The sequence below is a fragment of the Gymnoscopelus microlampas genome, assembly GCF_963454915.1.
Source record: "Gymnoscopelus microlampas genome assembly, chromosome: 24".
NCBI lineage: Eukaryota > Metazoa > Chordata > Actinopteri > Myctophiformes > Myctophidae > Gymnoscopelus > Gymnoscopelus microlampas.
In genome coordinates, this window is record NC_139961.1 from 22,873,426 (window position 1) to 22,943,346 (window position 69,921).

General features: G+C 43.7%; 4 protein-coding genes across 5 annotated transcripts in view; 2 read left to right on the top strand and 2 right to left on the bottom strand.

The window, feature by feature from the left end:
* The window catches only part of LOC311040933 (class I histocompatibility antigen, F10 alpha chain-like), a 2,850-nt gene extending 2,825 nt beyond the window's left edge, over positions 1–25 (top strand). Inside the window, exon 4 of the mRNA XM_084051366.1 lies at positions 1–25. This exon is cut by the window's left edge and continues 113 nt beyond it. The gene's annotated coding sequence lies outside the window, so the exon portion shown is untranslated.
* Positions 26–31,937: 31,912 nt separating this feature from the next.
* Positions 31,938–43,160, bottom strand: LOC311040799 (cyclin-Y-like protein 1; the record flags this gene model as incomplete). The annotated part of the gene is made up of 10 exons (XM_084051156.1): positions 31,938–32,054; positions 36,849–37,011; positions 37,654–37,820; positions 39,379–39,498; positions 39,899–39,950; positions 40,150–40,185; positions 40,487–40,587; positions 40,671–40,705; positions 41,664–41,738; positions 42,983–43,160. 10 exons carry the CDS (start codon positions 43,158–43,160, stop codon positions 31,938–31,940), a joined length of 1,044 nt encoding a protein of 347 aa, XP_083907282.1.
* A 2,746-nt stretch (positions 43,161–45,906) lies between these two features.
* mettl21a (methyltransferase 21A, HSPA lysine) lies at positions 45,907–49,496 on the top strand. Its single transcript, XM_084051365.1, has 3 exons — positions 45,907–46,159; positions 47,437–47,548; positions 48,268–49,496. Exons 1-3 carry the CDS (start codon positions 45,917–45,919, stop codon positions 48,663–48,665), a joined length of 753 nt encoding a protein of 250 aa, XP_083907491.1. The 5' UTR covers positions 45,907–45,916; the 3' UTR covers positions 48,666–49,496.
* Positions 49,497–49,682: 186 nt separating this feature from the next.
* On the bottom strand, positions 49,683–58,704 carry LOC311040930 (cyclic AMP-responsive element-binding protein 1-like). Of its 2 annotated transcripts, XM_084051362.1 has the most exons (8): positions 58,557–58,661; positions 55,343–55,443; positions 54,854–55,000; positions 54,023–54,123; positions 53,751–53,890; positions 53,249–53,431; positions 52,689–52,836; positions 49,683–52,278 (listed from the first exon to the last, which is right to left on the bottom strand). In XM_084051362.1, the coding sequence occupies exons 2-8, from the start codon at positions 55,433–55,435 to the stop codon at positions 52,134–52,136; spliced, it is 957 nt and encodes a 318-aa protein (XP_083907488.1). In that variant the 5' UTR covers positions 55,436–55,443; positions 58,557–58,661; the 3' UTR covers positions 49,683–52,133. The 2 variants fall into 2 exon arrangements, with proteins under 2 accessions (XP_083907488.1, XP_083907489.1); XM_084051363.1 differs by lacking the exon at positions 55,343–55,443 and having other exon boundaries at positions 49,724–52,278; positions 58,557–58,704.
* Positions 58,705–69,921: the final 11,217 nt, after the last annotated feature.

The window sequence follows — 69,921 nt, forward strand, 5'->3', positions numbered from 1 at the left end:
CTCAGTGACAACGTGGACCATGGAGAGCTCCTCCCCAACCATGATGGAACCTTCCAGATCAGTGCTGACCTGAACGTGTCTTCAGTCAAACATGAAGACTGGAAGCATTACAACTGTGTGGTTCAGCTCTATGGGGTCAAAGAGGACATCCAGACCAGACTGGACCCAAACCTGATCAGGACCAACCAGAAGAAACCAGCTGATGAAGGTAGAGATGAAAAAAAAACATGTTGTCACAGTTAGACGTTGCCTGTCTTGTCTATGTCTTGTATTTCTATGTGTTATGGTTATGTCCTAGTTTTCATAGTTCTATGTTCTTCTGTTCCCCAGCTGTATCTATTCTGTAATCATGTCTCATGTGGGTTCTCACCACACCTGCATGTGACACATGTACTTGTTCTTCAAGCATTTTGTTTCATTTTGATTTATATCTGTTGTTCTCCTTGTGGGGCTTTGTGGGACATACAGCTTCTGTTATCCTGTTAGATTCTGATTTCATGTCATTTTGTGACTCTTCATAGTGAACATATAAACATTTAATGATGGACATTATTTACATATGAGAAATGTTTTTTCTTCTTGGATTCAGTTCATGAAATGAGTCAGAGGTGATGTTAAGGTACAAAATGTTGTTTTTCTGTCTTGATGCAGGAGGATCTTCTAGTGTCATCATCATTACGGGGCCAGGCTTCCAGCATGGACCCGTATTGTTATTCGCATTATTACGGGGCCAGGCTTCCAGCATGGACCCGTATTGTTATTCGCATTATTCCATTTCTTCTTCTTCTTCTTCTGCCGTTTTTGCCAGTTCTGGCTGAACCGTGCATACGCTTTTTATGAAACTCGGCCATATGATAGATGGTCATGAAAAACGATCAAAAAATAAATCTCACAATCTTTCGTCAAAAGGTGGCGCTATAGCACTCAGTTGAAAATGCCAACTTTGAACAGGTACAACTCATGCCCTGTTTTACCTACAGCCATAAAACTTCAATACACACATGCGTCTCCTCATGATGAACAACTTTCACACTCTGACTTTTGACCTCTGACCCTTAGATCTCCCACCATTTCGAATTATATGAAAAACAGTTAAAACCTATCTCCTCCTGGGATTTTTGAGTAATCTGCACGAAACTTTTTACACATGAACTTTGGACCTATACCAAAAAACGTTTGCAAAATATCTTCCATAAGTGAAAAAATGAAGCTTTAATGAGCCAATGAATATTGCAGTTTTATGACAATTATTCATCTGCCCCTAACACATACATGCAGACTTACCATTCTTTGAAACTTTGCAGAAATGTAAAGGGCCATTCCAAATATCACTGAAACCAATCTTACTCCAATTGGTCAAACGGGGGCGCTATAGCAATTTTTTGAAAATTGAAACTTTAAACAGACAAAAGTCATGCCTCGTTTGGCCGACAGCCATTAGACCTGCTTACACATGTGCCTTGACTAATGAGGAACACATCTATCACGTTAACCAGTAAGCACCGCCCTTATATTGTCCGCAATCTTGAGCAGTTTGAAAAACACTTAAACCCAGGATTTTTCAGCTATTTGCGTGAAACTGTATGATCTGTGTGATCTCCTTTCACAGGTTCTTGTCTGTTGGTGGCTTCTCGCTTAAATGTGTGCCCCACAACCTGAAGGTCACCAGTTCAAGCCTCACTTGGTGCAGACTTCATCTAAGTTGCATTTCACACAACATGACTATCAATGAATTGATTGATTGATTGATGTACTTTATTTAGTAAGACATGAGAACAGTACATGGCAGTACATAACAGTACATGGAAGTACAAATTCGCAATACAAGGTCTACTAAACTGGATAGCTCAGTTAAGCACGTAGCTTGTTTAAGATGAGATCCCCATGCACACAAATCATGTTGACATATAAGAGACAGACAGATATACACACTACTATACAGAATGTCATACAATCAGTTTACAGGTTACTGGTATTAAGTATGAAGGGTGAAAAATATGTACAAAAAGAAAGAGAGGGGGGGGGGGTAGGTTAGGTTAGGACATGGGGTAGGTTAGGTTAGGACATGGGGTAGGTTAGGACTTGGACAGGGGCCATTTTTGAATTGCAGCCTCCTGAAGGTGTATCTTTAGGGCATTTTTGAAAGTGAGTAGGGTTTTACACTCCTTTACTCCTTTTGGTAGGGCATTCCACATTTTAGATGAATAGCATGAGAAAGAGTTCATTCCCTTTGTTGTGCCAAATCTGGGTTGAACATGGTTTGTGGAGCTGCCTCTGGTGTTATGATCATGGACTTGATTAACATTTTGGAAGTATTTTGACAAATACAGGGGGATCCCAATGTTGTGGTGTATCTTGAAGACCAGGCCCATAGCAAGTTGCTGTACTCTGTCCTCAACCCTAAGCCATCCAAGCCTAGCAAAATGGGCATGGGTTAGATGGGCTTTGTAATTGAGGCCAAGAAGTAGCCTTACAAGTTTGTTTTGGGATGTTTGGAGCCTTGTTTTTAGGGCCTTGGAGGTGTTGTGATACCATGAAGTGCATGCATAATCATAATGACCTTGTATGAGGGCCCCTACAAGAATCTTCAGAGTATTCTTACTGACTTTACGAACAAGCCTCCACATCCTCCGTGTTATTTTGTGGACCTTTTTGATCGTCTTTTCAGCGTTTTTGTCACCTGAGAGGTTTGCCTCCAAGATGGAACCCAGGTAGGTAATTTCCTCCTTTCTTGTGATAACATTTTCACCCACTTTGATCGTGAAACTCTCAGCCTTTCTAAGGTTAGGGTTGGACCCAAAGAGGATGGATTCAGTTTTACCCAGGTGTAATGAGAGTTTGTTGTCGGAGAGCCAGATGCAGATCTTGTTGAGTTCAGTGCTGAGAGTTTTCTCAACCTGCAGCCTGTCCCTGTCCGAGACCAGCAGAGCCGAGTCATCTGCGAACAGGAACAGTTTGCAGTCGCAAGCTGAGGACATATCATTCACATATATCAGGAACAGTAGTGGTCCTAGTATGCTTCCTTGAGGAACACCACAAGTCACTGGGAGGGGAGGGGACTGGGTGCCGTTTACTTCCACCACTTGCTCCCTCCCTTCCAGGTAGGATCTCATCCAGTTCACCGACGTGTCATCAAAGCCTATTGCTTTGAGCTTATTGATCATAATTGGGTGATTAACGGTGTCAAAAGCCTTCTGGAGGTCCAGCATGACCATGCCGCAATATTTGCCCTTGTCGACATCTTGTTTGATAGAGTCGTTCAAATAGAGAAGGCATGTGTCAGTGGAGTGGTTTGTTCTGAAACCAGATTGGAATTCGTAAATTAGATTTTTTTCGGCAAGGTACTTTTCAACCTGTTCATAGACTATTTTTTCCATGACTTTCGAGATGGAGCTAAGAATAGAAATAGGGCGGTAGTTGCCAGGGTCTAATTGGTTTCCTTTTTTGTACAGAGGGGTCACTCTTGCTTTTTTGAAGTCGTTAGGGACCCGTCCCTGTATGATGGAGAGGTTTATTATGTGGGTAATGATTGGGGCAATGGAGGCGGCTGAGTCTTTTAGAAATTTAGCGGGGATGTTGTCGGGACCTGTGGCTCTGTGTTGTTGGAGTGCACTCAATTTTTTAAACACCTCATCTGTTGACACAGGGGAGAGTTTAAAATCATCTTTGCGTACACCCTGTTTATCGTAAAATGAATCAACATACTCTCCACCATGACTCCCAGAGTGGGGGGGTAGTTTTTCAACTAACTCTGAGGCCACGGTCGTGAAGAATATGTTGAGGATTTTACTCACTTCCCGTTTGGATGAAATGAGAGTGTCATTCACCTTGAGGTTTATGTTTGTAAACCTGGTTTTCAATTTCTTGCTGCAGCCTAGTAGGTTGTTGAATAGCTTCCAGAGCTCACGTGGTTTGTTTTGATTTTCCTCAATTTTGCCATCGAGGTAGCTTTTTTCTGCTAACAACAGCATGCCATTAACCTTGTTTCTTAGCATGTTTTTCTCTTTTTTGAGTTTCGCTACGTGGGATTCGAGACCTTTATTGAAGCTTTTGGCAAGTTTGATCCTACTTTTATGATAGTCAGAACACTTTTTGTCTCTGACTTTCATGGTAGTAAGGATATCCGAATTCATCCATGGAACCGAGCGGGTTTTGACCCTGATGGTTTTCATGGGAGCCACACTGTCCAAAGTTTGAATGAATTTGGTTTTGAAACCAAGCCAAGATTCGTCTACCTGTGTGCTGTTTAGTACGTCGGACCAATCCTGTTCCTCCAGTCTGTGATCTAAGTCCTCACTCTTGTAGTTTTTGAGGTCTCTGATCGTGACTGTTTGGTGGTAACCGGTCTTAGGTTTACGTTTCTTTCTGGTGCAGAAGATCATGTTATGATCAGATATGCCACAGGTAGAAACACCACTATATAATACATCTGCAATTGTTAAAGATAACATGAAATACTTAATTGAGTGTTTTTTACATACTTCATTGTGAAAATAGCTGATCTACAATCTCACAACTTTTCAGATAGCAATGAGAGTATGTTTTTTCAATGTATAACATACTTCATTGTGAAAATAGCCGATGTACAATCTGACAACTTTTAATGGTTTGTGAGCTTGTAGATCGGCTACTTTCACTAGTTTTGGTTCTGAGGAGATGTACAATTTCTTCATTGGTAAATGGTTTGTGAACGAGTGATCTTTGTGTTAGTGAAACAGGGGCTTGGGTCATGACAGAAGGCAAGAGTTTGTGATCCTCAACAGACAATATCAGCCTAGACAAAGCTATAGCACTATAGGTAGTGTTTCAGCTACCTAAGAGTGCCTCACGATCGCAAGGTTTCCGGTTCAAGCCTCACTTGATGCAGACTCATTTAAGTTGAATTGCAAAAAACATGACTCAATCTATTCCGTTTCCATGGCTCTCTCTCTCTCTTCAATCTATTCCGTTTCTATCTTCAATCTATTCCGTTTCCATGTCTCTCTCTCTGTCTCTTCAATCTATTCCGTTTCTATCTTCAATCTATTCCGTTTCCATCTCTCTCTCTCTCTCTCTCTCTCTCTCTCTCTCTCTCTCTCTCTCTCTCTCTCTCTCTCTCTCTCTCTCTCTCTCTCTCTCTCTCTCTCTCTCTCTGAGGGTCGGCCATAGCTGAGCCAGCAAATGTGTCGACGAAATGAAATGTGTCCCTGAGCAAGACTCTTAACCCCTAATTGCTCACAGGCCCTCATTGGAAACAAGACCGCAAGGACTTTCATGAACTGACCTGTTAAAGGAATTATCATTTCTCTTTCTCTCTCCTGGCCCCGTATTATCGCTGCTTGCAGCTATATTATTGTACTTTTACTCCACTACAATTATTTGAAAACTTTAGTATGTAGTTACTTTGCAGATATAAATTATTACATTATTATAGAACATGCTTTAACCACTTCAGACCTATTTCATATGTAGGTTTTTTTCAAACATTTTGTAGTACTTTTACTTTTGGTACTTTAAGTAGGCTACATTTCGATAACAATACTTTTGTACTTTTACGCAAGTACCTTTAGAATTCCGGACTTTTGTTTGTAACAAAGAAGTACGTTTACATTGCAGTATTGATACTTTTACTTAAGTAAAACATTAGACTACTTTTTCCACCACTGGTCCTTATGCCATGATGACAGCTCTGTCATTCTAAGCAGTCAGTCTTTGTTGGAGGGGGGGAGAGGGGGGAGAGGTGGGGGGGTCATTGGTATGCCAGGCCTCACATGGACAGAGCTGATGCCAGGCTCCACACCAACAGCTTGCAAAATGTTGTCAGTGGTTACAGTTACGCAACTTTAAAGGTAATGTAAGTCAGTGGTTTTCAAACCTTTTTCCTGCCAAGCAAGGACCCCCAAACTGATATATATTTGGCCACGGACCCCCACACAGCACACAAGCACTGAAGGGGTTTTAACATGTTTATTTATTAACACGGTGGGAGGATGATAAAATATAACTCTCTCAACACCTACATTGCACTGGGTGAGACACATAATCTATGAACTATAACCCTCAGGAATTGAATAATAAAATAATAAACCATGGGTTATTTTGGCCCTTTAAAGTTATTTCAATGGGTACGTTGATTGGGCTGTAATCTTTACATTTTACAGATATTTTAAAGCTAAGCCTGTTTTAAAACATAACTTTCTTTAACCTTCCCAAAGTAAAGTGATTTAAGGCAGGGTGAACCAGTTACAAGCTGTATGGTTTTAAGCCTGTTGCTGATTGTGTCCACCTGAGGGCGACAGAGATCATAGCTAGAATAAAAACGGAGGCATTCTGACTCAGGATGCGTCAAGAGACACGTGAGCAACCACGTGAGGACTTCCGCTTTTTCTTCAAAATAAAACTGTATTTAGTGTCAAGCTTCACACTGAACGCCACGCGAGCGCTTCAGCTCTGCTTTTCAAAATAAAAGTATTTTGATGTTTATTTTATGCTCTGTTTTACGACGGTGCGCCGAAAATAGCAGATCTACAAGCTAGCAATGCATCTCATTGTGAGCTTGTAGATTTTAATAGCTTATATTGTCTAAACTAGCGCCATATTGCGTCATCTCGTTTTTAATATTTCATTAAACTGAGTGAACACTGGATTTATTGACGACTCTTCCACTTCTGTCCACACGAGGGCAACAAAGGCCGTTGAATAAAAACAGAGCGACAAAGTCAGATCAGTGAACACAATATTACATTTATCTCTGTATTAGTTCAATGGATTTACATCAATATTGTGTTTTTTTTACCCCATTATGTATGCATGTTAGTTAGTTAGTTAGTTAGTTATAGTTGGTTAGTTAGTTGACCATAATACTGACATGATACTGACCATGATAATGACTGATAAAAAGCTTTGCACAGCTGCTTTTTGTATTGTGATTAAAAAGCAGAATGTTTTACCCACATAAACCCTAGTGTCCTTATTCTGGAGTGAAAACAGCCGATCTACAAGCTCAGAACACATTGCATTGAGACACATTAAGAGCTTGTCGATCAGCTATTTTTACAGAAGAAATTAGAGGATAAAGGGAGGGGCCTAGACCTCAGCGGTCTGTCTGTCTGTCTGTCTGTCTGTCTGTCAGACATCGCGGACGCACCTGTCAATCATTAGTGACTCTGTTTCACTGTGCCTGCAGAGGAGTTTGTCTCCCCCGCGACGGACTCTTTCTAGTATTATTATATACTCCTTTCTAATACTATATCCTTAACCTGTGTGCGTCACTGAACAACCGTGAGTTGTGCTTTATGTTTGATATATGTTTCACCATTATTATGGCTGGCATATTCTGTTTAAGTGTAACTTTGTGCCACTGTTTGTGCCATTTAATCTCTGTGGAATGACGCTATTTTGGTTGATTGTTACGTCTAATTCCTGTCATTATAGTTTATTTACATTTACTTGTAATCTTCCTACATGCATAATCTACCTGTATTTATGTGTTTGGACAAAGAGGGAGTTTGTAATGTGTCTCTATTTTAGCTCCATGCTTGGATGCTCTGTATTAGTGTTAATCACTCTGCTCACTTAATCACTTGTTGCCAACACCTGGCTGCAATGGCCTCGTTAAGGGCCCCCTGTGATGTTGCTGCTGTGGATGTGATTACCCTGTTTAGCTTATTGACCCATTGCCTGTGTTTTGTTTCATCATGTTTGTGACTGATGCCATGTTTAGTGCAGTATGCAGAACTGACTGTATGTACTCCTGATTTATGTCAGACCACACACACCCAATACCTGTCCTGTACCTGTGCGTATCTGTATGCTGCCCATACTAAGCCTTCAGTAAACAGCTTAAACTCCCAATTGCCTCCTTCTCGTGTTCTGACCGACACTCCAGAGCGAGTACTAACTTTACTATTGCCAGCACCTATCCCTTTCCTTCACACCCTGTCTGTCTGTCTGTCTGTCTGTCTGTCTGTCTGTCTGTCTGTCTGTCTGACCATATCATGTCTCACCATATCATGTCTGTGTCAGCTTCGCCATATCATGTCATGGCTCTGTCGAGGATGTTAAGCAGGGATCTTTTGAGAGACAGAGAGGGGGTGACTGATGGTGGGGTTATCAGAATCTGTATTTTCTAAATTTTTGGGGGTCAAAACCCCCCAAACCCCCCGAAATGCATAGAAAACTATGCATTATACCCGTAACAATACAAACACATTGGTCTTACGCCTGCATTAGGCTACTACATCACACTTACTGTAACATGGTTAACAAGTTCTATTCAGACCATAATCACAAGGAAATTCAATGCAATGCTTCAGCCATACGTCAGATATGTATTGTCTACGTATGTATGTTTTGCAGTTTGATATTGGCAGTTGTTTGCAAAATGTGAAAAAGTAAATAATAAAAGTATGCTTTGGAAAAGGGTATGAAATAAGTAGGCTATACATGATGATTTGAACCTCCAAAATGTACCCTTCACCTTATTGTTTATGCCATAATGACATCCACAGGCTTTATAGCAATTGTTCAAATGAGGCCTTAAATGTGAAATGTTCAACAAGCATGTTCAAATCGGATACAGGATAGGTGGGCACTAGGGACATCTGGGCACCTTGATGTACAATTGGCTATTTTGTACAAAATGTTGAAAAAATACATGATGTGAACATGCACGGTACATCATAATAGACTTGATGTTATCCTTCACGGTACACACACACTGTGAAAAAGGCCAGTTGAAGGCAGTGGAGTAGGTTACCACTGATTGGCAAGGCCAGCTGACCTCGATCTCTTAATTAGTCAGTCAGCTGGAGCCCATAGCAATCAAGTCAGGCCTCAGCTATAAAAGCAGGATCAGTCTGCTGTTTTCCTCCCTTACTGTGCAGACCTGCACGTGTGCGTCTCTTTGTTGTGAGTAGCCTACATGTTTGTTTGTGCAGTTGTCTGAATTTGATGGTTAAGTGTGTTATTTAGGCAGGTATTATGTTAATGATTGTAGATCGGGTGTTAATTGTTGTATGTTATCTGTTTCTGTATTTCAACCAGAACCACACCCACGTCTGTACAATTGAAAACTGCCTTTAAAGCTTCAGTAAAGAGTCAAACCAAATCAAATGTGTTCATCGTTCTTTATCGAACCACTTGGAGCGGTGTAAAGCTTCCATGCATCAGCACTCTAAAACATTTGGTCCTTCGAAAATCGGATTTTACACTACTCCAGGAGAATGGAGCACCAATTAAGAACACGCCAGGATCAAGCGGTCCGCCCACGGAGGCAGACTACCATCCCAGCTCACCTGGCTGAGTACGACCTTGGTGATATGGTGCTCACAAGGCGTTCATTAAAACCTCATTTATCATCTTTTCGTTCCTGTGTCAGCCAAGAGGACCGACCAGGGCAGAACACCCCCTCCACATCACCAGCTAGTCAGTGCTCTGAAGGCTATCGTATGGTGGATGAGTGGGACCACCAGCCTGAGGACATGGAGGAGGAGAACCGTCCTCTTCATCATCAAGCAAGGCAATCTTCTGAATTCAGGTCTACAGGGAGGCAGATATCAGACCCCATAGAGCAGCACCAAAGTTGTGACCAGGACAGAGAGGAGGAAGAAGTAATTAAGTTTATGAAAGAGGAGAATCAAGGGCTACGAGAGGAAATGAGAAAGCTAAAGGCTGTCATGTCCGAGTTGTGTTACTCAGAGCGACCAGGCACAGCTCATAGTTCACCCCCACGCAGCAGCGCGTCAAAGAGGGTAAGCAGAGAAAGGGAGGAGAACTACAGATCGCTGGTAGCTCCATCACGCTCAGGCTCACACCCCGCGGAATATGCAAGGGAGGTCGGACGACCAGGACCACACATGATGGAAGAGGTAGCATCGCGTCTGAGACAACTTCAGATGCCCTACTCAACTCATGACCCCACTCCTCACGCTTCACCACTCTCATCAGCATGTCATACAGGACCAGCCAGTCCTCGTGCCCCACCACCCTCAGTGGCATCCCATACAGGACCATATCCACCGTATGGGAGTCAGGGCTATTATGGTTCACCACAACGCCGCTCGTATTCGCCTGAGTATCATCAGGCAGGTGGCCATCACCGGGAAGATTACGCATACCAGCTAACCCCATTTAGAGAGAGGCGCGGTTACGACGAACCACCACGCCCTGGTTATTACTTAGCCGAGCGTCGCCCTGCCACACCCGGCTCTCACCCAGCACGTGACCACTATTATTCACCTGAACGCCGCTCAGCTGTGCACGGCTCCCACCCAGCACGTGACCACTACTATTCGGGTGAACGTCGCCCAGCAGTGCCTATTGCTCACCCTGTACGCCATGGTTACCATTCACCCGAGCGACGCCACCATTCGCCAGAGCGACGCTACCGTTCACCCGAGCGACGCCACCATTCGCCAGAGCGACGCTACCGTTCACCCGAGCGACGCTACCACTCACCCGAGCGACGCTATCACGCACCGGAGCGTCGCTACCACTCACCGGAGCGACGTCACCATTTACCTGAGCGACATAGCTCACACTTACCTGATCAACGGAGACACACCTCCCCCGAGCGTCGCCCAGTGGCGTATGCTACCCACCAGGCACGTTCTGTAGCAGAGTTTCCTTCACGTGATGAAAGACATGAGTACTACGGTCCATCAAGACACAGTTACTACTCACATGAGCATCAACGAGCAGCAGAGGCCCCGTACGATCATCAGCTTGTATCCAGAGAGGAGGACACATACAGAGGTCCCCGTCCTACCATTCCCGACCTCGTTCGTCCAGAGGCCAGAGAGTTTTCACGTCTTCGACTCGCTCTGGAGAATGTCCTACCAGAGAGTGCTTCTGAAAGGTTCAAGTACCAGGTCCTTACAGATCATCTGAAACTGGAAGAGGCCCAGCTTGTGGCCGACTCCTACTGTAATTCCAGGTACCCCTTCACAGACACTATGGAAACTCTCACTAAGATGTACGGGCAGCCTCACCGATTAGCTTTACAGCACATTGCGGAGTTAATGGACGGAGCAGAAGTGAACAGTGGCGACGTGCAAGCCTTTCGTATGTTCGCTTTGCGAGTACGTTCACTAGTGAGCATGCTTGAGCAGCTGGGGAGGAAAGGTCAAGTCGAGTTGGAATGTGGCTCACATGTCACTCGTCTGCTGGAAAAACTTCCCTATGACCTCAGATCCAACTTTAAGAGGTTCATCCACCCTCTGCAGATCCCTATTCCCACACTCCACGACCTATCTGAGTGGTTGGAGTACGAACTTCAGATTCAGGAAGACAGTGTGCGCCTCCCAAGTCAACACAGGAAGGACCATGCACCCAAGAAGCTGGATCACTCCAGAAACAAGAGCACCCCTTCCAAGGCCACAGTTTTCCTCAATACTGAAACCCCAGCCGACCTTGAGGTCGAGCAACCAGACGAGCAGTCACAGAGCACGCCAACAAAGAAAGAGAAAGCTAAACCATATTGCCCATACTGTGACAACAGTGAACACTTCTTAAATGGTTGTGCCAACTTCAAGGGGCTTAATAAGGAGAGCAAGGAGAGTTGGATTAAGAACAACAACCGCTGCTGGCGTTGCGGCAGAGCACATCTGGCGGCTAAGTGCACCCTTAAGGCGTTGTGCAAATTGTGCAATCGCAAACACCTTCTAGTTCTCCATGAGGTCAATGAGAGAACACCGCAACAAGAGGATAAGGCTCCCAGCAACACAACCAGTGAGAATGCGGCCTATCATGCCAGTGGTGAAACCCTCTACATTGACCGGCCTACAGAGAGTGACAGGGTAATGTTGAAGATAAGTAAAGTCTTACTGCAGAATGGGGAGCGCTCACTGGAGGCTTACGCCATCATGGACGATGGCTCTGAGCGCACTCTCCTACTTCATTCAGCGGCTCGAGCGCTTGGTCTGACAGGACAGCCTGAAGACTTAGCCTTACGAACAGTGAGACAAGACGTGCAGATCCTTCACGGGGCGGCCGTGTCCTTTACTGTGTCCCCTGTCTCTCAACCAAAGAATGTTTTCCATATTTCAAGGGCATTCACAGCGAAAACCCTCGGCCTTGCCGAGCACAGTCAACCAGCCAAAGCTATCCAGCAACGCTACCCTCACCTCGCCGGTCTGCCTCTGCAACAATTCCACAAGGTACACCCTGTTCTTCTGATTGGATCGGACTGTCCGCACCTGATTACCCCCATAGCACCTGTGCGACTTGGTCCCTCAGGTGGGCCAGCCGCTGTGAAGACTCACCTTGGATGGACCTTACAGGGTCCGGCCCATGGACTCCGATACACGCTGTCCTCCCAGCACTGCCTCTTTGTATCTGCAGCACCACCATCTGCCGAGCTCTACAGTCAAGTCGAGAGGCTTTGGCAGAGGGATGTGCTACCTTATCGAAGTGAGAAAGCAGTTACGAGGTCCAAACAGGATCAGGCAGCAATCAGCCTACTTGAACAGGAAACGATGCGAGTAGGAGTCCACGGGGTGCAGCAGTATGCAACATCCCTCTTCTTGAGCCAGCCCATGGATCAGTGGTCGCAAGGATCGGTTCCAGTCATTACTGAATCAGAGGAGGAGATTAAGAGATCTGCATTCTGTGGTCTTACTGTCCCTCTACCCGACCAGATCATCCCAGATTTTAGTCAGTTCAAGACTGAGTATCTAAAAGCAACGGTCCAGCATCTGCACGGGGCGGCTGCACGCTCAGATGGAACCTCAGCAGCAGACTATAAAGAGGCCTTCGACACCAGTCAGCTCATCAGAGTTGGAGGGCGACTCCGCCGAAGCAGTGACCTGGATGAGGATGCCGTTCATCCTATTGTTCTGGACTCGCATCATTCAGTCGCAAAGATGATCATTCAAGACTTTGTTGAGTGGCCCCCACCTTCACGGCCTTTTTGGATGTTTCAAATTCACCTGGTGAATTTGGGGGCGGCTGTGAAAAAGGCCAGTTGAAGGCAGTGGAGTAGGTTACCACTGATTGGCAAGGCCAGCTGACCTCGATCTCTTAATTAGTCAGTCAGCTGGAGCCCATAGCAATCAAGTCAGGCCTCAGCTATAAAAGCAGGATCAGTCTGCTGTTTTCCTCCCTTACTGTGCAGACCTGCACGTGTGCGTCTCTTTGTTGTGAGTAGCCTACATGTTTGTTTGTGCAGTTGTCTGAATTTGATGGTTAAGTGTGTTATTTAGGCAGGTATTATGTTAATGATTGTAGATCGGGTGTTAATTGTTGTATGTTATCTGTTTCTGTATTTCAACCAGAACCACACCCACGTCTGTACAATTGAAGACTGCCTTTAAAGCTTCAGTAAAGAGTCAAACCAAATCAAATGTGTTCATCGTTCTTTATCGAACCACTTGGAGCGGTGTAAAGCTTCCATGCATCAGCACTCTAAAACACACACACACACACACACACACACACACACACACACACACACACACACACACACACACACAGGGAGTGCAGCCTACCTGCTGCAGCAGCCGCAGGGGGAGGAGGAGAGGACACAGCTCATTCTTTCAGAATACCCACACAGTTTTGGGGCCATGAAGCACGTTGGCTGTTATGCTGTTGTAGCTCTCAGTCCGTGTCTAACTAACTATAAGCTAGTATGATATACTACCTCACATGCAGCAACTTATTTTCGGTAGAGCAATGTTAGATGCATGCACCTTTATCGTGTTTCGACGGCTGAGCATGTCTGTACTCTGTGCCGTCGGCATGTTATGAAACCTCCCTGTGACATACATTAGTCTGGTCCATAGTGTTAGAGTTATGTTATATCCCCATTTGGGAATCTTAGATCACGTCATCATATAAGAACTGCGTTCCAAACATAAACACACCACCCTGGCGTTTTTGTCAGGGGGGTGGCTGAGAAAGAAGTAAGGAAGGGGCCCAATTCGTTCCCAATATGGCTGCTGTGCATAGAGCCTATTATGGCTGCTGTGCATAGAGCCTACTGCAGTATTGATGTGTGTGTGTGTGTGTGTGTGTGTGTGTGTGTGTGTGTGTGTGTGTGTGTGTGTGTGTGTGTGTGTGTGTGTGTGTGTGTGTGTGTGTGTGTGTGTGTGTGTATATTTTTTTAGTAGAGTGAAAGAAGAGCGTACCAAATGCACTCTTTACAGGTCCGTTTTATCAAGTATAGAGGGTTTAAGTGGTACTGGATTTGACGCTCAACAATAAAAAGCGAATTAATCCTTGTGGATAGCGGAGGACAATTTCACAATAAATTAAAACTCTGCGATAACGATTATTGTGAGCGTTTTTAATGATGTGATGTGAACAAGTATCGCCCCATCCCTAGTTGTGACAGGATACAGTATACGTATTGCCTCACTTCCACTATATACATGTATATGTATATTGCATAAACTTGTGTTGCTGATTAAAGCTTTTCATAGATGTTGGTTTCATGTTAATGTGTATTTTCATGTTAATGTGTTAATGTGTAAGTAAACTTTCACTCTGTACTTAGTCTGCTCTTTTCCCCCCTCTCTTTGTCGAAAATAGCCGATCTACAAGCTCACAACGCCTCGCAGCGCACAACGGCGTTGTAGATCGGCTATTTTCGGCTAATGATCCCCTCAGAATAGGGATGCTAGGGTTCAAGTGGTTAATGTAAAAATGAAAATCCTATCACACAAAGATTTGGCGGACCCCCTGTAGTAACTCCGAGGACCCCCTGTTGAAGACCTCTGCTCTAATGTGTTGTAACTATGCAAAGCACATATGTGTCTGTGCGCCGATGGATGCCTGTTGATGCTGTGTTTGCCACAACCTTGTACGGCACTTTGCTCAGCTTCTGTTGTTTATTAAATGTGCTCTATAAATAAAGTTTGATTCCATATACTAGGCTGTGTATGTTGTGACAGGATACAATCTACGTATATATCTGGCTCGGTCACTTGAATTAATATTTGTTTCTTTCTTTCTTTCTCAGAGTGGAGACGGACTGTGCCGAGGTTGTTCTTGTGCCATAGATGCCCCGAAGACGGAGACTCTCACCTACAGTATAACACCCTCCCAGACACCAGAAGACTGAGGTTCTCACCTACAGTATAACACCCTCCCAGACACCAGGCTGACTGAGGTTCTCACCTACAATATAACACCCTCCCAGACACCAGAATGACTGAGGTTCTCACTGGTTCTTGCGCTTTGCGCATACAGTACAGTATGTGCCGCTACGCTGCGATCGGTCGGGTTCTTGCGTGGTATTTGCGCATATCAGTATAGTATGTGCCGCTACGCTGCAATCGTTGGTCGGGTTCTTGCACGGTATTTTCGCATATCAGTACAGTATGTGCCGTTACGCTGCCATCGGTCTGTCGGGTTCTTAAGCGGTATTGTCGCGCATATCAGTACAGTATGTGCCGACACGCTGCGATCGGTCGGGGTCCTTGCTACGGTATTGTCGCGCATGTCAGTACAGTATGCGCCGTCACACTACGCTGCGATCGTCGTCGGTCGGGTCCTTGCACCGGTATTGTGGCGCATATCAGTACATTATGTGCCGTCACGCTATTGCGCCGTCGTCGGTCGGGTCGTTTGCGAGTCCTTACGCCTAGCCCCGGTCATGGACGCGTCGACCACTTGTTTGGCGACGTGTCGACACTCCCGTCGACCACTTGTTTGGTGACGTGTGCTGTCCTGTGGCCGGGGCTGGGCGTACGGACGCGCAAACGACCCGACCGACGACGGCGCAATAGCGTGACGGCACATACTGTACTGATATGCGCCACAATCAGTATCAGTACAGTATGTGCCGTTGTCGGTCGGGTCGTTTGCTGCCGTATTGTGGCGCATATCAGTACATTATGTGCCGTCACGCTATTGCGCCGTCGTCGGTCGGGTCGTTTGCGCATCCTTACGCCTAGCCCCGGTCATGGACGCGTCGACTACTTGTTTGGCGACGTGTCGACACTCGCGTTGACCACTTGTTTGGCAACGTGTGCTGTCCTGTGGCCGGGGCTGGGCGTACGGACGCGCAAACGACCCGACCGACGACGGCGCAATAGCGTGACGGCACATACTGTACTGATATGCGCCACAATCAGTATCAGTACAGTATGTGCCGTTGTCGGTCGGGTCGTTTGCTGCCGTATTGTGGCGCATATCAGTACATTATGTGCCGTCACGCTATTGCGCCGTCGTCGGTCGGGTCGTTTGCGCGTCCTTACGCCTAGCCCCGGTCATGGACGCGTCGACTACTTGTTTGGCGACGTGTCGACACTCGCGTCGACCACTTGTTTGGCAACGTGTGCTGTCCTGTGGCCGGGGCTGGGCGTACGGACGCGCAAACGACCCGACCGACGACGGCGCAATAGCGTGACGGCACATACTGTACTGATATGCGCCACAATCAGTATCAGTACAGTATGTGCCGTTGTCGATCGGGTCGTTTGCTGCCGTATTGTGGCGCATATCAGTACATTATGTGCCGTCACGCTATTGCGCCGTCGTCGGTCGGGTCGTTTGCGCGTCCTTACGCCTAGCCCCGGTCATGGACGCGTCGACTACTTGTTTGGCGACGTGTCGACACTCGCGTCGACCACTTGTTTGGTGACGTGTGCTGTCCTGTGGCCGGGGCTGGGCGTACGGACGCGCAAACGACCCGACCGACGACGGCGCAATAGCGTGACGGCACATACTGTACTGATATGCGCCACAATCAGTATCAGTACAGTATGTGCCGTTGTCGGTCGGGTCGTTTGCTGCCGTATTGTGGCGCATATCAGTACATTATGTGCCGTCACGCTATTGCGGCGTCGTCGGTCGGGTCGTTTGCGCGTCCTTACGCCTAGCCCCGGTCATGGACGCGTCGACTACTTGTTTGGCGACGTGTCGACACTCGCGTTGACCACTTGTTTGGCAACGTGTGCTGTCCTGTGGCCGGGGCTGGGCGTACGGACGCACAAACGACCCGACCGACGACGGCGCAATAGCGTGACGGCACATACTGTACTGATATGCGCCACAATCAGTATCAGTACAGTATGTGCCGTTGTCGGTCGGGTCGTTTGCTGCCGTATTGTGGCGCATATCAGTACATTATGTGCCGTCACGCTATTGCGCGATCGTCGACGGTCGTTTGGATCCTTGCGCCGGTATTGTGGCGCTTGTCAGTACAGTATGCGCCGTCACGCTACGCTGCGATTGTCCTCGGTCGGTTGTATCCTTGCGCCGGTATTGTGGCGCATGTCAGTACAGTATGCGCCGCTACGCTGCGATCGTTGTCGGTCGGGTCCTTGCGCCAGTATTGTGGCGCATGTCAGTACAGTACGCGCCGTCACGCTACGCTGCGATCGTCATCGGTCGGGTCCTTGCGCCGGTATTGTGGCGCATGTCAGTACAGTATGCGCCGTCACGCTACGCTGAGGTTGGATCCTTGCGCCGGTATTGTGGCGCATGTCAGTACAGTATACGCCGTCACGCTACGCTGCGATCGTCGTCGGTCGGGTCCTTGCGCCGGTATTGTGGCCCATGTCAGTACAGTATGCGTCGTCACGCTACGCTGCGATCGTCATAGGTCGGGTGGATCCTTGCGCCGGTATTGTGGCGCATGTCAGTACAATATGCGCCGTCACGCTACGCTGCGATCCTTGCGCGATTCTTGCGCCGGTATTGTGGTGCATGTCATTACAGTACGCGCCGTCACGCTACGCTGCGATCGTCGTCGGTAGGTTGGATCCTTGCGCCGGTATTGTGGCGCATGTCAGTACAGTATGCGCCGTCACGCTACGCTGCGATTGTCCTCGGTCGGTTGGATCCTTGCGCCGGTATTGTGGCGCATGTCAGTACAGTATGCGCCGCTATGCTGCGATCGTCGTCGGTCGGGTCCTTGCGCCAGTATTGTGGCGCATGTCAGTACAGTATGCGCCGTCACGCTAAGCTGTGATCGTCATCGGTCGACCGTCACGCTACGCTGCGATCGTCATCGGTCGGGTCCTTGCGCCAGTATTGTGGCGCATGTCAGTACAGTATGCGCCGCTACGCTGCGATGGTCGTCGGTCGGGTCCTTGCGCCGGTATTGTGGCGCATGTCAGTACAGTATGCGCCGTCACGCTACGCTGCGATCGTCATCGGTCGTCACGCTACGCTGCGATCGTCGTCGGTCGGTTGGATCCTTGCGCCGGTATTGTGGCGTATGTCAGTACAGTATGCATCGTCACGCTACGCTGCGATCGTCGTCGGTCGGTTGGATCCTTGCGCCGGTATTGTGGCGTATGTCAGTACAGTATGCATCGTCACGCTACGCTGCGATCGTCATCGGTCGGGTCCTTGCACCGGTATTGTGGCGCATGTCAGTACAGTATGCGCCGTCACGCTACGCTGTGATCGTCGTCGGTCGGGTCCTTGTGCACGCTACGCTGCGATCGTCGGCGGGCGGTTGGATCCTTGTGCCGGTATTGTCGTGCATATCAGTACAGTATGCGCCGTCACGCTACGCTGCGATCGTCGTCGGTCGTGTTCTTGCGCCGGTATTGTCGCGCATATCAGTACAGTATGTGCCGTCACGCTATTGCGCCGTCGTCGGTCGGGTCGTTTGCTGCGGTATTGTGGCGCATATCAGTACAGTATGTGCCTACGCTACGCTGCGATCGTCGTCGGTCGGGTGCTTGCGCTGGTATTGTCGCGCATATCAGTACAGTATGTGCCGTCACACTGCGATCGGTCGGGTCCTTGCTGCGGTATTGCCTCACATATCAGTACAGTATGTGCCGTCACGCTGCGATCGGTCGGGTCCTTACTCCAGTCCACAGACATGGTTGTGTGGTGCCACTAACATTGCTTCTTCCAGTCCACAGACATGGCTGCGTGGTGCTACTAACATTGCTTCCTCCAGTCCACAGACATTACAGCGTGGTGCTACTAACATTGCTTCCTCCAGTCCACAGACATTACTGCGTGGTGCTACTAACATTGCTTCCTCCAGTCCACAGACATGGTTGCGTGGTGCTACTAACATTGCTTCTTCCAGTCCACAGACATGGTTGCGTGGTGCTACTAACATTGCTTCCTCCAGTCCACAGACATGGTTGCGTGGTGCCACTAACATTGCTTCCTCCAGTCCACAGACATGGTTGCGTGGTGCCACTAACATTGCTTCCTCCAGTCCACAGACATGGTTGCGTGGTGCCACTAACATTGCTTCCTCCAGTCCACAGACATGGTTGCGTGGTGCCACTAACATTGCTTCCTCCAGTCCACAGACATTGCTGCGTGGTGCCACTAACATTGCTTCTTCCAGTCCACAGACATTACAGCGTGGTGCTACTAACATGGCTTCCTCCAGTCCACAGACATGGTTGCGTGGTGCTACTAACATTGCTTCCTCCAGTCCACAGACATGGTTGCGTGGTGCTACTAACATTGCTTCTTCCAGTCCACAGACATGGTTGCGTGGTGCTACTAACATTGCTTCCTCCAGTCCACAGACATGGTTGCGTGGAGCCACTAACATTGCTTCCTCCAGTCCACAGACATGGTTGCGTGGTGCCACTAACATTGCTTCTTCCAGTCCACAGACATGGTTGCGTGGTGCCACTAACATTGCTTCTTTCTAGTCCACAGACATGGTTGCGTGGTGCTACTAACATTGCTTCCTCCAGTCCACAGACATGGTTGCGTGGTGCAACTAACATTGCTTCTTCCAGTCCACAGACATGGTTGCGTGGTGCCACTACGTGGTGCCACTAACATTGCTTCTTCCAGTCTACAGACATGGTTGCGTGGTGCTACTAACATTGCTTCCTCCAGTCCACAGACATTTCTGCGTGGTGCTACTAACATTGCTTCCTCCAGTCCACAGACATTGCTGCTTGGTGCCACTAACATTGCTTCCTCCAGTCCACAGACATTGCTGCGTGGTGCCACTAACATTGCTTCCTCCAGTCCACAGACATGGTTGCGTGGTGCTACTAACATTGCTTCCTCCAGTCCACAGACATGGTTGCGTGGTGCTACTAACATTGCTTCCTCCAGTCCACAGACATTGCTGCGTGGTGCTACTAACATTGCTTCCTCCAGTCCACAGACATTGCTGCGTGGTGCCACTAACATTGCTTCCTCCAGTCCACAGACATTGCTGCGTGGTGCTACTAACATTGCTTCCTCCAGTCCACAGACATGGTTGCGTGGTGCCACTAACATTGCTTCCTCCAGTCCACAGACATGGTTGCGTGGTGCTACTAACATTGCTTCCTCCAGTCCACAGACATGGTTGCGTGGTGCTACTAACATTGCTTCCTCCAGTCCACAGACATTGCTGCGTGGTGCTACTAACATTGCTTCCTCCAGTCCACAGACATGGTTGCGTGGTGCCACTAACATTGCTTCTTCCAGTCCACAGACATTGCTGCGTGGTGCCACTAACATTGCTTCTTCCAGTCCACAGACATTGCTGCGTGGTGCCACTAACATTGCTTCTTCTAGTTCACAGACATGGGTGCGTGGTGCCACTAACATTGCTTCCTCCAGTCCACAGACATGGTTGCGTGGTGCCACTAACATTGCTTCTTCTAGTCCAAAGACATGGGTGCGTGGTGCCACTAACATTGCTTCCTCCAGTCCACAGACATGGTTGCGTGGTGCCACTAACATTGCTTCTTCTAGTCCAAAGACATGGGTGCGTGGTGCCACTAACATTGCTTCCTCCAGTCCACAGACATGGGTGCGTGGTGCCACTAACATTGCTTCCTCCAGTCCACAGACATGGTTGCGTGGCGCTACTAACATTGCTTCCTCCAGTCCACAGACATGGCTGCGTGGTGCTACTAACATTGCTTCCTCCAGTCCACAGACATTACTGCGTGGTGCCACTAACATTGCTTCCTCCAGTCCACAGAGATTGCTGCGTGGTGCCACTAACATTGCTTCCTCCAGTCCACAGACATTGCTGCGTGGTGCTACTAACATTGCTTCCTCCAGTCCACAGACATGGTTGCGTGGTGCCACTAACATTGCTTCCTCCAGTCCACAGACATGGTTGCGTGGTGCTACTAACATTGCTTCCTCCAGTCCACAGACATGGTTGCGTGGTGCTACTAACATTGCTTCCTCCAGTCCACAGACATTGCTGCGTGGTGCTACTAACATTGCTTCCTCCAGTCCACAGACATGGTTGCGTGGTGCCACTAACATTGCTTCTTCCAGTCCACAGCCATTGCTGCGTGGTGCCACTAACATTGCTTCTTCCAGTCCACAGACATTGCTGCGTGGTGCCACTAACATTGCTTCTTCCAGTCCACAGACATTGCTGCGTGGTGCCACTAACATTGCTTCTTCTAGTTCACAGACATGGGTGCGTGGTGCCACTAACATTGCTTCCTCCAGTCTACAGACATGGTTGCGTGGTGCCACTAACATTGCTTCTTCTAGTCCACAGACATGGGTGCGTGGTGCCACTAACATTGCTTCCTCCAGTCCACAGACATGGGTGCGTGGTGCCACTAACATTGCTTCCTCCAGTCCACAGACATGGTTGCGTGGCGCTACTAACATTGCTTCCTCCAGTCCACAGACATGGCTGCGTGGTGCTACTAACATTGCTTCCTCCAGTCCACAGACATGGTTGTGTGGTGCCACTAACATTGCTTCTTCTAGTCCACAGACATGGGTGCGTGGTGCCACTAACATTGCTTCCTCCAGTCCACAGACATGGGTGCGTGGTGCCACTAACATTGCTTCCTCCAGTCCACAGACATTACTGCGTGGTGCCACTAACATTGCTTCCTCCAGTCCACAGACATTGCTGCGTGGTGCTACTAACATTGCTTCCTCCAGTCCACAGACATGGTTGCGTGGTGCCACTAACATTGCTTCCTCCAGTCCAATGACATGGTTGTGTGGTGCCACTAACATTGCTTCCTCCAGTCCACAGACATTGCTTCGTGTTGCTACTAACATTGCTTCCTCCAGTCCACAGACATGGTTGCGTGGTGCCACTAACATTGCTTCTTCCAGTCCACAGACATGGTTGCGTGGTGCCACTAACATTGCTTCTTTCTAGTCCACAGACATGGTTGCGTGGTGCTACTAACATTGCTTCCTCCAGTCCACAGACATGGTTGCGTGGTGCTACTAACATTGCTTCTTCCAGTCCACAGACATGGTTGCGTGGTGCTACTAACATTGCTTCCTCCAGTCCACAGACATGGTTAAGTGGAGCCACTAACATTGCTTCCTCCAGTCCACAGACATGGTTGCGTGGTGCCACTAACATTGCTTCTTCCAGTCCACAGACATGGTTGCGTGGTGCCACTAACATTGCTTCCCCCAGTCCACAGACATGGTTGCGTGGTGCCACTAACATTGCTTCCTCCAGTCCACAGACATTACTGCGTGGTGCCACTAACATTGCTTCCTTCAGTCCACAGACATTGCTGCGTGGTGCTACTAACATTGCCTCCTCCAGTCCACAGACATTACTGCGTGGTGCCACTAACATTGCTTCCTCCAGTCCACAGACATTGCTGCGTGGTGCTACTAACATTGCTTCCTCCAGTCCACAGACATGGTTGCGTGGTGCTACTAACATTGCTTCCTCCAGTCCACAGACATGGTTGCGTGGTGCTACTAACATTGCTTCCTCCAGTCCACAGACATTGCTGCGTGGTGCTACTAACATTGCTTCCTCCAGTCCACAGACATTGCAGCGTGGTGCCACTAACATTGCTTCTTCTAGTCCACAGACATGGGTGCGTGGTGCCACTAACATTGCTTCCTCCAGTCCACAGACATTGTTGCGTGGTGCCACTAACATTGCTTCTTCTAGTCCACAGACATGGGTGCGTGGTGCCATTAACATTGCTTCCTCCAGTCCACAGACGTGGGTGCGTGGTGCCACTAACATTGCTTCCTCCAGTCCACAGACATGGTTGCGTGGCGCTACTAACATTGCTTCCTCCAGTCCACAGACATGGCTGCGTGGTGCTACTAACATTGCTTCCTCCAGTCCACAGACATTACTGCGTGGTGCCACTAACATTGCTTCCTTCAGTCCACAGACATTGCTGCGTGGTGCTACTAACATTGCTTCCTTCAGTCCACAGACATTGCTGCGTGGTGCTACTAACATTGCTTCCTTCAGTCCACAGACATTGCTGCGTGGTGCCACTAACATTGCTTCCTCCAGTCCACAGACATTACTGCGTGGTGCTACTAACATTGCTTCCTTCAGTCCACAGACATTGCTGCGTGGTGCTACTAACATTGCTTCCTTCAGTCCACAGACATTGCTGCGTGGTGCCACTAACATTGCTTCCTCCAGTCCACAGACATTGCTGCGTGGTGCTACTAACATTGCTTCCTCCAGTCCACAGACATTGCTGCGTGGTGCTACTAACATTGCTTCCTCCAGTCCACAGACATTGCTGCGTGGTGCTACTAACATTGCTTCCTCCAGTCCACAGACATGGTTGCGTGGTGCCACTAACATTGCTTCCTCCAGTCCACAGACATGGTTGCGTGGTGCCACTAACATTGCTTCTTCCAGTCCACAGACATGGTTGCGTGGTGCTACTAACATTGCTTCCTCCAGTCCACAGACATGGTTGCGTGGTGCTACTAACATTGCTTCCTCCAGTCCACAGACATGGTTGCGTGGTGCTACTAACATTGCTTCCTCCAGTCCACAGACATTACTGCGTGGTGCTACTAACATTGCTTCCTCCAGTCCACAGACATTACTGCGTGGTGCCACTAACATTGCTTCCTCCAGTCCACAGACATTGCTGCGTGGTGCTACTAACATTGCTTCCTCCAGTCCACAGACATTGCTGCGTGGTGCCACTAACATTGCTTCCTCCAGTCCACAGACATGGTTGCGTGGTGCTACTAACATTGCTTCCTCCAGTCCACAGACATTACTGCGTGGTGCCACTAACATTGCTTCCTCCAGTCCACAGACATTGCTGCGTGGTGCTACTAACATTGCTTCCTCCAGTCCACAGACATGGTTGCGTGGTGCTACTAACATTGCTTCCTCCAGTCCACAGACATGGTTGCGTGGTGCTACTAACATTGCTTCCTCCAGTCCACAGACATGGTTGCGTGGTGCTACTAACATTGCTTCCTCCAGTCCACAGACATGGTTGCGTGGTGCTACTAACATTGCTTCCTCCAGTCCACAGACATGGTTGCGTGGTGCCACTAACATTGCTTCTTCCAGTCCACAGCCATTGCTGCGTGGTGCCACTAACATTTTTTCTTCCAGTCCACAGACATTGCTGCGTGGTGCCACTAGCATTGCTTCTTCCAGTCCACAGACATTGCTGCGTGGTGCCACTAACATTGCTTCTTCTAGTTCACAGACATGGGTGCGTGGTGCCACTAACATTGCTTCCTCCAGTCCACAGACATGGTTGCGTGGTGCCACTAACATTGCTTCTTCTAGTCCACAGACATGGGTGCGTGGTGCCACTAACATTGCTTCCTCCAGTCCACAGACATGGGTGCGTGGTGCCACTAACATTGCTTCCTCCAGTCCACAGACATGGTTGCGTGGCGCTACTAACATTGCTTCCTCCAGTCCACAGACATGGCTGCGTGGTGCTACTAACATTGCTTCCTCCAGTCCACAGACATGGTTGCGTGGTGCCACTAACATTGCTTCTTCTAGTCCACAGACATGGGTGCGTGGTGCCACTAACATTGCTTCCTCCAGTCCACAGACATGGGTGCGTGGTGCCACTAACATTGCTTCCTCCAGTCCACAGACATTACTGCGTGGTGCCACTAACATTGCTTCCTCCAGTCCACAGACATTGCTGCGTGGTGCTACTAACATTGCTTCCTCCAGTCCACAGACATGGTTGCGTGGTGCCACTAACATTGCTTCCTCCAGTCCAATGACATGGTTGTGTGGTGCCACTAACATTGCTTCCTCCAGTCCACAGACATTGCTTCGTGTTGCTACTAACATTGCTTCCTCCAGTCCACAGACATGGTTGCGTGGTGCCACTAACATTGCTTCTTCCAGTCCACAGACATGGTTGCGTGGTGCCACTAACATTGCTTCTTTCTAGTCCACAGACATGGTTGCGTGGTGCTACTAACATTGCTTCCTCCAGTCCACAGACATGGTTGCGTGGTGCTACTAACATTGCTTCTTCCAGTCCACAGACATGGTTGCGTGGTGCTACTAACATTGCTTCCTCCAGTCCACAGACATGGTTGCGTGGAGCCACTAACATTGCTTCCTCCAGTCCACAGACATGGTTGCGTGGTGCCACTAACATTGCTTCTTCCAGTCCACAGACATGGTTGCGTGGTGCCACTAACATTGCTTCCTCCAGTCCACAGACATGGTTGCGTGGTGCCACTAACATTGCTTCCTCCAGTCCACAGACATTACTGCGTGGTGCCACTAACATTGCTTCCTTCAGTCCACAGACATTGCTGCGTGGTGCTACTAACATTGCCTCCTCCAGTCCACAGACATTACTGCGTGGTGCCACTAACATTGCTTCCTCCAGTCCACAGACATTGCTGCGTGGTGCTACTAACATTGCTTCCTCCAGTCCACAGACATGGTTGCGCGGTGCTACTAACATTGCTTCCTCCAGTCCACAGACATGGTTGCGTGGTGCTACTAACATTGCTTCCTCCAGTCCACAGACATTGCTGCGTGGTGCTACTAACATTGCTTCCTCCAGTCCACAGACATTGCAGCGTGGTGCCACTAACATTGCTTCTTCTAGTCCACAGACATGGGTGCGTGGTGCCACTAACATTGCTTCCTCCAGTCCACAGACATTGTTGCGTGGTGCCACTAACATTGCTTCTTCTAGTCCACAGACATGGGTGCGTGGTGCCATTAACATTGCTTCCTCCAGTCCACAGACATGGGTGCGTGGTGCCACTAACATTGCTTCCTCCAGTCCACAGACATGGTTGCGTGGCGCTACTAACATTGCTTCCTCCAGTCCACAGACATGGCTGCGTGGTGCCACTAACATTGCTTCCTTCAGTCCACAGACATTGCTGCGTGGTGCTACTATAACATTGCTTCCTCCAGTCCACAGACATTACTGCGTGGTGCCACTAACATTGCTTCCTTCAGTCCACAGACATTGCTGTGTGGTGCTACTAACATTGCTTCCTTCAGTCCACAGACATTGCTGCGTGGTGCTACTAACATTGCTTCCTTCAGTCCACAGACATTGCTGCGTGGTGCCACTAACATTGCTTCCTCCAGTCCACAGACATTACTGCGTGGTGCTACTAACATTGCTTCCTTCAGTCCACAGACATTGCTGCGTGGTGCTACTAACATTGCTTCCTTCAGTCCACAGACATTGCTGCGTGGTGCCACTAACATTGCTTCCTCCAGTCCACAGACATTGCTGCGTGGTGCTACTAACATTGCTTCCTCCAGTCCACAGACATTGCTGCGTGGTGCTACTAACATTGCTTCCTCCAGTCCACAGACATTGCTGCGTGGTGCTACTAACATTGCTTCCTCCAGTCCACAGACATGGTTGCGTGGTGCCACTAACATTGCTTCCTCCAGTCCACAGACATGGTTGCGTGGTGCCACTAACATTGCTTCTTCCAGTCCACAGACATGGTTGCGTGGTGCTACTAACATTGCTTCCTCCAGTCCACAGACATGGTTGCGTGGTGCTACTAACATTGCTTCCTCCAGTCCACAGACATGGTTGCGTGGTGCTACTAACATTGCTTCCTCCAGTCCACAGACATTACTGCGTGGTGCTACTAACATTGCTTCCTCCAGTCCACAGACATTACTGCGTGGTGCCACTAACATTGCTTCCTCCAGTCCACAGACATTGCTGCGTGGTGCTACTAACATTGCTTCCTCCAGTCCACAGACATTGCTGCGTGGTGCCACTAACATTGCTTCCTCCAGTCCACAGACATGGTTGCGTGGTGCTACTAACATTGCTTCCTCCAGTCCACAGACATTACTGCGTGGTGCCACTAACATTGCTTCCTCCAGTCCACAGACATTGCTGCGTGGTGCTACTAACATTGCTTCCTCCAGTCCACAGACATGGTTGCGTGGTGCCACTAACATTGCTTCTTCCAGTCCACAGACATGGATGCGTGGTGCTACTAACATTGCTTCCTCCAGTCCACAGACATGGTTGCGTGGTGCTACTAACATTGCTTCCTCCAGTCCACAGACATGGTTGCGTGGTGCTACTAACATTGCTTCCTCCAGTCCACAGACATGGTTGCGTGGTGCTACTAACATTGCTTCCTCCAGTCCACAGACATTGCTGCGTGGTGCCACTAACATTGCTTCCTCCAGTCCACAGACATTGCTGCGTGGTGCTACTAACATTGCTTCTTCCAGTCCACAGACATTGCTGCCTGGTGCTACTAACATTGCTTCTTCCAGTCCACAGACATTGTTGCGTGGTGCTACTAACATTGCTTCCTCCAGTCCACAGACAGAGGCTTGGTTCATCAGGGTCGGAAAGAGTTATATATATATCAACAGACGCTGACAGGGTTACCATATGTCTAGCTCAATGAGAAGAAAGGCAGCCTGTGAGTCTGGAGGTCACCGGTTCGATCCCCGTCCCAGATGATGTGTTGAGGTGATCATGATTTGGCATTTGTAGGCTTACGCGTAGTATTTCTTGAGGTTAAGGGTAGGCATAGTTTTACTGAGGTTAGGGTTAGTGAGGGTTTAAAATGCTCATTTGTTAATTGCATGGTCCTCTTTCTCTCAAGTTCAGTCTTCTATGTTTTTATGGCTTATTGTGCATATTACTTATCATTGCTTCTTTCTTTCTTCTCTCTGCAATCGCTGGCCCCGTATTATCGCTGCTTGCAGCTATATTTGCTGTTGTTGTTGTGGGTCTGATGTGTCTCATTGTTGTTGGTGTTGGTAACATTGTTGTTAGACTGCGGCTGGGGAAAAGGTCCAAACCTGGTAAGTTCGCATGACGACACATCAATACTGCTCTGTTTGAACAGCACAGCTTCTATAGGACACGTAGTTACCTCTAACTCACTCCTAATATCCTTTATCTTTTCCTGTTGTCAGGATTTAGTCCGACTAACAGTAAGTGAACACAGAATCTAAGGTTGTTCATACTGAACATGAGTCTCTTCTGTCGTTCATACATGTATTTGTTATTTGCTGTTGTCTCAGTTTAATGTAAAAATGTGTTTTTGCAGCTGATGAAGACTCTGGTGATGCTAGTGACATCGCTATGAAGACATGAAGCTCTGTTCAGCCTCACACAACCTGTAAGTATCAATGTGTGCGTTATGATGTGTCAGAGTGCTGTGTTGTTTTATTTCTTTGTAAACCTCAGAATAACTTAGTCTGAGCTTTATTGCAGAGTTACAGAGAGTGACGGTTCGAGCCCATGCTCTTCTTCAGACTTCTTCAGAAGAGCAAGCACCTGCTTGGATGTGCGCTACTACCCTTTGATCCTGACTCCATGTATGACAAGATTTCAGTCTGATCAGACCAGCATTGATTATTGCGTTTTATACATTTTGCGCTACATTATTTTACTGTTGAACTTCTATGGTTGTAAATTCAGTGTGACATCTGTAATACAGTTTGATAAAAAAGTGATCCGTTTCACATATTTGTTTAAGATGAGGCCCTTAGAATTCTGTTTCCATGAGAAACACTGTGATACCAGTCATTTATTGAATACATAATAATCATTGTGTTTTGGGGGACTTTGTAATTATTCTCTGTCAAGATTATTGTGTAGCTTGACTCTGTTGTTCTCAAGTCCATCTTTTCTGTTTGAAGGAGTTGGAGAAGTTGTTTTCATGAATATCATTTGTGTTTATTTCAATAAGACTTCATGAGCTAATTCTTGCTTTAAGTGAAGTCAACAGACTGGTGTGAGCTTGTGTGGTTATAATGTGGAATAGATACCTGCCCCAGTGAGCTTTACACCATAGTCACACTTTAATGATGACACTTTTAAATATTCAGGTGATTTAATAATAAAATGGGGTTTTTTTTCAAAACCATTACTGCTTCATTATTACTAGCTCAATATTCAATATTTCTATTTAGTTGTGTACTTAGTCATTTATATTAGTGAGATAATTCTAGGTAAATGTAGTCATTATACCGTATGGCTCATTTCACAAGTTTTCAAATGTATAAAAATCTTTTGAAAATAGCAGATCTACAAGCTCACAATGCGTCACATCGCGACGCATTGTGAGCTTGTATATCGGCTATTTTCAAATGTCCGAAATGTATAAAGGGCTGAAGTGGTTATGTTTTGTAATAATAGTAACTACATTTTTCAGTAAAAGTATAATATTTGCCTCTGAGATGTAGTGGAGTAGAAGTACAAGTAGGCTACTAAAAATTGGAAATACTCCAGTAAAGTAAAAAATACCTCAAAAGTATACTTAAGTACAGTATTTGAGTAAATGTACTTATAGTTACTTTACACCGCTGCTCACAGGCAGGCAGCATACTGTACATTAAAATGTATGTAATCACATTCTAGGGCTAAACCCGAGCTGATCCACAAGCCCTAGACACATTGCACCTGGGTAGAACCCAACTCTGGCCCGGCAAGAGTGTAATGACCCCTATGCTGAATTATATATGTTTAAAGAATTACCCCAAAATGTCAAAGTCAGGTTCAACTTTAAGGGTAGTGTGTTCTTGATATCTTCATTGGCTGATGCCAATGTTCATAAAAAGTAAAACATTGGTTTGCCTCCATTCAAAATATTTATCAGTAACCTACACAAGTATATTGATCTGAATGTATCTGAATAGTGTATTCAACAGAAGAAGTATAATGGTCTAAAAATCATGTTTCCCTGTGTGCTCAGTTTTTGAAAACGTATCCCCCATGTTTTTGTGAATCCATTCATAGAGAAAGTTTCCAAAAGTTTTTATTCATTTTTTATTATTTAACAAAACATATTTTAAGCACTAGAACATTTTTGAGGAGTGGGCTGTCCCCTTCCAAATGAGGGGTTTTCTTGGGTTTTAAAGTGAAGCTCTGGTAAAACTCTATCCTGGGCAGACAGGAGTGCACGTGGTTAACCCATCATAACACTGTCAGGCATCCTTTCTGAATACATTTAGAAAAAAGTCCCATGCTCTTGCCTCTTTGCTGGGGATAGCGGCGCCCCCAGAAGGAGAAGGTTTCGCCCGGTAACAACGGTACAGCAGGAGATAAGAAAGTACCAGAGGAGCACTAAGCCACTGCTGAGGAAGACATCCTTCATACGCTTGGGAAAATGTTACACTTTTTTTTTAATGCATCACTGCAAACCAAATCCTTTTCAGGACATTAACAATTTGAACTTGGTGCATTTCATATCGTAACTTATAATTTGTGTTTAAAATATATGACATTCCTTATTGTTTCAGGTTAGGGAGGTGTGCCAGCACTTGACCAGCCATCTGAAGAGATGGCATGCAGGTCTATGCTTTGTTGGGCCTACAGGAAGCAAGACAAATTATACTTGATATGTTTAGCACCTTTCCAATAATTGGTAAAACAATTTGACAGTTCTCTCTCTTCCTCTCCCAGGCAGCTGAGGCCTACTTGGTAATTTGTTGTCTAATACCAAGCTGTGTGGCATCCATGCCTGGCCCTGGCCATGTAAATTGGTTAACAGACTCTAGTCAGACCAAGAGAAGAGTGGATTCTGTTTATAAACTTACATTTTGAGGACATAAGGACCACAAAGCAAATGCTGTGATCATCTACTTCCTCCAGGGACCGTAGCCTAGCTCTGGCCTCAGATGATAATGAGTGTGGCTCATTCATCAAACCTCTGCTTTGCTGACTAATGTTCTGCATTTTTATTTGTTAATTGTCGTCATTTGCAAAGCACAGTATACATTTATTATGGTTGTGTACGATTTGCTTAATAGGAAGACATTTTTATTAATAAGTGACTGGTGAGAACAAATGTAAGAAACTGGCTCCCAATGATTTTCATTTTTCTTTTTTTGCCTGGCCCCTTGTGGTGCCTTTGTGGAGCCCATTTACCACAGCAAGTGAAACAATAAAAGCACATGCTTTTTTTCCAATACATACATTGTCCAGGTGAAAGCCAAGATCTCTTATTGTTAACTGTTACATTCCATCCAGCCACGTACGAGAAAATGTGGAGAATACAAGCCAAAGTAGTTTTCAAACTGTGAGAGGTACAGTGCGGATTATGACATTGCTATTCTGTGTATACTGAGTGTGCGTACGCACAAACAGAACATGACAAAGACACACTTTGCCCACATGACACATTTCTCTAATTAGCAATTACTTGAAAGTACAGCAAATGAAATGTATTTCAATTAATAAAATCCCATCACATTTCACAGCTATAGGGGCCTACACAGTAAGCAAAGAAAAGAGCCTACTCTCTGTCCATGGTTGGAACTACGCCACAGGGTAGTTCTGAGACCCCCCTCCTCCTCCTCCTCCTCCAATTGGAAGCTCCAGAGAGCATGTTCTAGCAGCTGCTTTGGGACAACAGTCCAGAGAGCGTGTCCGTATGTTGAACCGGAAGAGTTCCATTCCCAAATGGGATATCCGCCATTCGAAAATAAATACATGTGACACCCAATCAATTCTGTGACACCCAATCCATATGAGATTGCTCATACTGACTGTCATAAGAATAAACTAAGCAAATGATAGCGTTCTTTCAAAAATGATAGTAACACAAGTCCCTTTGTTGACAAAATCAATGCTTTTACATACTGAGTCTTTGACATTTTTTTTTGGAACTTTTCAAGGGATAGTGTCTTGGAATAAAACTTGTTTTGAACGGCTGGTCTTCAAATGACCCTTTTCTTTTTTTCTTTTGAAACACCCCGCATTTCAGGGACTGTGTGCGCCCGAGTGTGACGTCACATCCTGGCACACAGGGCTTCATGTGCATCCCCGCTCCGCTGTCTGTCCGCGTTCAGATGGACATCCAGACGTAGGATGGCAGCGGTGGATTCAAGACAGCACGGCATGGGACTTCCTGATGCCCACCAGGTTGTCTGCACTGAGGGACCTCCTCATCGCTGATTTACCTAGGTCCTTGTACTTGTCCTCACAGAGCCTGGAGATGGCCTGAAAAACATCACAAATGCAATGGTCAATACTGCCCTGCCAAGGTAAAGAGCAGTAACTACGGAAAAAAATCTCACTGAAAAATGGGTTTAAAAGTGATTCAACTGGTCAGCCAAATGAGATATCGGCATATAAGTGATATTACACTAATTTTGCATCTGTTCTTGAGGTAATTGTTGATCCCCCAAAATCACAAAGGCTAATTTGACCTTTGGGATACACAAATAAGTCGGCGTGTCCAAAAACGTAGTTACTGCTCTTTACCTTGGCAGGGCAGAATACACATCTAACGTTTGGTGTACAATTATTGAAACATTGTTAATACAATACATAAAAAGCTTGATAGACATGAACTGACCAACTAACTACGGACCTACTTAGATCCACCATACACTTCTGTTACAGCCCAGGTAATCAGAGGTTTGCCTGAGATTTTCTCTGGCAAAATGTGGACATGCCTGACTTGTGATTCAGACCCTTCTGTTGCTGGAATATGATGTAAGACCAGATGGTTTTGACCATGTAAGACCAAGATCAAGATGTGTCTTTCCAAAGCATGCTTCAGCCAGACACTGAACCCCTTCCCACTATGTGTCTAGTACTCTGGATTAAGCCTGATTTGTATTTTGACATAGGACGGCATCGCAGACCAAAAATATATGATCCTTAAGCTTATAGCTGCAATTTTCGGCCCACCATGACGACAGAGCATACATTAGGAATTTGAGTGATTGTGTCTTATTCACAGAATAGTAGTAGGCCTACAGCATAAATATTCCATGTGATCATGCGTATTTAGTTTACTTATATGGAAAGTTGGATCGCTCCCTGCTGTTTGCTTTCATCACATTAACAATGACTTGGTGACTTGGTTCTACAATTTATATTGCAGGCTGTACAACACAAACGGTTTCACTTACATTGGACATGCAATGTCAGTGTCTCAAATTATGAATTGACAGTCAAAGACAAAAATACACCAGTTACAATACAAGCATTTTTCCAAATGGACTGTAGATGATGTCATCACAACCTACGAGGCAGCCGGTTATTTATAAATGCCTAAATCCAACAGCTGGCTTGTTAGAATACTTTACATCTGATCTAAGCAGCAAATCACTGCACCAACTTGTTTTGTTTTTCTTCTTTAACGTGATATAACAGCACTGGCTGTAGTTCCATAGAATTTTAGTCTAGACAATTTTTGTCTAAAAATTATTCTGTTAATCATTACGTTCTTAAACTGTCAAAAGAAATGACAATTTTAAGCTTTAACTGCTTTTTAATGCATGATCAAAAAGTGTCCCTGAAGGGAAATAAATGGTGACATGCAATGAATGCAACCAGCAGATTAGTGTGGTATGCTATGTCCAAGAAACAGCTCCTGTGGGATTTTAATGCTATTTTTTTGCAGATCTTTGTTCCATAGAGTCCAAACTATCAGAAATGTTTCGGACCCCCACCCTCTTTCTGGAGGGTCTTCTATTTTGGGACCTCCCAGAACAGTACACCAGCCAGTTAATGTCCGATGTTCACAATATTATAGTTGTTTTATATGTTTTTAAATATTCTGAGTTCATTTTGTACACTTTTAAAGCAGCCAGAAGAATATTTATCTGACTTTTAGTTGGGGTCTTTCCTCACCTGGGACACCCCAGATTGACCCCTGTGCCTACCTCAGTCATCATTACATCCATCACTCTACCTCTGCTCTTTTCTCAGTCAGTACAACTTTTACAATAATTTTTTTACATCCAGTGCCAATTAATACTTAAATGCAGGTGTAGACAATTCTGAAAGGCATTTCCTGTTGATTCTGAAAAAACAGGAGTTGAAATATGGCCAATGTTGCAGAATCCTTGTTAATTCCTTCCATTTGTTTAATTTCAGGCATCCTGGTAAAGAATATAAACTAAGCCTATATTCAAGCTAAAAACCCTTCAAGGTGAAGCTACCTGGTAAACAGTGGTGACTGGCCAATGAAGGGCGCTAGGGTGCTGCCCTACCACTCCCCACTTCCTAAATGTCATTGAATAAGACTTAAAATGATTTTAAATTTATGATATGGTTGTTAATCATTACCACACCTCATCTTACTGATCTAGTGAATCAGTACCTCAACAGCTTCCCAAAAGCCTCCAGGTCTTCCTCAAGGACAGTACATTATCAGCTCTCAGGAGAGATTGCATTGAGGTCAAGAGCAAATGTTCTGAATCTACGCAACTTGATTGAGTTGCACTCAGGAGACAATCCGTTCAAAGAGAAAACACCATTGAAGAGTCATGATTTCATCAGCGCTTGTGTCAGATGATATTAGGGATGATATGAATGATATTCTGCCATTTGCAGAAAAGGGCCACAAGCGCTTTGAGGAATTTGTTTCAGAATGTTTGATCTCTACGTCAAGACTCAGTGTGGGTTAAAATGAAGAAACGCAAGTCAGTTTTAAACTGGATGGGGGGGGGAGGGCGTATTGGAGACAAGGTCATCAAGTTGTGTGAGTAACGTGACTGGGAAGATTTCTAATCATCCAAGGCGGCCAACCAAGTTTTGTTCATGAACTTGAGGAGACAATTAGCGAGTAGGAGGTTTCAATGGTTCCCCGCTCTCTGTGTGCTGTTAAACTCCCAGTATACTTGAAAACATACACTAAGTTTCTAATATTATAAAAACAGGTTAGCAAATCACAGAAATAGATAGTTTTGAGAGGGTCGAAACTGAAGTGACACCTCAGAAAGTGAGGGAGGGGTCGGAAAACGTGAACCAAACGAAATTCAAATACAAATCTATGTTAGCAAAATACATTTTACGGGAATACATCATACCACACTAGGTGGAAGAGGTCTGCACTTTTCCCACCACGGCCAGACTGCTTACTGAATTGGCTAGAGGTTGTGTATTAGCTGTGTACTAAATCTAGTATCTAGTATCTAAAATGAATTGAATGAACAAGCATTGTACTGTATGTATATTTTCTTAAAGGAAGTGTTAGTGATATTGTTTGGTTAAAACAAACAAAAAATGTTAAAAGGTCAAAGCACTATTTTCTGATAGTAATAATTACTATAGAGTGTTTGTTCAGTACAGGAGTCTCCCCATCTCTCCAGCTCTTCAACAAACAGAAAATATATTTCAAGGTGGGTTGTAAAATTTCTGCCAAATCACGTTCAACGCAGATTTGGCTCAATCAAGCGGTTAAATTCGTTCAACTGCTATGCCACCAAAAGGTGGAATGCCCTTAGACACTCAGCCTGAATTTTCATTTCGTTTCACTCCATTATTCAGTCTGAAAGCCCTCTCAGTGCAGCCGTTTTCTGAGATGGGGGCATGGCCAACGTGGGACTCTTTAGCGATTGATTCATACTGGATTAACCCCACCCCGGCCGCGGGTTAGATTTTCAACCGAGAAAACCCCGCCTTCTACGTCACAAGACCCTGAATGCGAGGCTAGCGATTTCAGGGGCTGGAGCCAGGCTAGAATGCCCTACCAACATAAATCAAATAAATTGTGAATCCTTACTCTCCTTCAAAACCGCTCTAAAAGAGCACTTACAGGTGGCTGCAATTCAAAACTGGTCCCTGTAAAAAGTCCAAGCCTAACACCAGGAATGCCCCCCCCCCCTGTTTTTTTTTTTGGATTACTACTCGTTTACAGTATATGATGTTTTTGCATGGTATTGTATATTTGTCTGTCATTAAATGTTTCAATGAATTGAATACACAGGACCCCAATGGAAACAAGCCATAGTGCTTTCTTGGGTTTAATGCTTTTAGCATCCTTTCTATAGAACTGTACATTCTGTGTTTTTTTTTTGGCAAACTGTTAATAAAGTATTCAATCAATCAATCAATCAATCAATCAATCAATCAATCAATCAATCAATCAATCAATCAATCAATCAATCAATCAAAAGACGTGGCTATATTCAACTGACTGATTCAACTGATACTCCTTTCTACTGCTTCTCCCACTTGCTGGAGTAGGAGTGTAATTTTATTCCAAGGTTGAAAACAGTGTCAACACTGTCTTCAACCTTGTTTCTATTTAAAGATCATATTCCCACAAAATATGAATAATTAATTTTTAATCGTTGGTACTGTAAGTGGCCATGGTATAAATGAGAAGAATCGACTCCAAGCCGTATATTTATCGTAACATAATGCGTTGGGTAATTCACCTCTGCGTTATTTTGTGTTAACCGTGCGACTAGTTTGTGATTATCACTCACATATGATGCATTTTCTTTTTGGTAAGATACTTTTTGGGCTGTATTTATAGTTTTACAGTAGAAACAGACAGGAAACAGGGAGAGAGAGATGGGGAGAGACTAGCTCTGGTCCATTAGCCTGAAGGAGTTCTCCTTATGGCTATGGGACACTCTGAGTCCCCCCCCCCCGGAACAGCGACTCTAGCGTTGCAGAGCCGAATAACACCCAATGAGACGTTATCTCAAGGTGTAATGTGGTCCTCTGACCTGTGTGGCAGTAGTGAGTAGTGAGTATATTCCACATGAAGCCCTAGCGTCCCTATTCTGGGCATGTCATAATAGGTAAAAATTCAGCCGAAATAATGTATCGACAAGCTCACAATACGTCACGTGAGCTTGTACATTGGTTATTTTCGGCAAAAGAGAAAAAAGGATAGACCCCTGGGGAGATCGGTCAACAAAGTAGATCAGGTTTAAGTGGTTGACAACCAAAATACAGCGTATTATATTATAGCGTATAATACCAGCCATAGAAATTCTACTGAAACTATCCTGACATCAGTCAATGACACAAAGTTGTACTCGCCTCCAGTTTCTGGGCCCGCTTGTTGCTGAGTGGCTCCAAGGGGAAGTTGAGGTTGTTGTCATCTGCCAGCGAGCGCAGGTCAAAGTAGTACTTGGCGTAGACGCTGGCCGGCACGTTGATGTTGAACTGGAGCAGCTCCAGGAAGTGACGTTCCATCTCATTCCTGAGGAAGCGGGGGCAGAGATCGAAGGCAGTCACTGTCACATCCAGGGTGACGTAGAATGAGTGAGCAGGCTGGAGCTTAACGCATTTGCATGGAAGTATTTAGCATTCCTATATCCAGAGTAGTGCATTTTGACAGGAAATTGTGATTTAGTTTTGGTCATAGTTTTTTGAATAAAATTCTGTTTAGTTTTTGTCATATTTTAGTCATCTGAAATGTTTTACTTTTAGACTAGTTTTAGTTGACTAAATATCATAAGCTTTTAGTCGACTAAATCTACAGTTGATTTAGTCGACTAAAATATTTTTTTGGCGGGTCGTGATGCCATCGAAAAGGCAAATTTTCACTTAGCTGCATGCCGAAAATAACAAATCTACAAGCTCACGACACGTTGTGAGCTTGTAGATCAGCTATTTTCGGTCTGTGACACGCGCGTGCAACCATGATGACTTGTTTTAGTTCTACTTAATCTCTTCTCCACTAGTCCCTCCCTAATATTTGTTGTATTTTGTCCTTTTTTTAATTCAATAATAGCGAAAATAGAGATCTCTGTGCTGTAAGCCTGTAGCTCGGCTTATTTTCACTATTTGTCGTACAATATTCTTTTTTTTACAAATCAAACCCTGGACGAGGGACACTCACATGTCCTCCACAGTAATGTCCTTAAGGATCTGGCAGTAGTCAACGTTCCAGACCGCCTGGTCATCCCAGACCTTGGAGGCCAGCAGGATGGCCCCGAGAACGATGCGCTTCCAGTTACAGGGACAGATGTCCAACTCTGCGTAGGTCAACAGCCTCTCCAGGTACACCTACACACACATGCATGCAACAAACACACATGTGAATCAATGTACACAAGATCCTGGTGGGCCTACACTTGCCCTAATGATAAAACAGACACGCAGATTCCCTTGATTCTTTCATGGAAAAAATGCAACCTTGATAAATATAAAAAGAAGGCAACTTATATTATATGAAGGGAGAAGTGACATAAACCAGTCCACATACAAAAGAACATGGCAATCTTGAAACAAAGAGAAACTTCAGAGGGCAAAATACAGCAGATATAATGAAATCGAGTTGGTGTATTAACGACTAACGTTTCAACGCATGGTGCATCTTCATTAGAGACAAACAGAAGTATGGGGACATTCATTCTCTTATATATTCTCCTAGCCTAATTAAGGAGCTAAAACAGCACAGGTTGAAAGAATGAGGAGGCGTCATGGGCTGCATGTAGGCAGGGATATCATTGAATCAATAATAGGAAGGGAATATTCCCCTTATCAGACCATGTCACACTGACATCACGCATTCATGCACAAGCAGGCAGGTTGCAAATGATCCCCACTGCTCATATAAGACGCAAGAGAAAAGGTGCCACGGCACTCATGCAAACGCATTCCATCAAACCTTTAGCTGCAGTTTACCTCCCAGTGAGGAGGAAGAAGGGCTAGAATGTGCACTGTGACGTCTCCTTCATTAAATATACAGTGTACTCCTTGGTTTATTTTGTGTGTTAGCAATTCCCAAACTAGCATTCCTCCAAACCCCACCCCTGATCGCTGTGACTGACTGAGACGCGCGGGGGGGGGAGCGCTCATCGACATGCGAGGCCATTGGCAGCACTCGCTCGCCTAGTCTGCTCAGGCACGTCTCACGAGCCTAATACCTCATATACCGAGGCTCCTCAAAATAACTCGGTTGGTACACAACCTGTGTGAGGAGCACAACATAGAGAGAGCGCACGCAGTCGCAATGTTTGTATACAAATAATTGGTATATAAATCAAAAATCACACCCTGTGTGAAGGTAGCGGCGTCTTTGATACATTATGTCATCGATATGTGTTTATAATGTGTTTACAGCCATGTGTCACGTGTAGCTTGACCAATCACTTTGTTGACGGGTCTGATCAATCAGAACGTTGACGGGTCTGACCAATCAGAACGTTGACGGGTCTGACCAATCAGAACGTTGACGGGTCTGACCAATCAGAATGTTGATGGTGAACACGGACAAAGTCAGGTATAGAGCAGGATCCGCTCGCGCCGCTAAAAAGCATTCATGACACTGTATCAGTGACCACAATATATTATACCCACATAACATTACAGTGTTAGTGCAGCACCCATCCAGTGAAGCCAGTCTATGACGTCATATCCACAGAGATTCATGCAATTTATTATAGATAAAATATGGATACATTGATTGTGTTATATGTGTGTGCTCCAGTATTGTACTTCGGACTAAACCTCTGAAGTTTTTCCTTGTGCCAACTTATATTATGCTCCTTTCCTCAAATACAGTAGGACGATTGCACGGTTCTACTCGTAGTCGCGTGATTTATGTACTTGGTGAGCATACCAGAGTGACGATGGCACACTCAGCAGTGAGCTGGGCGGAGGTGAAGAGGGTCCGAACAAAGCGGTAGATGAGCTTGTGTTCTGGGTCGATGATGTTGTAGTCATCTGGAACCTTGTCACGCTGCGGAGTTATCAGAGGGATCCGTTACAACACAAACGTCTTGCAGGACCTGAATCACAATAACCTGTGACTTGGACTCCACTATGTGTGACTTTGGAATCAGACTCAGAGGGGTTTTGACTTGAACTTTCTAAAAGTCAGAGTGCACGTTATATAAATTAATGAGTAATACAAATTTAGCTATTCTGTAATAGCAGTATTCTGTGTGATACTACTAGAATTCATTTACAGTAGGGGTGGGCAACCTTTTCGAGCAAATGATCACTTTCCGTGGTGTGATCACCCAGTGCCAGACAGTGAAAACCACCATTGCCCTTTACTTCTTATTATAGTCTGCTAATTAGAATAATACAAGCATAGAATAAGTCAATCATTTGATAGTGAAACCTAGATAACTCACCGTTAATGGATGTATCTTCTCATCAAATATATCCAGAGAACGGTTTGAATCTCTGATTTAAGTAAAATAATTGAGACATAGATTAAGATACAGGATACAGAAAGCAGTCATTAGAATAAAAATAAGTACAATCCTGATTTTACAGAGTCAACCTGCTCAAGTAAAGCCTAGGCCCTAGGATATCTTTAATAGTTAGCTAAGCTTATGGCAAATATCTTATGAAAAACATCTTCTCCGTACACATACCGTACCTGTTCTTTATTTGGTAATATATGGCCAGTGTGACACTGAAAGACAGAGACACACACGCACACGCACACACACACACGCGCACACACACACACACACACACACACACACACACACACACACACACACACACACACACACACACACACACACACACACACACACACACACACACACACACACACACACACACACACACACACACACACACACACACACACACACACACTCACACACACACACACACACACACACACACACACACACATAAATAATGGGCTACAATTCAAACAACGTACATTTGAAGCTGTAATGGAGTCATGAGTAGAATATATTTACCATTTGACTGTGCTCTTCAGGTTGGGTTGACTGACTGTGCTATCATCAAGGAATATGGTGGAACAGGAGCTGTACTTTTTGGTCAGGAGTCCCGGGGACATCTGATAGAAAGGAGAGATGATGATGCCACCAATCCAGACAAACAATAATTTGCCTGGTTCTGTCAGATCAGATCGTTACTTACATGATTCAGATAATTGCTTTTCCTCTTCTCACGTACTGCATCGGGAACAAAGAGAAATAAGTGTGTGTGTGGATTGTATTACAGTATCTTGGAAATACCAAGACAGAATAAAATCTGTGTTCATAAACTGAAATAAACATAAACATTACTTTGGAAATACCAAGACAGAATAAAATCTTTGTTCATAAACTGAAATAAACACAAACATTACTTTAGAACGGAAGAGTTTATTTTCATTTTTACTTGAGAAAAGAGGCTCCAAATGGACTTAATGAAGAATCGATTTTGATTTTTTTTTTTTTTTTTTTTGAGACACATTGTAATGAATTGTTTTCCATTTTGACAAACTCTGATGTCTCGAATGAACCTGCCTTTCTCATTCTCGGTTTCTCTGTTTGTACGTCTAAATGGTGAAGAACGCCATCTTGTCTGAAAGATTTTTGCCATTTGAATTCAATCTACCGAATATAGTGTTAGGTGCTGGATGTTTTGCAAGCTGATTTCTATGCGATAACATTTATTATATATTAGTTTTGCACATGCCTTGTACCTTGTGATGCTGTTTTTTGCACGCAAATAAGGTTATTTTAGAATTTGCGCCATGGAACCGCAGAAGAACAAATTTGCATTGTGTATGAACAATATCAATACAACAATATCATACCCAATACTTAGTAAGTAAGATGTCAATACCTGAAATGTATTATTTAAACGTTCTAGGCTTCTGAGACATTTGTTATGCTTCAAATTTCAGTTTATGCACACACAAAAGTGTGATTTTTGATCGAAACGTTGAGAGCAATAAAAAAATGCTGAGCTTTTTTTCGACCCGTGTGCAGACTTTGTTTGTTCTGCACCTGGGCATTCAAGGTGGACGTGCGTGCATTATCTTTTCACATATTTCTCACATTTCAGCCTTCCCAGACCTGGGTAATCCCTGCATAAAGGAACCAAGATCAACCCCCCCCCCCCCCCCCCCCGTGAAATACTCACCGTCTGTCTGGGACTTGTTCAGGAAAAGGGTGCTGGCTCTGGGGTGGTCAGATGGATTGGACTCCTGTGCCAGTTCTGATGGAGACAAAGATAAGTGAGCTTGCCCTGCAGGATCTTTTTGGCCAGCCCTAAGGTTCTGTATTGGCTCTTTTCGACTGCGAAGGGTAACCCAGAACCTTCCATAACCTCAAACTTTCCAGAACCTGTGACGTTCTGTGATTGTTTGCGTTTCCATTATTATAACCACAATCACCACTGAAGGGTGTGAGGTAGCCTATACAACGTAGACTAAATCCACAGATTCTAGATTTGTTTCCATAATACTATGGTAGGACCTATACGTCATTAAAAAAACTATAAAAAAGTGGATGTACGAGCTATGCGGCGCGTTGTGAGCTTACAGATCGGCTAATTTAGCTATTCTAAGTTCATGGTTCCCAGAACTCAGTCAGGGTTAGTACTACCTCCTGAGCCGGAACCCAAACTACGTTCTGAGAACCTTATCTGAATCCGAGCCGTAGCATATGGAAATAGATCCAGATCCTGTGTTATACTCGACACAGCACAGAATGGCTCACTTAGTGGCTGTAGTGGAAAGGAGCTACAGACCAGCGTTCCCACCACCATGCTCTTCCCTGATGGTTATTGGAGGATTATTTATGACTGGACAGTGCATTATATGGAATTTAAGCCATCACATGGCAGTGCTATAGCACACACATTAGGATTATTATAGACACAGCATACATAATCAGATTTCAAATAACAAAAAGGTTGACAATTTACAGCCATACATGAGATAGCTGTAAGCTTAACTGAAAAGGAAGGCACATGAAGATAAGTGCTCATTGAACGGGGAGGTTTTTGGTTATTTATAGGTTTCCTTCTAGATATATACCACGATACAAGATATAGAGTAAAAATCATCAGTAGACTATTCATTTAACTCTGTAAAAAATATATGACATTTTAATTGTGAAAAAATGTCATATATTTATTATCCATTTGTAACTGAGAGAGTGTATGCTATACTACAAATGTATCCATAAGGACCCATATGGGTTCATTTGGTAGGTTATTCATTTTACTCTGTAAAATATATATCATATATAACACAGTGTTAATGTATCCCTTTGTAACTCAGAGAGTGCACAAATGTAGCCAAAAAAATATTTTCTTCCTGTGAGGGGGGCCCTGTAACAAAAGGGGGGAGTAAAACATCACCCCAAAGAAAGAACCATTCATAGCATTGCTTATTACAGATGAGGTCATTGGGTTTATATTAAATAATGTTAGGTTATTATAGGATCATCACCCACCATCAGGCAGCTCTCTGTCGCTGATGTGCTGCAGGTAGGTACCAGTATCCTCACTCACGTCCTCCGCGGTGGTGGTGATGGGGCATTCCTCCAGCTCCACCTCTTTCCTCCTCCCGTGGATCCGAGGAGAAGAAGGACTCTCCCGGGGCGAGATGCAGCATGACACCGTCCCTCCCATCGCATAGACAGGCTACAAAACCCCCAACTATAGAACCCACACACTCTCACACCACTTAGGCTATGCTGCCGTCCGATCGCGAAAAACAACAACGCATCATCGACATCATAGCAGCAGAGATAATGGAACCGTGGCGTGCCACAACCACCACTGACGGCCAGTGCACTGTAGTGATCTGCGGCATGCAGGGCTGCACCGCTGGCATGTTCAGCAGCAGAGCTGAGGTCATTTCAGCACCATGGACAGCGAACGGACATTTCAGCACCATGGACAGCGAACGAAATATATAAATGTATAGTGATCAGCTCATAGTGATGCGTTGTTGTTGCAGCAGCAGTCAGTGCAAAGTCATAAACGCCATCACTTCACCACCATGCCAGCCAGATGATGATTTAATCTATGCTGTATACTAAAAAAAAACAAAAAACACCGCAAACCACCAACTCCTCCTTAGCTTCCTTTTTGACCAGTGTTGCCAGATTTCGTGAGAGAAATAAGCAACCAGGTCTAGGAAAACAAGCCCAAAAGAAGCAACTTTAATGGGCCACATGAGCACCTTAAACCTATATGCATCGGCTATTGCATGGCTATTGACGATCTACAAGCTCACAACGCGTGAGCTTGTAGAGCTTGTAGATCGGCTATTTTCAAAAACTCTTGCAATAAAATGTGGAATATTTGGAATATTTTTCAAACATTCAAATGCTCCCTGGTACAAAACATTTTCGTGAAAATATTTGAGAACCACTGGTTTAAATAATATATATATATATCTTTTTAGAAGCAAGCCTAAATAAACAACTACACCAAAAGAACGCAACCCGCAACTACCAATTTTTACAAGCAGCTTTACAGAAAAAGAAGCCCAAAGTCGCTTATAATAAGCCGACATGGCAACACTGCCTTTGACTGACACACTCCTCCACCAGGATGGATGTGGATCATCAATGGAAATATAGGATGATCTCTCCCTCCCCCCAAAAAATCTAAAATTTTCATGAATTAAAAACAAATTGAGACATTTTTCAAAATAATTTCATAAATAAATGCCAATAATCAAAGAAATTCCATAAACTTGAAAACAAATGTTAAATAAGTAGTCAAAATAACATATCCCTGTCACATTAAAGTCCGGCCTTTTCATTTGATAAAATAACTAACTAACTAAGGCTACAATATTTTGGAATACACTATTATAATAGCATATATACGGCCCACTGTCTAACTAAATGCGGTTGTTCTTGTAACATCGCATTATGCAGAGACGCTCCTAGCAGCACTAATCTGCCAACAGATTCCGCAAGCAAGCTAAATGGAGCAGTGTGTGTGTGTGTGTGTGTGTGTGTGTGTGTGTGTGTGTGTGTGTGTGTGTGTGTGTGTGTGTGTGTGTGTGTGTGTGTGTGTGTGTGTGTGCGCATGTGCATGCGTGCGGCCGTGCCCGTGCGTGTAGCGTGTGTGTGTGTGTGTGTGTGTGTGTGTGTGTGTGTGTGTGTGTGTGTGTGTGTGTGTGTGTGTGTGTGTGTGTGTGCGCGTGTGTGTGCGCGCGCGCATGTGCATGCGTGCGGCCGTGCGTGTAGCGTGTGTGTGTGTGTGTGTGTGTGTGTGTGTGTGTGTGTGTGTGTGTGTGTGTGTGTGTGTGTGTGTGTGTGTGTGTGTGTGTGTGTGTGTGTGTGTGTGTGTGTAGCTCTTCGGTTTTATTATTTAGTTATTTAAAAAAAAGTTATTTGAAGGAAACTATGGAAGTCCATGGGTCCAAAAAGTCTAAAATAAATACCACAATGAAATAAATAAAAATCCACAATGCAAAAAAGAAACACAATGATGTAAATAAAACATATACAACAAATAATAAAAAAGAAAAAATACAATTAAATAAATAAATATATGTATTTACTGCATTATGGGAAACTGTAGGCCTATTTGTTTTGAAAAGTATTACTTTTATTTACATAACAAAGCACAGAAAGCACATGAAGCAGACAGTTTGACATGGCATGCAAACCTGGATCTGCATATTTATACCATAGAGATTTATACAGTGTTACCCATCAACGCATCAACGTGATGTCTCGTTTGAATATAAAGTGAAATAGGAGCGTCAAAATGAGGCTATTAAATAGAATTTAAAATATATATAATAATAACCTGTGTGTTTCTGTGCTTTTATTTTTTAAATCAAACTACATTACCCAGGAGCCTGCGCGAGTCTAGCAAGCAAACGAGACCTTGCCATTGGTGGTACGTCACATGTCCCATACGTCACAAAATGGATACGCTGGTCTTATATCACATGACACAGCGAGAGCACAGAGGGTAGTGTTGCCATGTCCGCTTATTATAAGCGACTTTGGGCTTATTTTTATGTGAAGTTGCTTGTAAAATATTGGTAGTTCTTTTGGCTTGTTTTTAAGTGTAGTTGCGTATTTGGGCTTGCTTCACTCAATTATTTTAACCAGTGGTTCTCAAATAGTTTCATGTCAAGGCCCCCCAAATTAATATGTATTTGTCCCTAACCCCCATCTGAAAATGTGCCAGGGACTCCAGGGAGCCCCGCATACAAGATTCGTGTTGTTGGAGAATGTTTCAAAAAAAAAATCTTCCAAATATTCCACATTTTATTTTATAGCAGATCTACAAGCTCACAATGCGTCGCTCCCTCGAAGTGCTTCTTTAGGCCGGCCTTGTTTTGATAGACCTGGTTGTGGTTGCTTATTTCTCTCGCACAAACTGGCAACGATTAGCACATCTTGAAACGCATGTCTGTCTGTAGTAATTGTCAACAAGCTGCAGTATATGAATTGAATTCACCGTGCATTGTGTTGTGTTGTGTTGTGTCACTCAGTGTTGACAGTATGGCTCTGGTTCCGTACGTTGAACATGCCATCCCTCTGCTGTCTAAACTCCATAGTTCCTCTGCACAGTTTAATTTTGTCAACCAGAACATCAGCCTCGCCCAGGAATGGAACAAGCACGGGGTGGCAGCAGTGGTCTGGGATGCGGTGAGTCATCATAGCTCTGGTCTGGTGGTCCATAGTGTCAGAAGGAGTTCTCCTTGTGTTAACCACTATTCTGTGGTTGTCTATAGTGGTTCTCAAACTTTTTCATGTCAAGGACCCCCACACTTATTAGCCCGCGGACCCCCCCATTTCAAAAGATATGCCAGGGACCCCCATAAGAGAAGATTTGTTACGGCTTTAGCAGTGATTCTCAACCATTTTAATTTCAAGGACCCCCAGTTTGACACGTATTAGGGCTACAGACCCCCATTTAATGGCATTTCTATCATTTGGACCGCAATTTATATTGTAAAATCTATGTCAATTTAACTCTGAGAGTGTACAAATCCGTTAGGGTACATTTGGTTCTATTTGTACACTCTCAGAGTTACAGAACCACAAGGGTCCATTTGGTGCCTAATCTATCATTTAGCTGGGGACCCCCTGGAACTCCCTCAAGGACCCCTGGGTGTCCCCGGACCCAACTTTGAGAACCAATGGTCTATAATATATTAAATAGGCAATCACAGTATTGTAATGGCTTGGCACCTAGTTGTTCTCAACCTAGGTTCTCAACCTTTTCTCATTTCAAGGACCCCCAGTTTGATATGCATTATATTAGCATTGGTTCTCAAAGTGGGGACTGGCTGTCCGGGGACCCCCAGGGCAGGGGTCCTTGGAGGGGTGGTTCCAGGGGATCTCCAGCAAAAGTAGTTAATATATGTTGACTATTCAAAAATAAATACCATGCAAGCTCACAACAATTTTGAATGTATTTAACACAAATCTTCTCTTTTGGGGGTCCCTGGAACAAGACTTTCAGATGGGGGTCCGCGGCCAAATACATTTGGTGGTCCTTGACTTGAAAAAGTTTGAGACCCACTGCATTATAGGACACAGACCCCCATTTGATAACATTTCTCTGGGACCCCAATCTGCACTGTAAACTCCTCAGTGTTATTTGAACTCTGAGTTACAGACCCATACCGTAGGTCCATCTGGTTCCTAACTTCCTATAGCTATCCATCACTTAGCTGGGGACCCCCTGGAACCCGCTCAAGGACCCCTGGGGGTGCCTGGACCCTACATTGAGAACCAGTGGTATAGACAACAAAACAGGTGCCCCACCTCTATTGGTACATTTAAGAATTAAGCATTAACTATGCATTTATAGTACTACTAACGTTATTGAAGACTGAAATGAAAGCTGCTCCTGCTCTTGTTTGTTGCAACGACCTGATTTCATGCATTAATTGTGCTTCATGTTTTCCCTTCACCAGGCAGTTGTTATGTGTATGTACCTTGAGCTGGGGCAGATCCAGATCAAGGGTAAGACGGCCATTGAACTTGGAGCTGGCACTGGACTGGTGGGCATTGTGACAGCTCTGCTGGGTAAAGAAATATACATCACTTTGCTTTAAATAGATCTGTCTTTATTTGATCCTGTGGGGGGAATTCAGGTGTCATCACAGCCTGCAGTAAGCAAAGAAAACAGAGCAGGTACTGGTAAGGTATAGAGGGATACCTTACCCCAAGATGTGAGGGATACTAGGTTAATAAAAAATAAGAGTTGAGATATGTAATGAAGAATACAAATGAGTAGATTTATTGTCTGATCAAGCCTTCTGCACTTGGACTAAGTTAGTATAATGAACAAACTAAATAAATACAATATACAATATATAATACAATATGTTAATTTTGAAACCAAATTTGGATTTAGTCATAGTCTTTTGAATACAATTCCATTTAATTTCAGTCATATTTTAGTCATCTGAAATGTTTTAGTTTTAGTTGACTAAAAAAAATGACTTGTCTTAGTTCTACTGGATCTCTCCACTGGTCCCTCCCTAACATTTAAGTAGTTTTTATTTGTTGACGAAATTGTCAGTGTATTTAGTCATAGTTTCATCATAGCCTAGTTTTTTATTTGATTTCTTTGACGAAATTAACACTGATATAGGCCTGTGTATAGTGTGTATAAAGGTACAAACTATCACCAGAAATATGAACATGCATCTTCCGTCTGTGAATGATATATGCACATGTATGTATACGTCTGTCTCATCCCTGCACCAGTAAGACATGAAAGTTGCCTACGTCCCCTCCAGGTGCCAACGTGACCATCACTGATCGGGAACCTGCCCTGGAGCTCCTCAGCGCTAACGTGAAGGCAAACATGCCCCCGGATCACCAGGGCTCAGTGGCGGTGTCCGAACTGACGTGGGGCCAGGATCTGGCGCGGTACCCGGCGGGGGGATTCGATCTGGTGCTGGGGGCGGACATCGTCTACCTGGAGGACACCTTCACAGCATTGCTGCGCACGATGCAGCACCTGTGCTCGGACACCTCGGTGGTGCTGCTGGCGTGCAAGATCCGCTACGAACGGGACACCAAGTTCCTGGACATGCTAAAGCGGCGCTTCAGAGTCGAGGAGGTCTACTATGAGAGCCAGAGGGACATTCACATCTATAAAGCCGGGAAGCTGCCCTCCAGGAGGGATCTTTAAGTACTGTTTGAGATGCCTTTAAAAACGGAGACTAGAAGGACTGATTTTTCCGTTATGCCCATTTGATCCATGATTATGGCAGAACTGACTCTATGGCAAGGGTGGCCAGCATATCTTTCCAGAGGGCCCTACTGACTTCATTAAAGTAAGCGAAGGGCCACATATTGGACAATTTAAAATGCTAATGCTAAAACGTAATGAATTTGGCATAACAGATTGCTTTACAATAGGCTATTTGCCAGACCAGAAGACCTGGGTCCTTGCTTTACACACACAAGAATTTTCTGTAACAAAATGTCGACTTTTTACAGCTCTGAGGTTACATTGAAGATGAGTTTTATAAAACAATCCACTTCAATGCAATATAAATTTTAAATCAACCAATTCATTTATATCTTGCCAGTTGTTTGATTTGCACCAATATGAAACACATTGCATTATGTTAAAAAGATGGACTCAAGGCAGTCTGTTTCACAATTATAAACATTTCGTATTTACCATTTGAGTACATACCTGCATCAATGGAATGAAAGTATGTATTCAAATGGTTAATATTAATTACCTATAATTGGAATGGAGTTAAATTAATTTCCTTCAAACCCATCCCATACCTCTATGCTGGCAAAGAAAAAAGCATAGGAGGCCTGCAGCGTTCCGAAAGTCTGTGTAAGATAAATGCAGTGTTGGAATGTGTTCTTTGGTTAGAAAATGGGGAGCCTTCAAAGTCAGATCAGAGGAAAAAAAAGGCACATCTTCCTATTTCTTTTTTAAAAGCTTTAATTATAAATGTAGAAATGCCCTGAAGAAGGCCATAAAGGCCAAAACATGTTTTTATGCTTTTTATTGTTCAAATATGAACTAGCCTTTATAAGTAGAGCTTTTTAAACTTTTAATGCTACCTTTTATAATTTAGATACTTTTTTGGGGGGTGGATGGTTTTCTTTGAGGGTGGCCCTGCCCTCTGGCCTTATGATGCCCATGCCCATGTGTGCTCTATGGCAGTAGTTCTCAAACTTTTTCAGGTCAAGGACCCCCAAATCGATATTAATTGACCCCACTTTGAGAACGATTGCTCTATGGGGGTTGGTACTGCTGAGGTCAAATGTATGACTTTCATGAATCACAGGGTGATTTCTAACAAGTTTTAACTGAATGCTCAGCTCTGTGGTGTCATGCACAGTAGGCTGGGTGATATGGACACTTTTGTTTTTAACCAAATACCTCTATCAATATTTGTGCTTTCACCAAATATTAACATGATTCATTTTTGATTAACATAAGTAATGTCTATACAAATAAGTGGGTAAAAGCATAATACAACAGCTGGAACAGTCAGGTATGTTCAGAAAGTTACATTTTACTGAAATGCAGCCTTTAAAACCAGGAAATGACAACACAAGCCATATCATGATATAACAATATCCAAAATTCCAGACGATATCTTGTCTCATCACAATATAGATATATTGTCCAGCCCTAATGCAGAGGCAATACCTCAGTGCTTTCAAAAATATTCTGACAAAGATTACCAGAATCACATTTATTAACAGCTGCCAAAAAATGTAATATTTGAAGAGATAGCTCTAATATGATTTTCTCGTCATACAAGGTGGTGCTGACTTTTAGAAATACAATGAATACAAAACAAATGAAAATAGCAACTTAATGTTTTTTAGTTTTCTTTTTTGTTTTTTTAAAAAGGCTACTATGACGGATTACTATGTAATAAAAAAAGAATACAATATGGCATTCTGTAATTAAGTCATGAACAGAACTACATGTATATCCATCTTCTTAACTGCTGTCAGTCAGGTGGCCATTCAAACCATTCAACTACTGGCAGCACTTTATTCTATGGAGCTACTTCCAGAGTATTTTATAGATGTAACAAAGCAGTATTGGCAAGTTTTCATAATTCTTGCAATTCGGAACTTTTTTAACAGCTTTATCAAATGCATAGTGATGGCATAGGAAATGAACAGATATTGCATAATTCCCAATTCCCCAAATGTCATACAAGACTTAAAAGTCTTAAAGTGTCAAATCGTACTTTCAACCTGTGCTGTGGGGTCCGACTACAGCCGAATTGCGCATACAAGGAGACTACCCCCCACCAACCAACCCTTGCTGATTCTAGCCAACCGTCTATTTGGTGGAATTTGAGCTTTAAAGACTATACTCATCTTGTCATGGGTGCATGAGATGAAGCTGACAAATTAGGTGAAATGAAGTAGGATTGTATATGCCATGAAAGTGCATGTGTCACTCTGCATAAATGTAAGTCAGAATTAGGATAGTAATCTTTCCAGGCATCCACAGCATTCCAGTACTGACTTTGCAGCGTTCAGCTTCAGAATACAATCACAACAGTTATTTTCTGTGTTACCCCTGCCTTTCACCAAACGCAGCATAATATGCAATGCACTTCATGCATTTTCAGCGATGATGTTTGTCCCCAAAATTTGATTAGAACTATGTGGCTGATGGATTTACTTTCATTGTGTACAAAGATTAAAAGATGAATGGGAAGATGCATCTGAGAACCCAACCCTTGATGTCACATAGTCCCAAAGCATAACTCAAGATACCCCATTGCCTCCAGTCAAATATATAAAATTAAAAACAAACAGAAAATTGTGCAAGCCAGAGCCCAACATTTCAAATGGGTGAGTTCCATAGTGGATCATATCCACAATTGTGTTAGCTCTAAACACCTGCCATTAAACATGTTTAAAGCTACATTTAACAAGGAAAAACATTTTCCACCCCAACATAATAGTTAGCTTTTTTTTGTTCTCATCTTATCAAGGCTGGTAAATATGAAAAAACAAACATAAAAGAGCTGAATGGCATTATGCAAGCAGAAAGCGCATTACAAACCAAACATGGCTCAGAAGGATAAAACATCCGAGACACAGCTGATCTACAGTTCAAAGTGTTAGTAGGTAACAGGCGTTAATGCAATAGCGCAGTTGCGATTACAAGTGTCGCACTCCAAAGTGACCTCACAAAAAATATCTAGAGTCTTGGGGAGGCCAAACTTAAAAAATTATGTTTCCATAGGCTGTGAGCGATGGGGGCGAGAAAGAAGGTTCGCCATTGCTGGTGATGTTGCCAAATGTTCCCAGGCACCAGAGACTGGATGCGTCCTAGCAGTGGAGTGAATACAATTCAACTCCTACTTCAGGCCCCATCACCTCCTCACAAGAACCATGTTTTAGGTGAAGAATTCCCTTACTCCTTGATGGTTCTTCACACCGCTGTGCCATTGATGATCAACAGAGGGTTTCAAATTATTCACATGGGGCAATCGGTCTTCTCTATTCCTGGTTATTTTTATAGACTTGTTTGTCTTGTTTAATTAAAAAGAAACCAAAACAAAAAAACAGTAGAAAAAGGCAGAGTTGCGTCCTTATGCTCTGTTCTGAGTCTCTGTACATGGGGTCAGGCAGACGGTGGGTGGCCTTTCTATTCTGATTTGTGGCAGTACAAGTCTTTGAGGGCTTTTAGTTCTTCGATGAGTGTTTTGTTCTGGTTCTCCAGCACGGCCACGCGGTTCTCAAGACACTTGACGTACTCCTTCTTCTTCCTGCGGCACTCGCGGGCAGCTTCCCTGTGTGACAAAAAAAGATAATTAGACAAACTTTCTTCTGGACAGATGATGAGAAACCGTGCCACTTTGATTGTGAGTTTCAAAGGGAAACTTAACCCATTTTCAGCCTCAATCCCATTGTTCTAATGTAAGGAAATCAATATTAGTGTTGCAAAAAATACCCTGTCTTCTGTGTATTTCTCCGTTGACATTATGAAATGACTCATATGCATCATTTCACTTCATCGAGCATACAGAGAGTATAACCGTGATATGTAATGACACATTTTTTGCCAGACTATGTTAGTGATCTCCTCACATCAGACCAATGGGATTTGGGTTAATAATCTGTCTTATGTTTTCCTTCCACAGTGCAAATACCAACGTTGCTTCAATTGTGTCAACCGCGTCTGTTTTTTTTGTCTACACACCTGTTTTTCATGAGGCGCACCTCCCTTTTTCGCGTCACCTCCTCGGTGCCACCTCCTGTGGGCAGTGCCGGGGACTGAGCCATGACAGACGTCATGGTGTTTGAGGGAGCTGCACGGATCTGGTAAGCCTGGACATCTCCAGAAGCCGCTGGTGGAAGGAAACAAACAACAGGTCAGTTGAAGCCCCCCTCCAGCCAATTTCGCTATCCATCTTTCCCCCTCATTTTCTAGGTCAATTATCACAAAGTTGATGTAAAAGGATAGTGAAAGCGACCTCTCACAAGGATTGTTGACTCTCCGCTACCATAATAATGGCCTAAATTTGACAGGCAGTCACAGTGCGAGCATCACTCCAGACGATGGGACTGGGATATTCACTTTTAGCCTGAAATAAAAACATTTTATCTAAAGTTTTCTCAAGTCTCTGTCTCCGTGTAAATGTTTTACAACCCCTTTTAGGTCACAACTTGAGAAACACCAACTAAGTTAATGAAACGCTATGGAAAATGTGTAAATAATCTGTTTTAAGCTGCTTCAGATATCTTGACAGAGACCCCCACCTTGTACAACAACTTGGTTGCTGGGTACCAGTATTTGCTGCCCGTCACTGGTCTGAGCGTACTGCAGGATAGTGGTGCCAGGCTGGGCCCCAGCAGCATTGGTCATGGTCAACGCCTGAAGGCCCTGCACCCCGTCTGTACCGTTATTGGACAGTTGGATGGCTCCGCCCTGGGTTATGGCAACTGCAACGGGACGAAAGGAAAGTGATTACAATAAAGCAGGTTTCAGTAATAGAATTTTAAGGTTATGTTCAAAATATGAGATATCTGTCATTTAAAAGCAGTGAAAGAAATGCTAACACAAAACTATACACTTAAATAACAGTAGATAACATGGGCCCCATTTGAAAAAGGGACACTTAAATAGTAGATACTTTGCATTCCTATGTACAATATATTCTATTTGCGAAGCCACTGCAACCACTGGCCAAAAGTCACTTGTAACATTTTGATGAAACCGAGGAAACAGTCTGACAGAGTGGAGTTTGGCTGGGTGACTTACTGTACTGGCCACTGCTGGTCTGGTAGATGGGCGTAGGCATGGTGACTGTAGTGATGGCAGGGGCCGAATCGTCCTCAGACTTCTCCTCCTCGATACGAGGGACTGCCGGGGCGTCGGATGACAGGTCGTTCAGGATCTTCCTGTAATGGGGAAAGTCGCACAAAACCATCAGCAACCAAATCACATCGGAGAAATAGCATCCTTGTTTATTATCTTGCGTGAAGCTATCTTTGTGTCATTCTGGACATCGAAATTAAGATGGAAAAATTTACCTGTATGAGGGGCGTCGGGACAGGATCTCCCTCCTTTTCTGACAGTCAGTCACACTGTCCACAGACTCCTGGGAGTCCTCACTCTCACCAACAGTCGAAATCTGCACAAGGTCAATGAAAACCACAACATAATGTCATGTCTAGCTTGGAGACATAATAGGTTTTAATGCTGAACATACGGCCAACAAGAGTTTGTCCAGGTTTTCGAAAGTCAATTTCAAGGACATTTCTTGCACCGTCCAGATGTGCCACTAGTTTTCGGAGGAAAACCCTAGTTTCAGCAAAACACCAACAAATTCCAGAACCCTCACCTTTGACTATGTTTTCTAACAGCCTGTCACAATGAGTAGAACAGTTATCTACAACAATTAAACTCAAATATTGTGCTGACTTTTAATCACTTTCCAGCACCTGTAGGTACTTAGGCCTGTCATAATTATTACATAATAGTCTAATCGCAAATGTTGAAAAATGTTCACACATTTTCAAATATTAAAAAAGCAGAAATAGCAGATCTACAAGCTTACAAAAGTGACACGTTGTAAGCTTGTAGATCAGCTATTTCTGCTATTTTGTATAAAAAAATGTGTATGCTAATTATGTATAAAATTATTAAATAAGTCAATAATTGTCATATCTGCCCCGTGCAATGTTTAATTCAAAGTCTAAAAGTCAAACAGAAATAACATTTTTATTCATATGTTCCAATATCCAATGCCAAACGCAATTAAATTGTTAAATCGCAATTATTTGACAATTAATTATCAACTTAAATATGTAATCGTGACAGCCCTAGGTACCCTGAATGTTTGTTTTTTTGTTCTGCCGCACCTGCACAGTCTGGACTTGTGGGGACTGGATGACCGATGGCTGTGCGGCCTGGATCACTCCATGCACCTGGACGGTCTGACCGTTGGGCAGCTGCACCAGGGTGACTGTCTGAGGACTAGAGGACATCTGGGCTGCTGCCATAGACACCTACGACCAAACACAATTAATTACACACTCAAAGCCATGAACGCGACGTATGTAGTAAATGTTAATTTACTTAAATGGAATTTTCGTTTTGAAGAACATATATGCATTTAGGAAAGGCGGTGGATTTTCAACCCTCTCACGGCACCAGCAAAGGAAACGCTTTTAAGCCGCCAGGCGCACTGGTACACGCCCCAGATTTGTTACTGCAACCTCAAGAAACCCATGCCTAAAAGTAACCACGGATTTAAGTGTGATCTTTCCTTTATTCCAAATTTGGTGCTCCTTGTTGTAATTTGTTGTATGTGTCTATAAATAAATATGTAATGCAACAAGTGTGTGTACCTGTGCAATCTGTGTGGCAATCTGCTGGGCATCAGACTCAGAGATCACCGCTTCACTACTTTGCTGTGCTTCGGCACCCGCCTCCATGGTCATTTAAATATCTAGAAAGAGTAGGACACTTTGTAATAAGTGTGTGTGCTTATAGAATTGTGAACACTTGTAAACCCATTAACTCAGTTGTTCTCAAAGTGGGGAACCCCCCCAGAGACCCGCGAGGGGTTCCATCCAGTGTGGGTCCCCGGCAAAATGAGCAAAAATAGCATCAAAATCTGTTCAAGCACTTTAACCATAATACACCAGCTATTTGAAAATAGCCGATCTACAAGCTCACGATGCAACATGCTGTTAGCTTGTAGGTCTGTTTTTTTTTTAATACATTTGAAACATTTTTAACAACACCAATCTTGTAGGGGTCCCTGGCACAAAGTATTTGCAGATGGGGGTCCACGGCCAAACAAACATTCATTTGGGGGTTCTTGACATGGTGAGTTTTGAGAACCATTGCATTAAACCAGCATGAACGTATATTAATGGCTAACCCATTAAAACCAGGAAAGCATCTGTGATATTTCATATTTGAGCTAAAAAGCATTATTTTATATTTCAGCTATTCAAAAATGGCAAAAGCTCATAGGGGGTCACTTCGCATTTTTGTAAATCTCTGAATATATTCTTTTAGAGCAAACATTTTTTACTCAAATCTTTGCTTCTGGGGGGTCCCTGGCACAAAGTATTTGCAGATGGGGGTCCACGGCCAAACAAACATTCATTTGGGGGTTCTTGACATGGTGAGTTTTGAGAACCATTGCATTAAACCAGCATGAACGTATATTAATGGCTAACCCATTAAAACCAGGAAAGCATCTGTGATATTTCATATTTGAGCTAAAAAGCATTATTTTATATTTCAGCTATTCAAAAATGGCAAAAGCTCATAGGGGGTCACTTCGCATTTTTGTAAATCTCTGAATATATTCTTTTAGAGCAAACATTTTTTACTCAAATCTTTGCTTCTGGGGGGTCCCTGGCACAAATTATTTTCAGATGGGGGTCAGCGGCCAAACACATATAATTTTGGGGGTCCTTCACATGAAAATGTTTGTGCATCACTGACATAGAAACAGTGGAAATGTTTTCCTAAAACTGTTTTCTGAAAACAGTGTAATAATAATGTAATAGTGTAATAATGGTTAAAGCACCAAGTCCCCTGTCTACGAAATATAACAGGAGGGTGTGGCTTTGCTCAACAAGCTAACAACAATAGCCCATTTATTAAGTATTGTAGCTCATTAATCAAACCATTTCTGAGGGAAGAGCTAAAATGCTACTTTAACAATAGCCAAAACACGCAAAGGGTCAAAGAAAAAAAGCCTCGCAAAGAGCTTTATAAAGACTTAAAATGCAGCTTTGGAAAACTTTGCTGCTCGATTAGAGCTAGGCCATGATAATAGGAACTTATTCTAGGTACATCACAGACAGCAGTAGCAAGCTAATGCTAACTATGACAGGCTAACTCCATGCGCGTACAGTAGGAAGCAGCGTGCATGCCAGTGTTGCCAGGTATTGCGAGAGAAACAAGCAACCAGGTCTATGAAAACAAGCCCAAAAAGAAGCGAGCCCCTCGCCCTTAAAACATAATTGGCTATTTTCAATTAGCTGATCTACAAGCGATTGTAATATGAGCTTGTAGATAAGCTATCTTCAACAACAAAAAACGTTGTAAGAAATTTTGAAAAATGTGGAATATTTTTTAAACATTTTAACAACACAAATCTTGTATGGGGTCCCCTGGCATAAAGTATTTATGGGGGTCCGCAGACAAATACATATTAATTTGGGGGTCCTTGACTTGAAAACTGTTTGAGAAGCACTGGTTTAAACGTTTAGGAAGGAAGCCCAAATAAACACTTTAAATGAGCCTCCAAAAAACGGCCAAAGTCACTTATAATAAGAGGACATGGCAACACTGATGCATGCTATTGCTAAGTACATGCTAACTAGTTAAATCCGTACAGTAGGCCCACAGCGCAAGCTAATGCTAACTATGACAAGCTAACTCCATGCCCGCCCGTACAGTAGGAAGCGATGCATGCTATTGCTAACTACATGCTAACTAGTTAAATCCGTACAGCTGTAGCACAGCATGCTAACAGCTGCTAGCTAAATCCACACAGTACAGTCGGAAGCAGCAAGCTAATGCTAACTAAAGCCATACATTACAGTAGCTCACTGAGGCTAGTTAGATAGCATGGGGGGCGTGGAATGCATAGAAATACGTTTCAAATATAACTTGGGACAAAATATCCAAACACTTTCATGGTAATGTATTTATGTTAAGGCGATGTGTGTGTGGGTTAAGGCTTGTATAAATGACAAACAAAATAACATGACGTATGTTCAAATGGAAAAAAGGTGTCGACGACAAAAATGACGTAATACTTTTAACTGGAAGAGGAGGGAGTACAAAATCTTAATACAACAAAATGAGCTTTAGTTGCAACTGAAACAAAGTGTCGACGACATCTCATTCAGTTGAAAAGGCGTCACTTGAAGATTTTAGTTTATATGGTTTTGTCAATTGCCCTAAAAATTACTAGATAGAACTGTCTTTTTTTTAGGGGGCGAGCGACACGGTCGCACCATGAAGTATAAACGTATGGAGGGAAACGTCTGATGTCTGTTATACTTCGTCGTATGACGGCACGGCACGGCGAAAATAGCAGATCTGTAAGCTCACAGCGCGTAGCTGATGCGAAGCATTGTGAGCTTGTAGATCTGCTATTTTCCCCGTAAACGCACATATGGGAGAGTAGACCCACTTTCGCTGCTTGGCAGCAGGTTGGCGCTTGAATATCTTTTCAATAGGGCGCAAAAAAAAAAAGTTTACAAGAGTTATAATCTAACAAAAACAAGTAAATAATGTCTTTCAATTTACGATTTTATAACATTTTAATTAAGGGGATAAAGGAATAAGTTTCAACCCCCACTCCCGGGTCCCATATTATTTATTATTATTCCTTTTTTTTAGTCTCAGTCTCGTTGCAGAGAGACTGACTCATTTCTGTGTGTTGTGTCTGCAACAACCGGGGCCGCCATGATTCCACCTCTTTTGTTAGCTTCTTTGTGCAGTCTTTCTAACAAACTCATCGCGATCACAGCCTTCCTGTTTCTCTTTTAGCACAAAACATGGGGATGATGGCGTGTATCCTCTTACCGACACGGACTCGCTTCGTCACTCTCCCGGGTCTCCTCCGGAGCTCCACTTTTATTCAGGCCGACACGTAAGAGACCGCGTCAGGCTACACCTCCGTCGCGTCACCGAGATACACAACAACACGGAGAGGAGGACGAGGGATAGACAGCGTCGACGACACAAAGTTATCATCGGCCCCTGATCTGGGGCTGGCTGGCTGGCCCCGATAGGGCCCGAGTGCCGGCGGAGATACACGACCGGAGCCGAGCCGTCGCGGAGAAAACACGACGAGACCCGAGTGCTCTAGGCCAGTGGTTTTCAACCTTTTTCATGCCAGGGACCCCCAAATTGATATATATTTGGCCGCGGACCTCCATCTGAAAATATTTTGTGCCAGGGACCCCCAGAAGCAAAGATTTGTGTTGAAATGTTCACTTTAAAATAAATATATTCAAAGATTTGCACGAATCTACAAGATTTTTCAAAAAATAAATATTTTTGAATAGCCAAAGTATAAAAGGTTAAAATTATAAAGTAAATAATTGTCATATCTGCTTAATCAACATACATACATCAGACATTTCAAGGAGATGGCATTGTCAACGGTTTGTATGCCTACTGATTGGAGAGCAGCAGAGAGCATATGATTATATTTAATAGCTATATTCACAAGCAGCTGAATAGCTATAGTTTAACCAAATGCCCCTTTATGCCTTGAGAGAACTGTGAATTGTCTTTTTGTATGAAATGTGCTCTACTTTTCTATTTGCCTTACATATGAAATATCATGGACATCAACTCACACTATTGTAGATATTTTCTTTTGCACTCTTTGTACCCAAATCAATCACTAAGCATAACGTGAGTTGGTCTATTTAAACTTTGGCTATTTGAAAATAGTCGATCTACAAGCTCACAATGCGTTGTGATGATTTTTTAATACATTTTAGACATAATGATGACTTGTGAAACATTCTGCATAATATAGCCTACATCTCTTCTCATAACAGCATTACAAACACAAAAATATTTTCATTTTATTTCTGAATGTGAAAAAAGTTGTCAACATTTACATGTTATGAAATAAGTTCCTGGGTTCCATAGTGGATCTGCATCAATTTGTTTCAAACTACATGTTTTAATATGCTGTTTTTTTGTATAATTGTTTGGTGTATTGTTGTTTGTCTAGTTTGAACGTTTATGGATCACAATGGAAACAAGCCTTTGTTTTTTGTTTTTTTGTTTTTTTTACATGCTTCTGTACTTTTGAAACTGTCAATACATACAATATTTAATCTATATACGTATCACGATGTGTATATAGGGGTTAAAGTGGTTAAATATATGTTCATGCTATATTAACACATTTTCCTGGGAACCCCCTGGAACTTCCTCAACTTTTACTTGTAACAGTCTACAGTATTTCTACATTGCAGTATAAAATAGTGAGTAGAACAATTGAGTACTTCTTCCACCACGGTGCATACGGTGTGAGTTATTATGGATGGATGGTGACTGATTGCAGACATTGGCAGCTGGTTCTGTGCGTTCTGCGCGTGTGAAGCTGTCAGACATGATTTACCCTGGTTAGATGCAGTCTTATTTTAGCCCACAGGGTGGCAGCAAAACATTTATTTTGACCATCATGATTGTCAGCTTGTCAGCAGAACAGTCCCTGTTCTGTCGGGCTCAGGCCCATAATGATATATATTGGTTGTTATAGGCACAAAACATGTATTGTTACTTTATGAGAAAGCAGTAATATTATAACTGTGTTGCAGTCTTTTTTACATGATATTTAGATTATTTACAGGCCTTTTTTATTGGCTGATTGATTGATTGATTGATTGATTGAATAATTTATTTAGAAAATACATGGAAACAGTACATGGAAGTACAATTCACAATACAAGGTCCTCTAAACTGGATCGCTCATAAAAGCACAGTGGCTTATTTAAAATGAGATCCACTCAAATCATGATGCCTTAATCACCATTAGAATAGAATGCCATGACAATGTACAAATAAACCATGGAAACCATGGTATGGCCTGTTAACATCTTGTATGTATAGTGTTTTGTTTATATAATGTTGGAACATTGTGATCAACACTAAACACTTCCTGTCATGACAAACTTCGGCCCTCCCAAAGGAAAATGGTGGCCTTTATTTGAAAATACATGATAGACCTAATCAAAAGCATATTTAAACCAAAAAAAAAAAGAGTTAAAAACAAAAAATATCAAAATAACAAATAAATACATTTTCTGGATACAGCAGGTAGTCATAAGAATCAATCATGGTTCATTAGACAGCAAAAATGTGTTATGGCACAATCAGAGGGTAACGAGCACCAGCCCCGGTAGCTCGCCGTGATCGTATAGTGGTTAGTACTCTGCGTTGTGGCCGCAGCAACCCCGGTTCGAATCCGGGTCACGGCATTGCGATACAATGTCACGGCACAAGGGCTGTCTTTTGACGTTATGGGGCGTCCATAACGGCATGGTGGTCGCAGGTTCGACCAGACCCCAACAATGTGTCGAAAAGTCCCTGAGCAAGACACAGTTAAACCCCCAAACTGCTCTTTCCTCAGCTCTCCTCTGTGGGCAGCACTCAGCTGGCTGACGCTGAAAACTGGAAACCCCCCCCGCGTGTCCAAAAGTTGGACTCTCTCTTTCCCAGGTGTTTCGCCCAGGTGGGCGTGGTTTTGAGGTCAGGATAAATCAGTGGTTGGTTCCCAACAGTGGGTTGGGAGTTTCGGGACCCACGTGTGGGTCGCGGACGCACTTTTATGGGTCGCAACACGCAAGTAAATAAATATCCCTTTTTTTACTTCTTTAAAAAAATAAAAAAATAAAATAAATAATATATATATATATATATATATATATATATATATATATATATATATATATATATATATATATGTGTGCGTGTGTGTGTGTGTGTGTGTGTGTGTGTGTGTGTGTGTGTGTGTGTGTGTGTGTGTATATCAAAAGATTTTCAATTATATTTTTCCTTTTTTCCCCCCTCACAATAATTCATAAATATAAATTCCATTAACAAATACATTAAAAAAAAAACTTTAGAAGTAGTGAAAATAGCAGATCTAAGCGTTGTGAGCTTGTTACTATTTTCCCTAGCTTGGGTCCCGGGAAGACACCAAATCTCTCTTTTGGGTCACGACCAAAAAAATTGGGGACCCACTGGATTATGGCATATTTTCTGTGAGATTAGTGTTAGGTTTAGGTATATAACCACGCCCACCTGGGTGAAACACCACAGAAATAGGGAGTCCCATCCAAAAATAATGATATGGGTGTACGTTCTACAACCCCACACTAGGAGGTGCTGTAGCATAATCTTCCCATGGGATCTTGTTCTGTTAGAAGGATGAAGTTATTTATATTTATATTTTATTTATTGTTTGGACACCCGTTGCTGCTCCCCCGCTGCTTGGGCTATGCCATAGATCCCACAGGTTGCTGGAACCCCTTGATTAAGGAATGACAGACAGACTGTCGTGGACTGTAGGACAGGGGGAAATGTTTGGACAAGCCTGAGTGAGGACGGCAGCAAGCAGTTTTTTGAACACGATTTTGAAGAAATTAGAAGTTTTGTTTGTTACTTTATTTGTTGAATTGAACTATGCATTTATACTGATTTATTTATACACACACCACCACACAGCGAAGGAATCTGGTCGCTGTGTGATTACAAACACCTGGACGGACCCTTGAATTGGAACGTGCGTCTCAACTTATCCGTCTCCGCGCTGGCTGGCGACTTGAAAATAAAGGTAGGACAAGTCTCCATAAAATATGGGTGAAGAAGAGTTTTTTTCCTTGAGTTGCACAATATGTCTATTCATGGTATTGGCTATAGTGGACAGAGACAGTCTCATGTCATTTTTTTGGCTCCAACCTAGCTCTGGTTCAGAGCGTTAGTGAGTTCCCTCTAACGCTCTGGAAGACCCCTCGCTCTGCGCATGTACAAGGAATTCCACTGCCCTGCCAGCGTTCAACTATAGTGAAAATAAACTAAACCATTTCGCTACTCACCGAAGCAAAGGCTGTTTTGTGTTGTTGAAAGTCTATTCTCCAACCCCGCACGCCTAAAAGCACCCCACCTACTCTGTAAAATACACTTTTTGGGCAGAAAATAAAATATGTCAGCGAGACGGACATTGTTTGTATTTACTCCACAGTGCCCTCTACAGATCTGGGGGATTTGAACTTACCATTAACCAAAATGTCACTATAGTTGAACGCTGGCAGGGCAGTGGAATTCCTTGTACATGCGCAGAGCGAGGGGTCTTCCAGAGCGTTAGAGGGAACTCACTAACGCTCTGAACCAGAGCTAGCTCCAACCTAGCCTTGTACTTATTCAGGGTATGCCAGTGTGGACAAACGTCCATAACACCCCTAGAGACATATGCACTGTGTGAGCATCTTCCAAGTCTTGCCACAGGCACTTACTTCTTCCTGGAGGCAGACCTTACTGTATCACCAGTCACCATGACAGCTGTCAATCTCAAAGACACCTGACTCCCTCTCACAGAGAGATATCAACATCATTTCCCATATTCTTTATACACAAATATATTAAACAATCCCCATGGGCCCCACATCCACTCTGTTGTGCTATTATTGCCATCACAAAAGTTTTGTCACAGACCCACTTTTAAACTTGAGCGTTTGTGATGTTTCTGTATATGGGTGGTTGTTTTTGTTCAATGAATGTCAATAGCAGCAGGCCTAATTGTTTTAAAAGCAGTGGTTCTCAAAGTAGGGTCCGGGTACCCCCAGGGGTCCTTGAGGGCTTCCAGGGGGTCCCCAGCAACAGTATAGCATCAAAATCAGTTTTACTGCTTTAACCCCTATATACATCATAGTTGAAAATAGCTGGTCTACATGCTCACAACACATCGTGATGCAGTGCGTGGTGAGCTGGTAGATTGACCATTTTCAAAGAATCTTGAATTGTTCAAAAAAAAAAAAGTGGAACATTTTAACAACATTTTAACAACATGAATCTTGTATGGGGGTCCCTGGCACAACATCTTTTCAGGTTGCCATACATAAACCTTATTTATTTAGGGATTTGAACCTGCCCAGTCCAGACTGTTCAGTTCAACATGGTTCACTGTGTATCAATGTAGTTTTCATACTAGCATAAGCATATTGGGTGCGTCTACACTGCTGTCTTTTTCTCTAGCACAGCTTCATTCAGGTGGAGTCTTGTTGTGCCACAGCAGGTGATAGTTGCACCGCCTCTACTTGTATGTAGTCATAGGCTGAATATGAGACAATGAGCCCCTGGGCTTGGATATATGCAAAATGCCCCCCTTCCCCAGGTAAACCAAACTGACTTGCACCTGAACTTCAACAGGATTTACTGAACACATACACTCAATGGATGCCAACAGCACATTAACTCAGGGTCAGACATGAGTCACCTTCATTTCAACAGGGTTTACAGCAGTGGTGGAAAAAGCACTCACATTTTTTACTTAAGTAAAAGTATAAATACTGCAGTGAGTGTAGAAGTCCGGTAATCAAAATTTTCTTGAGTAAAAGTACAAAGGTATTGGCATCAAAATATACTTAAAGTACCAAAAGTAAAAGTACTCATTGTGCAGAATGTCCCATTTCACAAGTTCAAAATGTATAAAAAAGCAGATCTACAAGCTCACAATGCGTTGCATCGCGACGCATTGTGAGCTTGTAGATCGGCTATTTTCAAATGGCCTAAATATATAGTGCTGAAGTGGTTAATGTATGTTTTGTGATAATAATCTAAATTGCAAAGTAACTAAAGCTGTCAAATAATTGTAGTGGAGTAAAAGTACAAGATTGGCCTCTGAGATGTAGTGGAGTAAAAGTATTGAAAATGGGAAATACTCCAGTAAAGTAGAAAGTCCTCAAAAGTGTGTTTAGGTACAGTACTTGAGTACATTTACTTTGTTACTTTACACCACTGAGCACAGGGACACTCAAAGCCAACATCACAATAACTAGAACAGCGGTTCTCAAAGTAGGGTCAGGGGACCATCAGGGATCCGTGAGAGTGTTGGACCCTTACAGGTCTCTAACTCCTTATGGGTCCATTTGGTTCTATTTGTACACTCTCAGTTTGGTTATGGGGGTCCTTAAAATTAAATTGACCACCAGTCATCAAATTATTGGCTCCAGAATGCGACAAAAAACAAAAAATCTCCATGAATTCAAGGCCCCATGGGGTGATTAATTGATAGAAAAAAAGTAATTTGGGGGGGTGAACTATCCCTTTAACGGTGTGTGGCCTCGAAGCCCTAGATTCTAGACCTTAGAATCTATAGGGCTTCGACAGGCCATACACACATAACAGCATCTTCCTGTGGAGTCAGAATAGAAAGAATAGAAACTAAATACTTTATTGAAACCCGAAGGGAAATTTATAAAAAATGATCACAAGCAAATCACATCCAAGGCAATAAATAATGAAACCTAAGATAAAATCAACAACTAAAACAGCACGTCAAAGGTGCACATCTGTAAGCCTAAGTCAATCCAATCGATGAATTGCCCCCGGCCCCTAGCGTTGTATAAAGTTTAATGGCCACAGGTATAGGAATGACCTCCTGGGCCTCAGGCTCTCAGTGGTACATTTTGGCATAGAGAGTCGGTCGCTGAACGTGCTCCTTCTGTTAACCAGTTCATCATGGAGAGGGTGGGATTAGGCCTGTCACAATTATTACATATAATCGCCTAATCGCAATTATTTGACATAACATCGCAAGTATTTTGCATATTTCGTTTCATAATCTTTTCCATGTTGAAAAATGTTCATACATTTTCAAACATTTAGAAAGAAATAGCAGATCTACAGTGAGGTGTTGTAAGCTTGTAGATCAACTATTTCCGCTTTATTATTATTATCTCCGCCAGGCCGTAAGGCGTGGTGAGAGTATGTTTTACCCCCTGTCCGTCCGTCCGTGTGTGTGTGTCAGTCCGTCCGTGTGTCCGTCTGTCTGTGAGCAGCTAATCTCCGGCACCGTTGGCCCGGTCGCGCCGAAACTGTGCACACACACTCCCTGGATGCCAATTCAGAACCTCTGCCCCAAATTTTTCACATGGGCCTGTTATAGCACCACCAGGAGTCGGATTTGTGCAAAACCCATTTACTCCTACAGATTTTATCCAAACGTCATGCAAATCGGTACACAGTATCTCTATAGTTGTGTGATCAACACGGATTTGTCCGATTTTCCATATTCCATGCTCATTGGCTAAGGTTGGCTTCCAAAGTTTGCAGGATTTGTCCGTTTCCAACAAAATGCCTCAAATCATGAACGCAGCTTGCAATTTCCTTGAAATTTCACACGCACATTCCCACTAGGCCAAAGGCACCCTTTTCACATTGGCCTTTTCACATTGGCCACACGAAAATTAATGCTATTGGCTGAAACCACAGCAAGGTAGAAATCCTATAAACATACAATACTTTATCATTCATCTTAAAATAAATGGGACCATCAATTACCAAAACGCATATCATGGTGATTGAAAGAAGACTTTAAACTAGCGACTGGAGGCATTTAGTATTTATGACAATGTTTATTGAGGTAATAAAATCAAGTGCAAAGTTCGGCCAAAAACCCATCCGCTTGAATAGAGCCTAATTGCTTCTACATCCAGTAGGGGTGAAACAGCGAGACTACAGGCCATTCATATGAACTGTCACACTTACTATATTGCCTCAATTTACAAGCCGGATGCTAGCCCCTTGGTAAAAACACTTGGATGACCCTTCTCTAATCTCTCTCTCTCTCTCTTTTCAGGTTCACAGTCATGGTGTCCAGTCCTTCTAGCCGTCAGACCTTCATCCAGAGCGTGATCAAGTTCCTGCGTCAGTACGGGTTCGATGATCTGGACTGGGAGTACCCAGGGTCTCGTGGCTCCCCAGCTGAGGACAAGGCTCGCTACACCGTCCTGTGTCAGGTCAGCTTTCTGTCATGTGTTACAGCCTATAACTCACATTCATGTAGTTATGTCTCTCCAGAGCCTTAATCCTCTGTGTGTATTGGTATTGTCGTGGAATTCTGGATCAATCAGCAATCGATGAGGCACATAAGAGTCGAGATAATATTCTAGGGCCCTATTCCACGAAAGGTGAATTAGAGCTAAAGCCTGGCTTTAACACCTATCCTGGCTTAATTTAGCCAGGATTAGGGATGAATCGGTTCCATGAAAGCTGAATTATCTTGAAGATTAGTTTAGCCAGTTCACCCTGGCTAAGTTTAGCCATGACTGGATTCCACGAAAGAGAATTGAAGCAAGCCTACCTTAGTTACCATGGCAATTTAGCTGTGAAGTTAGCCTGGTCAGCCAAGCTTACTTAATCCAGTGCCTTGTTCTTCAAGTTTTTCCACAGTTAATTCCCGGCGGCTCTGAGGAGCACTTTTTCTAGTTTTCTATATACAATTATTACATTTGTTAGTCATTTCCTCTATTCATATGTTCCAATGTAATGTTCAATGCCAAAAACACTAAAATCTTTAATCTGTAATCGTGACAGCCCTAGGTGGGATACATTGTCCATACATCCCGTCAACAAGCATACCTCCTATTACGTCCTATTATTTAAAAATGCATGTTTTGTTTACGGCTTAGCATAGTAATAAACTTATGGAGTAGGAAAGTAGTCTGTGAGCAGCTGTCCTGTGGACAATTTCTTTCTTGTCACATTTTCAAAGTGAACGTGTATAGTGTATAGGCTTCTTTGTCTTTTCGGTAGGATTTTGGGGCCCTGTTATTATCATGAATGACTTAAGCTGACACACTCACTGATCATGTCCACAGTACATTGCGACTCGTTGTGAGCTGCTATTTTCAAACGATATTGATCAAATGCCAAATTTGAATAGAAATCTTGTACTGTATGGGGGTCCCTGGCACAAATTATTTTCAGATTGGAGTCCCTGGCCAAATACATATTGATTTGGGGGTCCTTGGCATGAAAGGTTTTTAGAACCACTGGACTACATGAGAAAAGCAAAGTTAATAAGCCCAGACCCTGGGTTTGGGTCTGATAGGCCCATTCTGTAATCCACCCTGTGTAGATATTGGACATCTCTACAAATGCATTGAAGCTGAAACTCACAATGCAAGTTGGTATTGTATGTAACACCTGACCTTTTGTGTTAAAAAAGGGAGAATAAGTAATTGTAATACTGTCATCTTACACTGTGTGTAAACCTAGTTTCTATGAAAGCAACTTGGTATAACTTTGGAGAAAGAATTAGGTCTAGACTACATTGAGATTCCACTCACGCATGGGCTGTTTTCAAATTTTAAAGCATAATTGAAATGTCAACATAAGTCAGACAAAATGATGAGATTATTGAGTTATATTCACTCATGATTTACCCCTGGCTAGATGCAGTCCTCTTCTGGCCCACAAGATGGCAGCAGAACATTTCTTTTGTCCATGTCAGCTTGGAGCAAATGGCTTGAATGCAGACACTGTTCTGTTGGGCTCAGGCCCATAATGTTTCCAACCAACATCATATATTGGTAGTTATAGATCCTATGCGTGTGAACCACAAAACATTTATTGTGACTTTATGAGAAAGCAGTAGTATACTGTACCTTACTGTGTTGTAATATTTTTAATATGATATTTACAGCCCTCATAATGTCCCTTCTACTTGCGCCTTCTTGGAGTCACATATCGAGCCCTTGCCATAAACGCTCACTCATAAGCGCTCATTAACTGAGCCATGGTGAGTATTAGCACTGTAGAGCTGAAGCCGCTTATAAAATGTGCAAAATGCCTGAAATGTCAGTTTAACTAGAGTGTCCAAATGAACCCTAAGGGATCACTTAATACACTCAGGACTTCACAGTGTAGAAATCCCAATTTTATTTCGTTCATGACCATCATCCTCATTTACAGGCTGATATTGTATTTCTGACGCCTTTCAGAACACACACGCACGCACACACGCACACATGCATGCACTCACACTACGAGGTATTCAGGTTGACAAGGCGAATGATTGAGAGCAGATGGAGGTATTTTATATGATCCAATCTTGCATCCTATAAAGGTCTAAGCAAAGACTGCAATGAGACAGGTTGCAGTCTCACATTTTCGCTCCCCCTAAACATTCAAATCTCAACACATTTACATTTGAATCATTTCTCACTATACAGTATTATGCACATTATTGAATGCCAATATTAGAAGCAAGTCAAGAAACCAATTGAAATAAGTCTAATGGCCAAAGCCACAGCAATAATGTAATGAATGTAACAATAATTCTTGTCACCTCAAAGTGTACACTTTGTGTTATGACCAATGTACATACAGTACTGTGTTATTATCTTTCTTACTATTACTGCAATTCCTTAGGATGTCCGTGACATTTTTGCTGCTACAAAGTTGAGGAACCAAAACCAAAGAATCTCACTCTTATGTACTGTATATAAAATGTCACAATAACACATCTTGAATATTGAATCTATAACCATTGCCAGTCAAGGCACATTAGAGCGGGCTTGTTATTGCGTTGATATACTTTACGTCCAGATCAATATCAATGTTCGTGTGTGATGGAGATGTTATAAAGCTCGGGAAAGAGATAATGAACGGAAAAGATGTAAATGAAATTGCCTGGAAGAATTTCTATTGGTTTTGATCGTGTGCGGTGGCTGTGTTGGTGTGTCACAGCCATAGGTTGTTCACACTTCATGTTTCTGTCCCTGAGTCGCTGTACTGGAAGTGATTGGACATTGATTTCCCTTAATACCCATCACCAGCTGAGATAACCCAGGCAACCTGTGGAAGACCTATAAGAGCCAGCATGGAAGGGCAATATTAAAGTCTAATTTATACTTCATCGTATGGCCGCTTCACTTGCCGGAAACAACAGATAACCTTTTATTTTTTGAACCCTAAATTTTATCCCACAATTTTTGTAACCCATTTTTTCACCCAGTGCCAATAAGCTGTAATTCTGGGCGTTACTCTCCCTCTGCCAGCCTGGGGAGAGCCCCGAACTGAGCTCATGCTTCCTTCGATGCATGAGGATTGAGCAGGCCGCTTCTTATCACCTGACAGGGGGGGGGGGGGTTTCCCCGGTAGAACGTAGCGCGTGGAAGGAACATGTAATTCCAACCGCTTCCTTTCCCCTCCATCAGGCGCCCGGCTGACCAGGGGGAGGCAGTATAGAGACCAGGATTACTGCATGTTTTTTGCAACAAAAAAATGTCACTGTTGTTTAAATTAGACCTTATTTAAGTGACAATAAATGTACCGTATACTACCGTTCTTTCACATTGCTTAATCCTAAAGAATCCATCTTAATCTAGTGAATGGTTCTTCATTAGGTTCTAGAGAA

Excerpts from the sequence above, each read along its gene's own strand:
- mettl21a (XM_084051365.1), top strand. The coding sequence starts at position 45,917 with ATGTCTGTCTGTAGTAATTGTCAACAAGCTGCAGTATATGAATTGAAT. Across the intron at positions 46,160-47,436 it reads CAGCAGTGGTCTGGGATGCG|GCAGTTGTTATGTGTATGTA; the intron begins GTGAGTCATCAT and ends TCCCTTCACCAG. Across the intron at positions 47,549-48,267 it reads CATTGTGACAGCTCTGCTGG|GTGCCAACGTGACCATCACT; the intron begins GTAAAGAAATAT and ends CGTCCCCTCCAG.
- LOC311040930 (XM_084051362.1), bottom strand. The coding sequence starts at position 55,435 with ATGACCATGGAGGCGGGTGCCGAAGCACAGCAAAGTAGTGAAGCGGTG. Across the intron at positions 52,837-53,248 it reads CAACCAAGTTGTTGTACAAG|CGGCTTCTGGAGATGTCCAG; the intron begins GTGGGGGTCTCT and ends TCCTTCCACCAG. Across the intron at positions 52,279-52,688 it reads GTGCGCCTCATGAAAAACAG|GGAAGCTGCCCGCGAGTGCC; the intron begins GTGTGTAGACAA and ends TTTGTCACACAG.